Source organism: Plectrocnemia conspersa, unplaced genomic scaffold (assembly GCF_051122295.1).
Source record: "Plectrocnemia conspersa isolate PC_06_02 unplaced genomic scaffold, ASM5112229v1 ptg000008l, whole genome shotgun sequence".
Lineage (NCBI taxonomy): Eukaryota > Metazoa > Arthropoda > Insecta > Trichoptera > Polycentropodidae > Plectrocnemia > Plectrocnemia conspersa.
Genome location: NW_028277172.1, coordinates 13,130,126 through 13,202,214, shown reverse-complemented (window position 1 = coordinate 13,202,214; position 72,089 = coordinate 13,130,126). Strand labels below are relative to the sequence as shown.

Genomic DNA, 72,089 nt, shown 5'->3' with positions numbered 1-72,089 from the left:
TTTTTATTTTGAATTTGACGAATGAAAATATTTTACGTATATATTTCGTTATATCTTAACTAATGTAATAGGTTCACCTATTCCTCAATAATACTTTAATACTATTATTATTTCCTCTTCTTAGTTATTTATGTCTTATCTTATAAATTAAAATATAGTTATAAACTACTCACTTGAATTGAAGCATTGAGTTTATTGTACTAAAAAATATTCTTGATATGGTTTTAAATAGTAATGTTAGCCCCATTGCTAACCTAAATGTGAATAAATATATTAATGGTAATATTATACATTCATGTATGTAGGAACCGATGGAAAATAATTTAAAGTCACTGGGTACTTGTATAACTACGTTTTAGAATGCAGTTCACGAAGGAATCGTTTTGGCGGTGCAGCCCACGTCATCGCCACTATCTATAAAAGCCTCTTTATGTGCGCAACGTGTAAGTGGCAGTGAAATATTTACGACCTGAAAGTAATTAAACGCGAAAATAATTAGGAAAATGTTGCTTTCCTACTCCCCCTGTCCAAGAACGTTTTACTACATATAGATACAACAACGAGCTTCGAAACCCACCGCGATAAAACCGACGCCGACGCTAACGACCGTTTAATTTCTAAATTAATTTAATTATTTATAAATTAAGATCAACTTTTGAGTGTCTGCGCGTGCGAGTGCGAGAGGTTAAATATCGCTAATTGTATTACAGTAATTGCAACTTATTAATTACAGTAATGTATTAAAGTCGCAATAAATTTAATTGATATTAAAATAAATTTAGTTTAAATAAATTTTAGTAACGTTTTACTCACAAAATTTACCCTCTGTAAACTCATTCAATAAATTTATTTAGATACAAATTAGATAGGGGTATTATTTTTCTGTTTAAATGAGGTATAAGATTTATAAAAACGCATATTCACATTAAGTCTTCTTCTGCTTTTACCAATATATAGAATGATATCAACTCGATCATTGTTCTCTTATTGTAAAAGAATGGTAATTATGATTGAAAAATGGTCCGATGACGAGTCTAACAAAAATTTTGCTTTAAGATACATTTCTGAAATTCCTTTTATTACGTAGAAATCTAAAATATCAGTACTTCTTCTTTTATCAGAGGTCCAAAATGTTAGTTGCCAGTAAAAATATAAGTGAGATTGCAAGTTTCCATAGCTTTCAGTAGTTGTTTTTGTTCTGAAATACTCGTTAAAGACCCGTGAATCAAATGTTTTGCACGCAAAATCATCCAAATCGATAACAATTTTTCTACAGATGTCAACAAATATAGTTTTTTGCGGGCTTTAAGCCGCGTTTTTAGCCTAAAATCTTTTAATAAATGTTTAAATATTGTGCATAAATGAGAAAACTAACTATAATTTAGCAATATTTATTTCGTAAATAACAATTTCTTGTTTTTTATGACAACAAAAAAGGATTTTTTAGGCCTTTAAGACGCGTTTTTTTGCCTTATTTATTTTTACAAAAGCTAAAATATTGTGTATATGGAAAAAATAACTGTTATTTTCAACAACAAAAAAATTAAAATGGCAATGTATAGCTTATTATATAAGTTTTTAGGGTTTAAAAATTATCATAAACCGTTAAAAGAAATTTCTTATAGCTGTAAGTAGTTAATTCTTAGCATTTAAATTGATTTTTGTGCACATAGTTATTATTATTGAGATTTTTTGAGAGTGAGATATGCTCTAAAATTATATAATAGTAATAAAATTTGTAGTTCCTTAATCGTATAAGAGAATTTTTTTTGACTTAGACCTCGTTCAAGTCCCTAAAATTCAGCAAAATTATTTCTTTGTACACAAATTTATACACCTTTAGTGTATTTGAGACTTGTTTTTAGCCATATATATACTTAAATACTGTGCATAAGTAAGAGAAATAAATATAATTTTACAATATTTTGGCTTTACGGCCATTTTTAAATTTTTAAAATAATTCTTAGGATCAAGAAACTGATTTAAGTTGTAAAAATTCTCACTTATTGCTTTATGTAGACAATTTTAAACAATTTAATTGGAGTTTCGCTGACTTAATTTTAATTTTTGGTTTTTTTTTCGGGTGATTTATGTTCCAAATCTGTATTATATAAAAATTAATTTGTAAATTCTTAACGAGTGAGAGGAATTTTCAGTTTTTAGACTTCCTTATAGTCTGTAAAAGTCATTACATTTTTTCTTTATACACAATCTTATATCATTTTATTTACACTTCTAGCTTAAAAGCACTGGAAATTAGCATTATAAACCTAGATACTACAACAATAACTATATAGAATTATGTGGTTTTTACAAAGGCTTAATAAAGAAACTGTTTGCTAATGATATTGTTGTTTTTTATATCAAAATTAAATCATTTGATATAAATATTTTATTTTTAAAAATATTATAATTTTTTATAAAAGCTGGCAATTTACTTTTAGTAATTTTGTATCTGGTGGATTTATACTTATATTATTTAGATATAATAATTTATTGATTTTATGTACTTTTGTTATTGAATCAAATTAAAATATAAAATCTATTTCACCTAAAAATATTTTCTCAAAAAATTCGTACTTCAAGAAACCCAATGAAATATGAAATTCAGCAATTAAATTGTAAATATGTCTTGAAAATTTTCAACAAACACACTATATTTCTGGTTTTTGTGTTAATATTTTGGAAATAGAAAGGTTTTTCATAATGTTTCTTGTCATTACAATACGTGTTTAATTTTAACACATTTTTACATAATTTTGTGTATTGTTTAATACTATACTAAAATTCTAAATTGAAATCAACATCTTTTAGATGAACTATTTTCACTGTTCTAACATTTTTTACCGTTATATAATTTTTATATTAGTTATATAGTCCATTTTTATTGATTATAATATAATACACATATCGTTAATTTATTAATTTTATTAAATTCAATATATCATTTAATGTAGTAGTTCTAGAACTAGACAAAACCTTATATTTCCCTATCTAATTCTTAACATTTCTAAAATCGACAACCACGAAAAAATTGGTGTTTTACCGCCTCGTGTATAGTTATTGTTATAACCGCCATAAATTGCAGTACCCCAAGCTCTAATAACCAGATTACCGCCGTTTACGTGCGTGCATAAACGTGTACAATATAGTTATAACTTTTCGGGCTATAAATACGTATAAAAAGTCTCATAAACCCCCGGCTTTGGCGGGGTTAATCCAGGTAATTGATGGTTATTGATTTGGTACGTAGGCCGAGCTCTCACTTGTGTGAACCGACCAATTGGGTTATGATTTACGTCGTGCCAATGCCATTACCGACCATTATAACTGAAAGCTTTGCAAAATTGCAAGGGGAACCCAGCTATTATTACAATACTACAATGAGAACGGTACACGCCAACTAAAAATTGTATAAAAACACACAGAATATGGTATTGTAATGACTCGGGTATGCTGCTTTATGGCCACGATGGCGTGTGCGTCAAAACACTTGATATTTATTAATATAACCAACAGAATGACTATCGTATGAGTAATTGATTCATATTATATATCTTATACATATAAGATATGCAATATTGCCAAAAAGTAATCTTATTTAATTCCGTTCATTTATTATATTAAATAAATGAATAATTTTACTAGTAAATAAATAGTCCCACGCAATCAAACTAAGCCCTTTATTGTTACTTTTAACCCTAATCTACTGTTTATTTAATTAAAATGTAAGATCTAAGTAGCGTGACAATAATATATTATAGTCAAAGAATCCATTATGTTTTTTTAGTGAGGCAATTAAGAGATTGTTTGTCACGATTGCCATTTATCGCCTCGTTTAATTCCCATTCCGATTGTCGTCGCTGAAATTACACCAAGTTTTGCATGTGCCAAGCGAAAGGCAAGTGTTCAGAAAGGTTTAACATCGTCTTCATTTCGTTTACAGTTCGCATATTCAACATGTAATGTCGGTAATACGAATGCATGCAATAAAGACCTAATGGCAATAAACATGGGGTCGCAAATGACGTATCTGGGAATTGTCGAAAGTACCGGAAGGGATTTCAAAAAGTTGGACCCTTACTCAGTTCCCAAAACTGAGCATTTAGATTGCTCTTTAAAGTTAAATTACGCTATGTACGCATCATACGTATGAAGTTCTTCAAGCTAGCGTATTCACTAATGTACGGTAAATATACTTAAAATATAAGAACGAAAACATAAATTTATAATATAAGAACACGAAAAATAAAGGAAAATATTATTTTTTATACTTTTATTAATATTAGAGCAATTAAGTATAAAAATATGTGTATTTGAGATATCTGAATACATGAGTAAATAGTTGAGATACCTTCCCTAAGATAAATTTGATTTAATAATTTAAAATTGTAATCTTATCTTAATATAATATGTTCAATGGGATTTTTATTGACAATGTTTTTGGTCTATAAAATAAATATATATTTATATTATATATTTTATGTATGCATTTTTCTATAATGAAAAAGAAAATTTTTTCATGTATTATTTATAAATATATACATTTATGATTTTATAGTAATAAGTATTGTAAATATGACAATCCAGATCTTTATTTTTAGTTTATTTATTGGATTAGTAGTGTTGTTCGATTCTTATAAGAAAATTTAATAAACCAATATACAATTTAAAATAAATATAAACCAGTACGATAGACCTGTGATTTCAGTAGATGACAAATATCTGAAAGACCTGATTCGAATCCCATATATTTGTTAGTGTTTGAAGATCATATTGAGTGATTATTACATAAGTAAGCAGATTACGATTTCCTTGATTTTTTTTATCACGTAGATGAATAATAAAAATAAAAATAAGCGAGACGGTTCATAGTGATAATTCTTGATTGTGAGATAAAATAATAGTTTTTAATTAATAATATCACTGATTTACAGATTTTGATTTCATTCAGGTGTCTTACTACTTACTTAGTAATTTTTTAATATACTTTCACCGTTGTAAAGCATTAGGCTAACGCTTATTGTGTTGCAAAGGAACATTTACAATAAGTATATAAATACATATGTTATGATCTTAATGTAAATATATATAATAATGATTATTATACACCCAGTTTTAAAAATAATATGATAAATATTAGTTTAAAAAATATTTGGGTCATTATGCTACAGAAAGCTCCTAACAAATTATACCAAATATATCATTTGTAGTTTTAAGGATGATATACTAGAATTTTATTTATTTTATTAGAATTAAACATTCTTGTTCTTTAACTCTAACCTCTTTATGTTAGGGTTGAAAATATTAAGCCATCTTAAAAGCTCTATGATTAGACGTGTATTCATATACAACACACGTTACATAATATACGATCGTCCATTCTCCCATACATATGCGCATTTGCGCTATAATGATGTACGTGTGTATAATGTGATACTCGGCAAGCATCTACTTAGGCATAATTATGTGGTTTATCGCATGACCACCATAATCCCGTGCATATGGGCCGCGAGAGTCGTTAAGATGATTAAATATGGTCTAGGTGAGCGCAGTGTCTGGCTTTTGTGATATATGCCATAAAACGCGACACTCTTGTCCCGTCATTGTTGGGACGGCAGGGGGGCGAGTTTACAGGAAATAGGGGGGCGGCCGTAAATGGCGAAATGTGCCCGCGACCTGCAACCCCCACACCCTTTGGGACATTTTGTCATTACAATGCTGAGCCCCGTTTTGCAATAAAATTTTGCAGCGCGACCCTGGCGGACGTGTTCGGCGCTAATAAAGGTCCGGAATGATTCTTCGTTAGGTGAAGGGTGGTGCTTCTGTGTCACGTGCCAATGTTGCAGTTTTTGCTCTCGGTACTGTGAGCGTTGGGATATATGCGGCACATTACAAAGCACGTGCGATGACTTTGGTACAGATCGGGTGCACGTGGAATTATAAGGTAATAAAAACCTATTAAATTACTTAGGGGAGACTCCTGGAAAGACGAGGAAGCTGTTCCTAAATAAAGTATAGCGAAAATGCTCCAGATAGTATCCAATTGCATATTCTGAATCGAGTTGGATGCGTCGTCGAACTTTGACGGTTTTTTGTATATATAGGTAAAATCATGTATGTATATAAAATTTGTATATTTAAGTAAAATTGTGACGAAAAGAAAATGGTACTTTATTATAAACAGCGCTGCAAACAGGAATTTATCCAAATCCAGATATTTTTCTAAAAATCGCTTGAAATTAATAATTTTTTTTAATTTTTAAGATTAATTTATTATTTTAAAAATTGAATAATAATATTAGTCGCAGACTATTTTTATATTCTAAAATTAAAAATAAACTTGTTAATAAATTTGAACTGATTTTTTAAGATAAACACTCTTAGAACAGCCACAGATCAATAGTTCTAAAAAAAAAGAATAATGAGGGCCTCATTCCGTAGAGGCAACTCTGTGTACTGCAGTTTCGGTACAAAGCGAAATTATGGATCCTTTCTGAATGTCGTAAATGTGAGCGAACTCCTGGATGACTCGCTCCGTAGATGCAGCTTTATTTGCTTAATGGGAATCCTTAATGAGGCCTTACCAGGCAGTAGAGTTTTTGATAACAACGGTTGACCAAGGACGAAAGCTTGGGTAATAACGGTTCGCTTCGGTGTTGCTCTTCTAAGAGGCCTTCAATATCGAGGATCCGATAAACTAGGGGTCTGACGTCAAGAAATCAAAGTGCTTTATCTTTTCCATGGTCAAAGAAGAGTTGTAACTAATCAAAATTTTAGTAGATAAGCCAACGCTTTTTTTTAAAAAACCATAGTCACGTGTTTTTGCTTTTTTAAAAATCAGTGGTTCTAAGAACCGTTGAAAATAAGTTAAAATCTTACTTTCAATAAATAAATAAATAAAAGTGTCTTCATCTTATTTGCGAACGATCGCTAGAATAATAAATATTGTTTAAATTTACACTAAAGCAGTCTTTTAAAGATAGTATAATTATTTATCAATAAATTTTATAAAATAAATATGATAAAATTTTAGTAAAAATCTTAAATAAAAATTGAATAATAAAATAAAAAAGTCTCATAAGGTTGCTATTTTTCTATATTATTTTCTCTAAACCTTTTAACAATAATGATAATATTTTGTAAATGAACACAAAATATAATATTTCATAAAGGCAAGATCTAATTTTATAACATTTTTTACAACTGACATATTATTTAACTGTAATAAAAAAATATAAAAATCATAATGAGAAGCATTTAAAAGTTACAAATGTAGCAATAAAGCTTATTCTATAGAGTTTCAGATACTTTTTATTATAAATAAAACCAGTTGATATTTATATAAAAATAAAATAATAACTCAAAGTTATGAAGTAAAATCATATGAAGAAACTTTTAATATAGGATATATATTATACATATTGAATCCCGGGAAATCTTGGTATAATATAAATATTTTAATAAATAATATAAATGATTGTCATTTCCATTAATAAGAAATCAAAATTATTAGCTTTATTAGCAAATATAGTGTAATAAATGTATATTAACGTGACAGCAATGTAAAAAAATCGTTGAAAGGGAAATTAAATATATTAGATTTTATTGCTATAAAAAAGTTGTTCTGTCTATTTTAGGATATATTTTATTAATAGTAGAGATGTGCATACATACGTGCTTATAGCACTACAAATTAAAAAGACTAACACAAGTGATAAATAAAAGGGTTTTGTAGAGATATTTAATTTAATATATCATAGTATATATAATATAATGCTTAAGCAATTACCAAAAATTTTTACATAATACCTTTGTACAGACAAAAATAGACATATCAAAAATTATGTGTATTTAATAATAAATAGCGTGAATGAATAAAAATATGCAATAAAAAATAACATATAATTTATGATACTGTCCTTGGTGGGCAGAACAGAACTGAAATTTCAATTTAATAATATGAAATAAACAGTGGTATTTTTTATTTGTTTTACTAATAATGTATATATATAATAAGTAATAGAATCTGTATATTATTAAGCTAATTAGTATACCATATGATAACTAAAATAAACATTTGACAAATAAGTTATTAAATAATATAAATTTTAGTGTTTAATTTAAATCACCGAAGATATTAGATTTGCATCTACTAAAACGTTTAATTACATATCAATTTATATATAATTAAAAAAATATTGTTGCAATTTATAAATTTGATTAATGAATTATTAAATTTATGAAAATATAGAAGGTGATTCACTAGACACTTAATAAATAAATATGAAATTGCACAAAATCCTTAATGGATGGTTTATATATTATTTATTGTTTTTGTAAAAATCTCCACAAAAAATATATTTCTTTAAAATATACACTCCTGGGAGAATTATTTCTCTCTTCCGAAAAATATTTTTTCATGAACACGTCATTCGCAATCCCTAAAGATACATTGGATCTGTGAGACATGGCACCATCTTGTTGAAATTATGTGTTAGAGTTTCACCCACTGAATTATTCTAAAGCCAGTGCTATAATAATAGTAAACAATTCTGAATTGCTCATCTGAGCCACCCTTTAACATCTTTAAATAAGTAGAAATCATTTCGTTTCAATAACAATATATTTATCAATTTAAATAATCAATCTTCTGTGGGAAAATAACTTGCTTATAATAATTTACTCTAATACATATTTTAATATTGATGTAATATTTGTGATAAAGAAGGACTTTGGTTTATTTATACTATTATATATGTTTTAATTTATTCTAACGATTATTCAATCAAAACTTTACTGATATATATTATATATAAATCTGATTAATATTTATTTATATTTATATGCATATATTTTCAGTTATAATTATTTCAATATGTCACATAAAGGCATTAGTATTTTATTTTATTTTTTATTTTACATAATTGCAATTACTCTGTCATACCTTTTGTTAAATCGACTCTACTCTTGACTCCTACCATACACTAATTCAACTTCACCATAGCTTTTTATGTCATTGTTTGGATACAAGTCTGAGGCGCAGCATTCGAGTGGTCGACCCTCGACGTCGAAAAAGAACACGAAGAAAGAAAAAAGAAAAACAGGTTTCGGAAGCGTTCTCTGCACTACACAAAAGCCTACATTTGATGATCTTCAGATAAGATGATCTCATAAACGCCTTCCATTCCGTCTGACGGAGCGTTTAAACGGCCGATCACCGATAGGCGTTTGTTAACACCGATCTTACGGTTACATCGGTTGCGCAACGGTCCCAAGCGGTGGATGTTAATAATGAAAAAAAGGAAAGATTAAAACATTGACGCATCAAGAAGAAGTTTTTGTTACGATTGGCGTCCGATACGTCAGTCATTATGAGGGACGCTACTTACGGTCGGCTGTCATATCGGACGCCGATTGTCAGTCATGGAAGTATGCGGAAAGATCTTGAAACGTGAACTTGACTTTGATGCGTGATATTGTTGTAGATGTTAGTGTATTAGTTTGTGAATGAAATAAGTTGTAGCTGGTTTAATTGACGCTGTATTTAAATTTATATGAAATAAATGATAATACGAGCAACCTCCAACGATTTTAAATTTATATTTATAAGTACCCTTCAAATGTACTATACCGCTCCATTCCTGTTTTCTCTGTTTTTCTCACATTAATCTCTATTACTCTCTTTAATGTATCATTAACCTATTTCTTCATTTGCCAGTTGTTTTAATTTTTTATTTTGTATATTATTGTCTTTCGTGCTCTTCGTTCATTTAACTCAGTCTCTGCATATCTAGCTATGGTTCAATGATTTTTTTATGTATATAATTTATAACTTATACAAATTTACGTCATACAAATATAATTTATATCAATATACAAATAGCATGCAGGTGTGATGATTAAAAAATGTTAATATCGAGGTCGTTGTGAATTTAAAAACTTATATCTCTGGTCTCTAGTACTTTGTGGTCAGTTCGGTTGATTTTGTGAATCTCTTAGGATGAGTGAGTGTTCGTCAAATGAGTGACGATATTACCAATTGTCAAATTTAATATTTACTTGTTATTTTACTACACTTTAAAAATAAATAAAATAAAAATGCAATAATAAATCAATAAAAATAATATTGATTATTAATTTTTTTTACTTAAAATGTATGTTTAATAATAATAAGTGGGAGTCAATAATGAAACAGGGCGCAAGTCGTGTCGAAACAATAGCGAAATTCGTAAGTCGAGTCTGCTTCGTTAGTCGGAATTTGAATTATTTTCGGTGCTCGTCTTCGTAATTTCGATTATTTTTGGTTCTCGTCTTCCGAAATTCGGATGCACAATTTCACGGCACATTGTGTCCGGTTAATTACGCGCTGTCAAGAACGAAGGCGAATTTATCAAATGAACCGTGAGCGGACGACGCACGAGAATAAGCATAAAGTCTAAAGATGTTCCAGATTATTAATAATCTGCATATTATATTTAATTTTAAGTGTATGACCAGCTGTCTAAACTCGAGAGCGTTGTTGTTCGGCGTGAGACGCTTTCGTACAATGGTGAATAAATATTTTATAGCTTCCCGTCATTTTGTCAAGACGACGAACACAATGGTTAAAAATAAGAAAGTATTTTAAAAATTCAGTCTAGGAAATATATATACTTTATATATTTACACAACTATTCTTATGATATATTATTGTCACAGCAAAGGTAATGAGTATTGGGAATTAAATTAGCTTGAATTGAAAACGCATATAGGCTTCGATTTTTAAACGTTATCTTAAATGTGCTAGTCGTTATCGTTATCTATATTTGATAAACATATGTACGTATATGGTTTAAAATTAGGTATTATTTATTTAAATTAAATAATAAAAAATCCATTGACTTGGTTTAATTAATATTTTTTTATTTATATCATGTGACAGTAAGTTACAAATACACCTATGATGTTATAATGCATTTGCGTATATTATATCAGTTTAAAATTTCAAATTAATCAGAATTGTTATCTCGAACGTGGGAGCAGATTTGCTTGTTATGATATTATTTTTATTATTAGTATTGTTTAAATAAAATAACAACCAATACGTTGTTACATCATGAAATATTAGAATAGGTTTTTAAATCATAAACTCAATTTTTATTAAAAAAAGCTTTCCTTTCAATTGAAAGCCGAATAGTATTTTTTTAATCATCTTAAATCAAAACTTAATAATAGTTTGGTTTCAATTGACGAAATAGTTACTTAAATGAATTGTAAATATTTATTTATTCACACACCATGTTCTTATTTTATTTACTTATCGATAACATTCATAACGACTTTTCTGTGCATCGATAAATTTTACGATTTGTTTCTCAAGCTATTTATTTAGTCCTTTGTGTGCTGCCCCCACCACCGTTGGGCCAATCCATACATTATGACTAATTAATAATCAGATACAGATAGACTGCCGTCAGTAGAACGTAGCGTTTTTGCGTCTGTAGTTCATTGTCAAATATGTCTGGAAAGGAATACGATTGCCTCATTCAGAAGATCATTTCTACTAGATCATCTGATGCGCTTTTAGAATTGCTAAGGTAGCTTTAATTTTTTTAAATGTTATTTTAAAATATACTATAATAAATTCTATACTTTTATTTATTAGTAAATGGAAAAATTCAAGCGCAAGAAATGAAGTTGACGTCGCTTCGTACATCTTCTCTGATCTTCTTCCGAAAAAAATGGAAGAATTTATCGATCATGGTGATAAGGTTGCCAAGCAATATATTGAAAAAGAAGAGCAAAAAACAAGAGGAAGAAAAACAAATTTACAGAAGTTGGCCGAAGCTCAACGAGTTAGGATGATACGAGATGCTAAAGAAGTGCTTCACAAATATTCCGAAGGGGTTTTGATTGCAAAAATTCCATTTCAGGTAAATTTATTTTAAACATTAATTGTTTTTACTTAAACGTTCATGTAATATTCAAGAACATTATAATTTTTATTTAAGAATTATGAAGAAGAGATAGCAGGGAACGGAGAATAATGAATTAAATAATGTTTTAACACAACTCATTAATCTTCAGCATTAATTTTGTATAAGTACAATAAACCAGTGTGTATATATGTTTAAATTACTTAAAAACTAACCACGTATGTGTTTTACATAATAATTAAATAATTTTTTAGTCAATAATAATTATCATTATAAAAAATAAAAAAAAATAATTCCTTTCTAATTATTAGGTCATACCATTTGTATAAGTACCCAATTAATAATAAATGATAAAATGCCAGTAGCTAAAAAAAATGACACGCGTTCTCTATGCAAAGATGAATGTGTCAATATTCTAATATTAAGCCAGGGGTGACCAATAATTTATTATCTTTGACTATAGTGTAACTCATAATACCAATGGGGCAATTACAACTTTACTTTTTACACAAAAGATAATAACATATTTTTAACGTGAGCACGGAGCATTTTTATTTGATATCAGTTCATGTGCAGCTCATTTAAATTATGCACTAGAAATATTTTGAGCTCATGACCTTACAGCAATAAATAAAGCACAGTGCTTCTGTAGCTAGTTTTCAAAGTGATTTTATCCTATTGATTTTTACTGAATTTATTTTGTTATAAACGACGTTTATAATATCACGTATTTGAACGTCGCTTTATTGATGTAAGATGTAGTGAATTATTTTGAATCTTTGTCTACTAGCTTCGTTAATTTTTTATTCATGCAACCATCAGTGATTATAATAAACAAGTGATGATTAAGCAAAATCTTGCTGATGTTGCTTTTTTTCCTATATACAAATCTGTAAAAAACTTGCCTCTTTGTAAACTACGGAATTCAGTTCCTTAATAATATTTAATTCGTTGTCAATTTCCCGAAAGTTAAACAATATTTGTTATATTAGTGCTTTCATCTAAGGCTATAAATTAATACATAAAACTCGTCAGTATACGGATATGCTTTATTTAGAACTTAAATTTGCTACTACATAACTTGTTTTTACGAGTGAGTGAGAAGTAATTTTTAGAAATAGTTTTTGTTGAGATGTATGATTTTTTGTATACGGCACATTTCTTGCAGTTTATTAAAAGAAAATAAATATGTTTTTAAAAATGTAGTTTTATTGCATTGTATTGCATTATAGTCATTGGTCGTACATTTTTATTACTTAATAAATAATTATTAAAATACTCTGGTAACATATTATTTTTCCACATATATAAAAATGCTAAAACATTCTTCTTCAATATTTCTTAAACATTTAATCATTCCAGTCTATCAATCATACTTCTACAACTAGTAAATATATTTTAATATAAGACTACTCTCATTGCCCTATTTTGTAATTTTTTCAACACCCATTTATCTAATTTATAAAACATATCTAATATTATTGCAAAATTATTAAAATAAGACAATATTATCATAATAGATTTTTTTTACGTTTATATTTAACATATATTTTATTCTAGACAATGTAACTATTTTTCTACTAATTATTTTATTATGTAAATATAATGTTCCTAAAAATTTAAATTTTTATCTGCACTAAACAAATTTGAACTAATCATATTAAACATATAATACATAATATGAACATAAACAGGAAATAAAAAAAGACTTTTTCTTAAATGCACTAAGGTGTTTCTTAATTCCATTTAGGAAGCCCGCTATAGTTTTTTTTTTGCAGATTGTCTTAGTAATATTAATATTTAAATTCACACTTCCGTACCTAATTCCCTTGGCCGTATTCATTTTCTTAAACCGAACTATCCTTAAATTGTATCTATTTCCAGTATAAAATCTATATACATCTTTATTTCTTAAAAAATATTTCTTTAGAAATTTAGAAGTGAATAGTGCTGAAAGTAATTAACGGAAAAGCAGCTACTGCCGTTTCACAGCACGGTTTTAGTGGGTAGTTGCAGATGAACCTATGGCTGATCGATCGTCTACACCCGCCACTATTTGCACCGTCCATTAGCACCGAAGCACACCTCCGCCTCGATATAATTACAAACGTTTCTAAATTAATTAGAAAACGAGCACCACTCGGGGCCCATGACAAGGTAACATGCCGACCAACAAAGGACGAACTTTGATAGTTTGAAATGGCTAACATAACGGTCAGGTATCGATGAACAAAAAGTGACGTTATGATTTGTAAAAATTACGTAACAAATATTTATAAACTATATTTTACTAAAAAATTTTAGGCAGAAATTGCAAGAATTTTAAAGATATTTTTTTTAATAAAATTTATTCAATAAAAGCAGTTTTTAATTTATTATTTTTTAATGCTAGACTAAGTTATTAATATTGAGATACGTTAATACTTTTTTTAAATTGTGACAACAACAATTGATTTATATTTTAAAATTGACTTATAATTATGTAATATGAAATTATTATATATTAAAATGTTTTGCATTCATAGTTAGAAATACTTTATCATCGTCCGTGTTTATCGAATGGTTGACTAGTTATCATGTGTAATATCATGTATTTCATATTCTTATTGTAGTATTATAGCATTTCAACTACTGTTGATTGTTTAAATAATAAATATAATATGACGTCAATTCGTGTGCTTGTACCTAGTAAAATATAAAATATTTAGTGAATAATATGTTAGGAACATTACTAGTAAATATATATAAATGATGTGATGGGATAATTTAAACAATATAAAATACAATCGTTTGCAGACAATATTTGTATAGGTAGAAGTGATTGATAATTTAAATAATAGATTAATTATAATATTAAAGTGATTAAATGACACTTAATTTTAATTATTTAAAATAAAACTAATTGTATAATTTTTAATGAATTACCTTTTAATATAAATTTGAAAGAACGCCAGGGAGAATCTGAATATATACAAGCTGAAAAATCATACAGTTGTGTCCAAATTAATACTCCACGAAATCACAGTCGGCAATAATACAACTCGACACGCCAGCAAAGACTTTCAAGACCTGCCATTTCAAATCCACCGCCGGTACAGCGGCATCTACGTTTGTCTCTATATGTATGGTAATTTATATAGTCATAAAAAAGTGTTATCAGTTAATATTTGACTAAAAAAATCACACTTCTTCAGCAGCAAAACCCTAAATCATATCTCTATAAAATAATGGTTTACAATTCAATTTAAAAAAAGCAATTTAAAATGCATACATACATAATGCAGACTATACAAATTCTTTGCCTTAAAATTATGTAGAGCTTAGTAAAAAAGGACTTAAAATTAATAGATTTTGCCTTTAAATTTACTATCTTCACTCCAAGAACCACTAACGAAATTAACAGTGAATTTAAAACCGTTGAAACATAACACAATAAAAAACGATCATCCAGAATATTATTACCGAATGTTACATTCCAGAACCTACAATCAACTTACTCCCATAGGGCAAAAGCTAATAAGAAACGTATTAGTCAAAAATAATTATGTATGTTCTGCATTGACTGTATTGATAAAAGGATCAAAAACAAGAAGAGATTATACATTATTTTTTCCAAAAAAGCAATAGTTAATTAAGAGACAACCTGTATATATATATACACAAAATAAAATAAACCAATATTTTTAAAACTCGTATAAACGTCACTTTACGTGAGCCAAAAACTTAAAGTTTGCGTGAATTTATTACTTTTAGAAATTGCATAAAGCAAGATAATCATACATCTGATTTGATTTAATATATTATATACTATTTTATATTGCTTCTCTTTAAATTAAGTAATAACATATTGTATAAAACAAATTAGGATTTGTAGCTTAAATTGGTTCAATTATATTTTCTACAATCTACAGATTTTTATTAGTAACTTATGACATCATTATAAAAAAATTTAAATTCAATAAAGATCATTTTTGACTTTATATCTTACGTAATGCTAAACTATCACATTTTTTCACCTATACCTTTACTACAAAAATGTTATTACTATCCTAAACCAATAATGACGTTATTTTGTAACTTTCATTGAAAAGAGTATTCGTCGTATAAGACCCTTTAACAAATGACGAATAAATAACAAGTAGCAGGAAACAAAGTTTTGACGTTTCGTTCATAACGCTCTCCGACGCCAACATACTCTTATTCATAATTCACGGATGTTGGCGTTTTCTTTTTTCCCTCCCCTACTACATAGTTCACAAAGTTTTTCTCCGTAAATTTCTCATTCTGATGCTCTACATTTTTTCACGGAAAATTCCGCGAATTTGCGATTTCGCCGCTAATGATTTCGCTCGTCTCCTGGGATTCGCTTCGATTGGCGAGTTTTTCAAACAGCCCTTATTGTGTACAAGCTTTGCCCATTTATGCTCCGTGTTTTGCACCGCGTCTACCCAGAATAAAAAAAACCTTTTCCTTAATCGTGGTGCAAAGTTTCGTGGAGAAAATCAATCCGAAACCGGAAACTTCTGGCACAGTTTAAATTATTCACCGAGAGAACTCATCATCCAGAAAGTTAGAATTTTATATTTTTAAAACACGCCCTCTATTTTCATAATTGCTTCTCTAAATATACAAACTATAGATATAGATAAAGTATTTTTAATTTTTATTAATAAAAAGAAACATATTTAAAAAACTCGCCAATAGATGTCATATAAAATTTAACCGGAACATATTTTTTATATATATTTATAAATTATTATAGTAGATAAATTTAATAATTTAATAAAAAAAATATTTAGGTGCATCTTACAAATTAAAAATATATTTTGTAGATTCCATAAATACCTAAAATTAAATAATTTATGATTTCCAAATTATTAAAAAATTAAATATATTTTTAATAAATAAAGAAATCTAAAGATTAATAAATGTGTGCTTTTGTGTAATGCTCATGCATTATCTTATCAGATTCTTCCATTTAATATCAAAATGATTCATTACTTAGAGTTTCCATTACATTTTTCAATAATAATAGGTGTAATATTATATTATTTATTTTGAAATAATAATGACTTAGATTTCAGAGTAGTAATCTGGATATTATTATCAGAAATCTTCACCTATTTTTGATTATAATCAGAAAATAATAATCGTATATTATTGCTAATTTAATATTTGCAGACCCCTGCATATTATGACGTTTTAAAATTGACCTTGGCTTTTGAAAATTTTAAATTAAAAATATATTGATATAATATTTTATTTTCTTATATTTTTATTTTTATTATACTTGTTTCTTGATATCTATCAAAAACCTCTTTTTCGTTTCAAGGAAATCTAATCATCAAGAATTTTAATTTATTGTCAATAAATATGCTAGTAAACACTGTTATTATCAACTTTTTGGTATCGGGATCATCCGTAATCATTGAAACAAAATTATTCGTAAAGGACTTGATAAAAAGGATATTATACAACTAATTAATTTCTTTGCGTACTTTGTTTTTTGTAATAAACGACTTTATTATCATTGGCAATATAGAAATTATGTATTAGACCAGACCATATTGTATAATGTCCTGAATATATCTGCCAAACGAATACACTATAACAGGTAGCAAATAATGTACAATATATGATATTTAAAAAATGACGACGTAGCAAATTTTCACCGATATTTGAATCAGATCCGCAAATACAGTCTATGGTGGCGATTTAATAGTTTTCACTGTTGCCAAACCGCCACTAAACGTGAGTGTTTTTGTCTCTCGACAAATACTTGTTTTAATAAAAACTCATTAGAACTCACATTCTTTCACTTAGACTTGAAATAAACAAAGATTCAATCAAACTCGCACTTAGCGGAGCTACGACAAAATCGACTGAAACGACTTTTAGAAACCCGATAAAACATCAGCTTTCACATAAACTTTCTGATACGGTCCAGCTAAGCTATCTAAATCTCAGAGTTACATTCGATATTCGATACTTTGATATATTTTTTGCGATCTTTATATTAAAATATAAATAATAAAAATAGTACAAATATTTCAACGTGTATATTTATTATAAATATTATCATACAATATGTAATGGATTACTATCCCTCCCGTCAAGTTGTCTGAGCAGAACCCACGGAAATAGACTCACCACAAATACTAATAAATTTTAAATAGCTATTGACTAAAACCCGAGTCTCTTCGAAATAGTGGACAAGTCTAAGAGAAAAATTATTATTAAGAATAAACTTTTAATCAATTGAAGAGCAGCTCCAAAGAAAGAAAATGCATACCCCAGATGTTAGCTTACTGCGACGATATTGATTTTCCAACATGCAATACTAAAAATATCGCATAAACTAAAATATACTATTAATACTATAATGCGCGCCGCGTTCAAAAATAAATAATTTATATGGGTTTCATTAAGATACGAAATTCGTTATAACTTTTTTTGGGGTTTTTTATGCTGTAAATATTTAATAAAAATAAGTCCCCTACCAAGTAAAGGCATGTGACGTCACAGTAAAATGGAATGAAATGCAATTCTTAAATAAAAGTTTCGCTACCGAATTTCGTGACCAATCATATTTACTAGTGATTTAAATTTAATATAACACATAGGCATTCAGAGTGTTTCTCAAAAGGGCGTATTTTATTCCACAGGTGTTGGTTAATTGCGCGGATATTGGTTTTCCAGGCCCCGGTGAAAACTTTCATATTAAAATTGCGGTCGTTTAATATTTCAGCGCGGGCTACGGCGATTGCCCGTTAGTATTTAATGAACTCTCGGAACTGTATTTCTTTGAAAATTTTGTTAATTATTTCCTTGGGTGTGCGCGATGAATTTTACATTGCGATTAAAATTTTCCAGACAAAAGATAAAATGCAAATTCAGTGAAATCCTCTTGCGTGGCGAATTTCAAATAATTCAATTCTGTTCGATAAGCGTGTATAGATAATTTCGCTGTGTAGGCATACTATAACCAAATTATGCGAACGTAATTTTTTATTAAAAAAAGTGTGTTAGTTAATATTAGGTGTTAAATTGGTGGTAAAGTAAAGAATCAGAGTATTTTTATGAACATTTATATGCTGACATTTCTTAAACTACAAAGGTTCATAAATTATTTTTAACTAATAAAAGTGCAATTTATTGATGTTATATTATAGATATGTGACGTAGAACCTTTTAAGTCGTCTCAAAAATCATGTTTAACTCTTAATGACTTAAGGTGACTGCTTGGCTAAGCAAGAGTTGATGATCGGAAAGGAAAAGTCTGCATTTATTAAGCAAACTTTCAAGACAAGTTGCTAATTATTATTATTTGCTCGAAATGGTTGTTAAACTTACCATAAAATTAATTGTGTGGTTAGTTTAAGCCTTCACAATATAATGATAATTCCGATCGATTATCACAAATTAGATTTACCCAAATATTCTTTATCTTACGAATTATTATCGTGCTTATAAATTCAAATCAAACCAGGTTGCAAATATTAGATAAACAAATCACTTATAATAAAAAAATGAGCTAATAAAGAATATAATACATATCTATGTACACTAAGAATAAAAAATGTTGCAGCCAGCCAATGATTAGGATGTAGAATTTATATCTAGATGAAAATGGCATTGCGTGATGTCCATTTCTCTAGCATCACACAATTTGGTTTAATTTCAATATTTTTAGAAATATCAAGTAGCTAAATGTAATCAGCTATTTATTTTCAGCTACATTTATATTAAAAAAACAAACAACAGCAAAATGCTACCTCGTCGAAAACAACTTAAAAATAATTATTTACAGGAACCGATTATTAGCACAAATTTCAGATAATTTATCGTAATTTTGATTTTTATTAGATTTAAAAATGTTATATTTAATTAAAATGACAAATAAGCAACATAAATATTCGTACAGCAAAAAGTAATATATTGTATTTAGGTAAACTAATTTAAAGAAACTCATTGAAAATTATTTAACCAAATTGTACAGCTTTTTACTTTTAAAATCCCAAAGGACTATTTATTGTACATATATCCTAAGCTTATGACAACAGTCACAAATCATTTTTCTCACGTTATTATAATTGGTCTTTGAATTTGTTTTTTTCTGTATATTAATCAATACCAATCATAAAAATGTAATTAAACATAATTTTTGAATACTTTTAAAGCAAAATAAATAAAAATATAGCACACGTGCATGATTCATAATCATTACACGAAAACATGTTATTATTTATCAGCATGTGTTTGTTGTTTTGTCTTATTTGTTCTACTAAAAATACTTATCAAATATCTAGGTTAGATAATTTGATAACAACAATCAATATTTAATGAAACTCGAAAGCGACACTGTCATAAGTGTTGTAGTGCATAAGACAATAAGTTTACTCAGTATTAGACACAAACAATCAAAATGAAAGTAACTATAATTCTTCTTTTGACCATTTGGTACATTAAAGCTGATCAGGTCAGATTTGACAGATACAAAGTGTATCGCTTAACACCAACCACTAAAGATCAATTAGAATTATTAACCGATATTCAAAGTGGAGCTAACTATATAGATTTTTGGACTGAAGTAAATAATATTGGAAGACCAATTGATGTCATGATAAGTCCTGAATTTCAAATACTTTTTGAACGACTATTGAACAGAAATGGAATAATGTTTGAAGGGCTTATTGAAAACGTGCAAGAGTATGTATTATTTTATTATTACTATTTTTTATAAATGCTATTTATTTATAAAATATTTCAGATTGATCGTTAAACCAAAACCATCGCCAAAGTCTATGAATGCTAAAATGGCTTGGGATGGCTATTACACTTATGATTTTATTCACAATTGGATGGATTCGCTTCCTTCTCAGTATCCTGGAATTGTTCAAGTCATATCTGGCGGAAATTCTTTCGAAGGCAGAGATTTGAAGGGTGTTAAAATATCGTTTGGCGCCGACAAAAGAGGTGTATTTATAGAAGGTGGAATACATGCTAGGGAATGGATCAGTCCAGCAACAGTGACTTATATAATCAATGAACTACTTACTAGAAACAATTCAGATTTTAAAAAAATAGCTGAGAGCTTCGATTGGTATTTGTTCCCGACCATTAATCCTGATGGTTACCTACACTCATATCAATCTGTAAGGTTAAATTTGGTTAAATTACGTGTATGTAACAATATTTAGTGTCATTATATTTTAGAACCGAATGTGGAGAAAAACTAGAACGCGATATTATGATTGCTATGGAGCAGATGCAAATCGTAATTTTGATTACAGCTGGGGTGGTTAGTATTTTTTTTAAATAATTATTTATGGAGTATTATATTATTACATATATATTTAATAATATTATAGAACACAGCTCTAGTATATATCCATGTGGAGAAACATATCCAGGCTCAAATCCATTTTCAGAAAAAGAAACAGAAACTTTTTCTAAATACATTGAGACAGTAGCATCAAGTTTAGACGTGTATTTAGCATTCCACTCTTTTTCTCAAATTTTATTGATTCCTTATGGAAATTCTACAGAACATCTCGACAATTATGATGATCTAGTAAGTGTTTTTTTATTTTCTTATTATATATTTATAATTTTATAATAGTAAATAATTTATGTTCAACAGTACAAAATTGGTATGGCGATGACCGAGGCTTTATATAAAAAGTATAATACTACATATGAAGTGGGAAATGTCGCAGAAATATTATGTATGTATTCTACTCCACTTGTAATATAATTAACATATTACAAAGTATTCTAAAAATATGTTTTCTTTAGATAAAGCAAGTGGTATAAGCATGGATTGGGTTAAAAGTAAATTCAATATTCCTATTACGTATACATATGAACTGAGAGACAAAGGATGGTATGGATTTTTACTTCCTCCAGAACAAATCATACCAAACTGTGAAGAAGTTATGGATTCTTTGATTGCTTTATTTGTTGAAGCAGAAAAGATTGGATATTTTTCATTAAGTTAAGTTTAAATTACATAAAATATATTATACACTATACTACAATATATAAATTAATACCATATTATAGTAACCAGTATTAAATTTTAAAATCTTACATAATACATATAATTTTTATTAAATTCCTTTTTGATTTTCTAAAATGGGATTTTTTTCTTAAATTCCTTTTTGATTTTCTAAAATTATGCTATTTATTATATTTAAATATTTGTTGTCATTTCTTTATTCTGTTTTTTATATCTTCAATTAAATCAAGATAAACCACTGTTTCCCTTTTATGTCTTAAATCAAATTCAATCTTACAATAATTTATTTACATTTTTATACGATAAATTGGTTTTTAAAAATACCATCTTGCTTAAGCTTTATTTTTAATTAATGATAACTTTATATTAACTGACAGAAAATTACTGTTCATTTTTTTCTAAATATGATCAATAAATTAATTACATATAAAAGTAATGGTCGCGATTTGAAATAGGGCTGACGTTAAAGTAAATATTTATATTTTAAATCGCTTCACATATTCAAGCACATCTATAGGCAGGACTCGCACCTTTATTGATAAGGAAATCCATCAGCGATTTACGTTCGACTATAAAAAAAACATAAAGTAATTTCCGTTCGAATTTTCATATATGAAATTTTATATTGCTCCAATAAAAAAATGGATGGCAAGCGTCACGCGAAACGACGTGTCTTCGTCCATTAGGCGCCGAAAAGGTGGACGGTCGCTGGTCAGAACGCTCTTCTGTAAACATTTCCGTGGGCCGTAAATAAAACAGGCGAAGAAAAGCGGAAGTGGTCTTTATGGGCCGTAAAAAGCCCTGACAACTTGAATTTCCAGAGTTTCCGCTCGAGACACCTTTGCTCTTAAGCCCAGCACTATCGAGGTGAGTTTGTCCATTGACGCATATAATCGAATTCACATACGACGTAAGAAGTGTTTGCTTAATCTAGCGGGTCAAATTTAAAATAAATAAATAATAATAATTTAAAAAAACTTGGGTAGCTAAAAAATAAGTTAACATTTTATATCATTTAAATATTTTGAGATTGATTGATTCTATCATAGCTTTCAAAACATATTTCGACCAGCTATGATAGAATCAATCAATTCCCATAATTTTATTATGAAAATATAATTAAAAATAATTAAGCATTTGAACTACTAGAAAATGTTAAAAAAAAATGTATTCATATAAGATGGCAGGTAAAAACAGTTAAGGCAAGTGACAATTTATAACACAATTTTCGAGACAATAAACGCATATTAACAGAAGTAATTAACTACGATTTCTTAATGAAAAACACAAAAACACAAACACAAAGTGGTTATGATTTTTTAAGCATTTCTCCACATAATCAATCAACAAAATATTTTTGTACATTGCGAAATATTAATATCCACCCCCATTTAGAAAATGGCGCAGCTTGAAGCGCACAATTGTAAATAATTAGTTCTCGTTTACGGACGAAACGAAAATTCCTCTAACGAACTGTGGAAGTCATTAATTCTCGTGTCGCTTATGCTTTATCGTGGCGACCTGCGAAACAAAGGTTACAATTTTCCCGGTATCTTCTGGGAAATTAGTTCAAAAGTTCACTTCGAAAAATGCGAGCCGTGGCAGATAGCATCTTGATCGATGGTTCGAATTAAATTAAGACGGTGGACGGGTGAAGCTGTTTACGCAGAATTAATTGCGCGATGCAGAATTACAGATCAAAGAATTGAACGACAAGATCCAACAAAGATTTCACATTGAACGGTCTTAGTTGAATAATTAGTTGAACATCAATTTGAACGCTCTCAAAATAACGATTGCATGAAAAAATAAATGTGTAATAGAGTAGAGAAGCTGTAGAGAAATGTTGAAGAAACCATGGAAAAGCATTTACTATACTATGTTAAAGACATCCTGTTTATCATTTATCAGCGTATTTATAAGCTGTATTTTAATTTTTAAAAATACTGATTCGGCACTGATTATACTTGTTTTTTTATTTTGTAAATTAAATATGTGTATTTTACAATATTAAAAGATCTATAACGATTTTTTAGGTAGAAATAAAAAAGTATGTATAATTAAATGAATAAATTAAAATAATATTTTTAATTTCATATTAAAAACTCATATGTATAATATTTTATATGTAATATTTTATATTTTTATATAAAATGTTTATATTAACAATAAACTAATTATCAATTTACAAACAATACATATTGCTTTAAGAGAATTTTCATTTGTATAATTTTGTATTAGCTACAATTTATTAAATAATGTAGGTATTTATATATGTATCTTAAACTACAAATTTAAAACTGTTATATGTGTTCCTTAGTCAATAAAATTGTATACTTTAAGTTATAATTAATCACTTTTAATGGCTTAAACCAGTTTTTGAAGCCAAAAAACTCATGTTAAAAGTTATAAATTGTCATTTTCCAATCGAATAAAACGATTACTGTATTTTCACTTATACAAAATAAATCTTTTACAATAATAGGATGATTTATTTTTTCATATTTAAATAAAATTTGAATAGCGCCACATATATAATCCACTTAAATCCAGTAAAAAATTGTATGCAATCAAGCACTCCTACAAGGTTTAGTGGGAATAATGTAGCTCTTATTTTTCCCACTGAATCTGTTCAATATATTTATTTAATTTAAAATAGGTGTCAACTCATAACTATTAGCCTTTAGCGTTTTACCGAAAGACAAATAGTCAAATTTGCATAATTTACGATGTGAGCAAACATTTCTGGTTAAAACTTTCGGATCGCGCCCTATGCGAATTTAGCTTCGAGTGAAAACTCACCCTTGAATTAAATCTATGTATTATCTGATAATACATTTCAGCCAAAAAAATGTATTCTATCAAGCGAGATCGAAACGTAACCTCAGCACTTGTACTATTCATACCTCGCAATTAAGGCAGATGACTATGCAAGTTTTGTACCCGCGAGACTGCAGAATTGCAAGCCGCTGTTGTTTCAATTTTATTTTTTAAATTTTTGTTTATTACATAATTAAATAATACATTTTTATAAACATATATATTTACATTTCATTGGTTGCTGGTTAATTACCATTATCACAATTTACGATTGATTAGCTAAATTAAGAGGAATTACAAAAATAAGAATAATAAAAGAACATAAAATACGTTAAGTTTAGGTCAAAGTACATAAACACCTTTAACAAAAAAAAAAAAAAAAAAAATTTATAAATTATAAATATATATTTTTAATATAAAACTCGTGGACCTGGAGCTGTTAAATTAATAGATAAAATTTATGCGTCAGAGCAAGATGTGCTTTGGCATTTTGTGTTTATATTTAAATTTGAGTTTGTTTTTGTCGTAATCACCGATTCTTGAGATTAACGGGTTAGTATGATTTCGCGGTATTTTTTTATAATAATTATTAGTATGGTGGTGAACATGTTCTTTAATAGTTGGAATTAAATATTTATTATGAAGTTTTTTGAGGTTAGTATAAAAAGGTGTATTATAAATTATTTTTATAGCTTTATTTTGAACAACTTGTAGCTTAGAAAAGTTAGTATTACACGTATTACTCCACACTGGGCAGGCGTAAGTCATTGCCGGTCTGATTAATTGCTTATATAATAGAATTTTATTTTTAGTATTTAGCGCACTTTTTCGATTAAAAATTGGTTTTAACGCCGCAATGGCTGCGAGCCCTTTAGATTTAAGTTCGGTTATATGTTTATTAAATTTAAGCTTGGAGTCCAGGTGAATTCCGAGGTACTTAACGCTCGCCTTCCATTCTATACACTTTCCCTGCTCGCTTATAATAGTCGGGGGCAAAGGTTGTCGTCGAGTTGTAAAAATTATAGCCTCCGTTTTGTCCTGATTTATTTTTATTTTCCACTTTTTGAAATAATTACTTAAGAGAGTTAAGGATTTTTGCAATTTTATTGAAATAGGTTTAAGACCGTAAGAGCTACTCATTATCGCCGTATCATCGGCATACATTGAAAGACAAGTATTTTTTAAAATAGGTATATCATTTGTGTACAAAATGAAAAGGAACGGTCCAAGTAAACTCCCCTGAGGAACACCAGCTGGGATATTACGCGGTATCGATTGTTCATTATTTACTGAAACAACATAACTTCGACGATCAAGGTAGGAGCGTAACAAGTGTAGCAGATAGTTAACTGTTGTTTCAATGCCACCCTTCGATAGAGGGTGGATGTTATTAATTTAGCACAGCGGTGGTTACTTCTACTGCCTTTAAGGCGATCGTAGTGAAAAATATTCGTTTTTTATCAAGAGAAAAATCTGCCTTAAAAGCTTTGCGCTGTTAAAAGCGGTAGTTAGCGAGCTTTATTTTCTCGCAACACCTTTGCGCTATTAATAGTCCACGTTTATTAAAAAACAATTAACTTAGCAGACGACGTAAATGGCAGGTAAACGAACCTTCACATTTGTGCAAACTCACAAAATGTTAGACTACACTCTACAAAAAAACTTTTTAACAATTATACAATATATCTTTTGATAATGAGTGATATTTTTAACCATTTTCTCTCTTTCTCTTGGTCAAGGTAAAAAATAACACATTGGAAGATACTCAGAAAATCTTTCTCTACTTGTCCTATTGATTTTAAGTTTATTTGTGATTTAATTTGATTTGTGATGTTAACTTACATGATATATTTTAAATATGTATTATTTTGTTAATTATTTAGTATAGTTTGATACAATATATCCACATGCTTAAGTGCAAGGTCTTACGTGTATTAACACTTATCACTAACATCCTGCCTTTCAGCAGAACAGCGACAAAATCTCTTGATGTGATTATTTAAGTAGACATAGTATCAAATGATTTTAAAAAAACATTTTATAAAGTTTAATTAACATAAAACTTGTTCAAATCCTGTGTTCCTCAGAAGTGCATCCTGAGTCCTGTGCTTATTTAAAAATTATATAAATACGGCAGTTAAAATTTCATTTTTTTGTATACACCATTTTAAAAAATTTCTCAGATGCATTCGATCTGTTGCTGATGCGGATGGATACAGAATGATTTGGACTTTTCATAGAGATAAACCTTCTTTACCATATATTTTTTAGTGTTGGATAATGCAATATTATGTCATATTTCCGGTCTTATTCATAATTAGAATATTCTTACAATATCGATGAAAACGTTTTGTTTCGATAAACTTTTATGTATATACATATATACGTATGCATATTATAGCGTAAAAATACTAAAATTTAATAAAAATTGTAATTTACCTTTGAATTGATATTCAAATATATAAACTTTACTAAACATTCACATTCACTATATAATTTTATATTTATTTTAAAATGCTTAGAAAAATATCCTGTATGTATGTATTATAAAGTGTTTTTGCTTATGCGATATTTTCAGGTCATCCTTTTATAGATAATAAGCAAATATGACCCTACATGTATTATATTTACACTGAGCCGATGTGTACGTTCAAAATATATATTTGTAGGATGACGTGGTGTAAGCTGGTTTGAAAGGGTTAAAGTACAAGGTAGGACGGCGTCGGCTCTGTCTACTGGCAAAAAAGAAGCAAAAATAAAGGAAGAGCCTGCTGATTCTTCTCATGGGAGGGTAACGATTTCAGTGCTTGGATAAGGGGGTGCTCGACAAATTATTAATCAATGTTCTTAAATTAATGGTAATTTTTTATATTATATAAAATTAATGATGGTATGTACAGATAATATTAATACGATTTTGGGTTTACTTAATCAATATTTTAGACACGGATTATAATTTTCAATGAAAATGCACGTACTATGCACATATTTATCAATGCGTGTAGAGAACATGTTAAAGCATAACATCCGCACCCTTTGTGCTACCTACCCTCGTGTGTACCCTTATTTGCGTTGATAACGAGTGAGCAGTGGTGGTATATAAATAATTAGCGTTCCGTGAGAGAAACCCCTCGTTTTCCCAACATTTGGTAAAACCCGAAAGTTTTCCTGATACTAAAAACCGTTTGTCTGGCAATTTTTCTTGCGTGTTTTTCCGTAGACGTGTACCCGAGATCATTGAAGGTATTTTTTTATAATCTCATTAAAGGCTTACACGTACGGATGAGATAAATTGAATATATTTCAAAGGATTCTATATACCTAAAGGGCGGCGAGTGGGTGGAAAGGTCTGCGAATTTTCTCAGCGAGCAAAATCAATGGTATGACAAACGCGCTAAGTGCTTAGTCATCTGAGGGCTTTCACGTCAACCCTTGTATAATTTACAAATTCGCCCCCGAGGGCGAAAATCTTGACAAACTTTATTTGCTAAAATTGTAAAATTTGATTGACGTCTAAAGAGATGCACCATCACCGCGCGCGAAATCACGAGAAAGTTTCGCGAGTTTATATCGTTATAAACATAAATAGATACCTATAGATAGTACGTTTTAAACTTTCCGGCGGACAACTTTTGGAGTTTGTATCGAATGCGATTCTCGCTAATGAACCAACTTTAGCCATATTTTCAAAACATAATTTTAATTTAATATAAAATAAATATATTTATAAAAAAGTTTTCTACATTATAAAAATGTTTAAATAATAAAAGTCAGCTACCTTATTTAAAAATGATGGAAAAACGTGTACTTGCATACTTATCGTGTTTCATTTATCAACAAATTATTTGACAGGTAAAAGCAATTTTATTCTTAAAGATAAATCTGTCGAATTTCTCTGCTCCGTTTTGCTTTTCATTTTTAATGCCTAAAAAAAATATCTTCAAACATTCCCAGCCCCATTCGTACATACAAGGGCGTTTTGTCGTTGGAAACATGGCGGTTGTAAGAGGAAAATCGTGTTAAAGTCTGAATACCAATAAATGCTATTAATAGGTAAAAACCAAATTCAATCCTTATACATGCGTGTACAAATATACTTTTTAGCATTCAATATTTCAATGATGAAAAAAATACAATACGATTCAGACTAGCTGAGCTTTTTGTCGTTCATAAAAAAATACGTAAAACATCAGGTAATAATAAGTAAATGACAAATTTAATATTTTATACAGATATTTAAATACATACATATTGTATGTATGTTTTTAACATAATATATTTATATTAAAATTAGTTATTTATAGTCGTTCTATAATATAAATAATTACAAGTTCATCAGCAACAATTAATTATTATGTTCATAATCTTTTATTATAATTAATTCACAATCGTTACATTAACAATAATTTGTACAGGGTCTTGACCACAAAAATTAAATACAAATCACAGTGACAGGGTAATTTCAGCTGTATGGGTATAAATATATTAAATATCCTATATATTTTTAGTCAGTTAAAAAGTATATTTGAAGAAAACAAATATTTTCATCGTTTTTTTGATAGGAAAAAAAATTGGCTGTTATGAAATTAAACTAAGAAACTTCATGTGTAAGAATAAAAATTAAGCATCATAACTGATCTTAGATGGTTGGAGCACTTAGATGACCTGTTAAACGAAGAAAAAAAGAACTCAGAACAATAAAAATACTACTCTAACAAAACACAAATATCTTAAGTGGTTATGAACTGTAGGAGGTAAACAAAGCATTAAGCGTTAACGCGGTCAAAAAATAATCAGTCACCAGATACAGACAACCTTTCTGCAAAGAAGCTGAAAAGAAGTGGGTATACTCTTTGGAAACACATACACAAAATATTTGGCAATATGAAAAAATGAGATCCAGATGGTCCCTCAAGCGATTGGCAATCAAAGAATTGAAAAACAATAGTAATGTGTACCGGATAAAATGTATTTTCTAGAACGTGTCGATTATGCTATTGTGTACGTGCAATACTTCTAAAAACTAACGCAATTATTTGGCCAGAAGATCTCTCTTCCATTGTTGTGTCAATATATTGTTTGTGATATTAATTGTGACATATTTTCATTTGCTTAAAATATCAATTAAAATGACCTTTAAATTTTAACAATTTGTGTAGATAATTGAAGCCCTCCATAAAGCCATTAATGTCTTAATTGTAAATATTTTTAAATGTGTTTTTTTCTGTGCAGGGTAAATGAGCGTAAAGCTGTTTTGCTTTACAAATGTATATAAATAAATAAATAAATCACAATTAAGTAATGATATGACGTACAAAATTGAAATCAAACTATTTATTTTCTATAGTTAAAAAATACATGCAAAATATACATAATTTGAATAAAATGCATAAGAACAAAGCAGAGATATTTTATTTTCTTTTTTAAAATCATCTTAAAGATCATTTCTCTTATAAAATATGTTAAACGAATAATTATATGAGGTTTATTTCAAATATCTACTACATTTTTGTACATTTTGCTTGTGACTTCTGCGTTTTTACTCATTCTAGCGAAACGGAGCCGCAGTCACGTTGTAAAGTTATATCCGTTTTCGCAATTAATCCGGCAACATAAATATCGAAGTTTGGGACATTGTTCGCAATTTAGCCACACATAGAGGATAATGAGCGCCGTGGTTTGCCGAATAAGACCTTAGAAGGGTCCTATAAATTTTATTTTAGCAACGCCATGAACGATTTATAGGCACGGCGTCGCCAGTGACCCTAAATTTCTACGAGAAATGATTAAAAAGGACGTAAAATTCAAGAAACTCTATAATAAAGATTATCTGAATATTATGTACTGTTTTATATCAGTTTCTAAAATAGTATCTTATATATAAACGATTTTCTTTAAAAGATAAAATTAGATTATATTGAAATAAACTACATTAATATTTTTCTGAGCTTTTTAAAAATCAAAATAGCTTATGGATATGCTTATTGAATATCAAAGAAACATACAAAGAAAGCTTTTAAAATTTGAATACAAAAAAATGACCGACTTTCAGCTATATTGAGTAACAGCACTAATGAAGTAACTTTCGCTCAGCTACATTATGCGAACTTACACAGCAATTTTAAATGCGCTCTATTAATCTCTGTGAAAATTAATACCGCTATGCCTGTCACGTAATTAAAATATGCACATAAAATCAAATATAAGAATAAATTAAATAATTTAACATTCGCATATATTTATGGTAATACACTAATTGCCTGACGTGATGTAGCAAAAAAGTCAACGGTTGAAAATTGCGATAAAATTTGCAATTTCAGCGCTAATTAATATGTGACACTTTGTGTTTAATCGTTGATTATATGCTAGTGTTTTTTTATCAATCAGCATAAAATTATCTCGTTTTAATAAATATATATATAGTGTAGAGTCAAATTTTAATTAAATTATATTTGAAATAAAATTTATTTTATCTTATTCAAAGCCTTAGTAGTTTTTTCTATATATATATATATATATATATATATATATATATATATATATATATATATATATATATATATATATATATATATATATATATATATATATATATATATATATATATATATATATATATATATATATATATATATATATATATATATATATATATATATATATATATATATATATATATATATATATATATATATATATATATATATATATATATATATATATATATATATATATATATATATATATATATATATATATATATATATATATATATATATATATATATTTATTTATTTATTTATTTATTTATTAAAATTATAACCATCGTGACCTGACAGGCACACCTAATGCGTCACGATAGTCAAAAGTACTAATACATCATAATACATACAAATATAAACAAGATAAAACAACAGACACAAATCACCTCAACAGGTGTGCATTGTCCCATACGAATTGAACCAAAACTCCATAAGTGCAAGAGAAAATATCAATATTACTAAGGACAGAATTGAGCAGATAAATGGCCTTGGCCAGAGAAGAGTTGGCAAGTGCTCCAGTTCTACACTCAACAGGCAAGAATAGTGGACGCGACCGAGAACTATATCCACCTTCAGGAGCCCACATTTGAAGCTGCTCGAGCACTGAAGAATTGTCTACGATGCCCTTGAGCAATTTCCAGAAGTGTTTAATTACATAAACACTTCTGCGAGTCGACAAAGAAACGTATCCCAGGGCTCCCAAAATAAAAGCACTGGGAAACAAGAACGGATAATACCCGTATTCCTTCAAGTATAAATATCGAAGAAATTTACGTTGTACTTTTTCCAGCTTCAATTCATTACATTGACTCATTACGCCTGGGATCCAAATGATGGAGCTAGTTTCTAGTATGCTGCGGACTAGAGTATCATAAAGAGTGCGCAATACTAAAGTATTCCTAAAGTAACGCGCATTTCTCAAGATAAAACCGAGCATTTTTAAGGATTTGCTATGAGTCTCTGCAATGTGCTGGCTAAATTTCCAACGTTCTTCGAAAGTCACTCCTAAATCCTTAGTTGAAGAAAACCTTTCCAGAAAATATCCACCTAGATGGTATGAATATTTTGCCGGCGTTAACGACCTTGAAAATGAAATTGTGTGACATTTCTTTACACTGAAAGGCAATTGGTTATAGCAAGCCCATTTCCATATAGAGTTGAGATCCTCCTGTAGGTCGAGGGAATCAGAAATCGAATGCATTTTCTTGTAAATTTTCAAGTCATCTGCATATAATAAAAATCTGAATGCTCTATTGCTGTTTCTATGTCATTAATGAACAATAAAAACAACAATGGACCCAAATTGGATCCTTGAGGTACTCCAGTAGGGGTCTTATATCGTTCTGAAAAAGAGTTATTATACTTGACGAATTGATATCTATTGGTATTGATATATATATATATATATATATATATATATATATATATATATATATATATATATATATATATATATATATATATATATATATATATATATATATATATATATATATATATATATATATATATATATATATATATATATATATATATATATATATATATATATATATATATATATATATATATATATATATATATATATATATATATATATTTAATCCTAATATGACATTTATTAATTAAACTTTTTTACCCATGGTAAATTTATCAAATTCAATATTTAAGTATATACCTACATGTAATATAATTGCAATAATTAAGCGTAAAGTGAATCAAATAAACTACAATTTTAATATTTACATTATTTTAATTCAATTTAAAAAGTTAAATATTGTTTTTTTTTAAGGTATGTATTACTTATAAACTTTTTTAATTAAAAACAATATTTATGATTACTCACTATATACATACATAAACAATTCTGTAACTTTATGTGCTTCGAAAAATTTAATCTTTCTTTATACATTTATAATAATAAGATTGATTGCTGTTTACTAATAAATTTAATAAAGTTTTATGTACTAAACTATATTTACTTAATAAATATTATATAAACGACTATTCATGCAAATGTAGGTATTTATATGTTAGTAGTAGCTTGTAGATAAATATGTAAGTGTTTAGTAATATATAAAAGAACGTATAATACAATATGTATAAATATTCGTCGCATACGCTCAGGCACGTACACTAAGTCGTCGTATTTTTAAATCTATTTGCGAGCGCGTTTACTCATGTTTCTTAAAATTTTTTGCACTTTAAAATATATAAATTTAAATCGGGAATATTAAGCACTATTTTATTTTATTATCGTTTAAGCTAATAAAGCTTTCGCAGATATTGCAGTAAATAAGAAAATTAATTTAAAAAAAATATATTCATTTTACTCGATGCGTGGCTAATAGATAATTATTAAAAAATAGTAAAAAAAATTTTTGTTAAATAAAAGTATTTAATAAATATTAAATTAAAAAAATAAAATTAAATTCTTAAAAATAACGTAATTTAATAAATAATATTTAAATGAACATTTTCTATTTTTATATTTATAATGTATAATTCAATCAATGTTTTTGGATAATCAGGATTAAATTAGTCACTTGGTCATATAGGGCGTTTTTAAAAAAACAATTAACATTTTAACCACACGTTTAATTAAATAACTTTACTCTTTCATTGTTCTAAAAATTGCATTATTTTTTAGCGTTTCGCATTGGACATGTTTATCCAACCACGACTGGCCACAATTGGCGATCGTTAATTAAACTCGCGGTCATTGAATCAAAAATATGAATCAAAACACATTTCGAAAATTTGTTTGACAAACAGAGCAAGTGTGTTTTCGGGCTAAAACGGACGGCGTGGGGAGGAGGGTGGAATAGGAGGAGGTGCGTCGAGAGTGGCCATTAACTGCGCAAACTGAACCCGCAGGCCAAAATGTCAAATGTTGACTTACATAAGGGAAATTTTTGCACAAACAAACCAGGGGACGTCAACCATGACCACAAACGTTGTGACACACACACATTGGAAACGTAAAATAAAAAATGTTTCGTTTTTAATAGGCAATGAATTTAATTAGCCACAATGCACTGACGTCAATGGCAATGACACCGCCGCTACTGCGTTTATTAAATTATGTGAATTTCAACGATTCGCATGCGGCTTGCAGTTAAATTCGGATTAACTGAGATTTATCGTTATTTCATTATCGTCCGCTTTGTAACCGGTGTTGTACTGCAATTTACTATAATGTTGTGTGTTTTTATTTTTAATTTGGTTTAGTTGAATTGCACTAGCGCTCATGTACCAGTTGAAATATAATTGAATTGATATACAATACTACATAATATTCAGGTATAAAGTTGTATGTGTATATTTCTGAATGATGCTTAGAGAGAGAGAGAGAGAAAACATACAAAACGACGAAGTCTGCAAGGCATTAGGAGCAGCAACATTGTTCCTTACTTAGTTCATTTTTTGTCTCAGTAAATACGCAACCTAAGCCGTTGCAAATCAGATAAATTAGCGCGAAAATATTCATTATTGACGAAGAAAATGGCGGAGTACAGCCTTAGGAATTTCGACCCCTTAGTAACTATATCTTTACTTAGGCTCAATCGATTAACTGTGTTTTATATGCCTCCTAATTAATAAGTTAATTAAAAATCATTTTATACAGATAACATTTATAAACCATAATAATTAAAAGAATAAATAAGATGTTAACAAAATGAAATATTTCAACATTATTAGGTTCTTCTTTTGACTACAAATACAATTTTTTAATGATTGTGTTATTTATTGAGTTTTTATATATTTCTGTAAAAATTTACATGAAAATAATCGGATAGAGTCTCAACTATAAGCATATTGTATATGTATATATATATAAATTATTATTACTTATTATTATTATAGCTACAACTTATTTTTTATTTTTTTAATGTGTGTATAAAGATGCTAAAAATAGCCAGTATTGTTACTGCAATGTTTCATACTTTAATGACATATTTTTTTCGATTAAAATTTATTGAATATAGTAATATAAAAAAGTATATTTTTAACATGTTTTTAAAATAAATAAAGCTATTTTTTATTTTATTAAGTGTATCAAATAAATGTAATAAGTTACAATAAACCAAATAAAAATAAAGTACAGAACAAGTTTATGCAACAGATAAAAATCTACCACCAAGTTTTATTTATGGCTGATACTTATTCTCATCCTCAACATCCTAATAGTTTTAAATTTCCACACAATTTAACTCACATACGTAAAACCAAGCCCCGAGAGTCCATTTGTTCGCGTTTCTCCTTCACGGAACAACGAACTTTATGGACTTCATAAAACAACTTATTGATTTCTGCGAATTGCGAAGGTCTAGATCGCGCACACATATGCCACATGTCTAGAAGTGTGTTGAAAGCCAATAAAGAAGGTATGGCATTTCACGGTCGCAATATGCAATTTATTTGGTCTTCCTTAGGGATTTTACGACGCTCAGACCCTTTTCGCCGGGGGAAAGCTCTAATGTCCCGGAAAAATTCTCCATGCGCCCTCTTGAGGTCTGCTCCTTTTTCTCAATTTCATCCAAGTTTCTATTTTTATTGTGTCGGATTTAATATTTCGACTACATGTTGATATTTTCCGCCCGCGATCATTTCGCACGCGCGATTAGGCAGGACATGCTGTAAAACCGTTCGCGCCGGAAAATCTCGGCTCGTAATCTCTTAAATTCCTTCTTTCGCCTCCTTTATCCTTATCCTTCAATGGACTAAGAAACCGAAGCCGAGAACCGGAAACGACTCGGCAGATTATTATAGTTTCGCTTTATTTTATCTTTTTATTTTGGGTGACCTAGCGACGAAACGATAAAATTTATAATGTATATACGTATGTACTATCTGTCTGGTTGAACACGAGATCTGATCAAAAAGTATACAAACTTATTATTTTTCCTTATAATTTTATCTAAAAAACATAATAATATATTTAAGACCGTTGTTGTGACTAGAATTACAATAAATAATTAGATATTTACAAATATTTAAATTTCTACATATAATTTTTCATTGTCTGATCCACGAAACTGAATAAATAAAAAAATGTATACAATAATATAGTTAAAAATCAGAAATATAAATTATGTATAATAGTATGTTTATAAAATTTAATATCGCATTTAAATAAACATTTAAAAAAATTAAGGAAAATAAGTATCATTGATTTTTTTTCGTCTTTATATTAATTCATACTAATAAGAAGCTTAAAATTATATCACCAGGTACAAAGAGTTATTAATACATTTGGAATATTTTCTGAATATTTTTCGTATATAAATTAGTCAAAGTTTCTGTTGATTTTCCAAAAATATAAGTGATGGAGATAAATGCTTTTGCATCCCTTATTTAAACTAAAGCTTAAAAATAAACCAAAAACGTTAATTTGAAACCACTATGTATATATGTGTAGAAATATCATACCACAAAAAATAATCGCAACTGATATAAAAATACAATACGTATAATTAATTCAGCTATTGTTTTTCCCTCATTACGTTCGCTTATCCGAAACGAAGCATGCAAAGCGATCATTTTATGCGGGACCATTTTCAATTCCAATTACAGTAGCTGTCAGATATGGATTGGATATTTATCTAAAAATGCAAATAAACCGTAACAAACCGAATGCTTTTTCCATTAAACGCGACCGAGTCCGGTCTAGCGCTATTATTGAATTTCGTCAAATTCACTGTTTATGGACGTTGTGTCGACGGTGAAAAAGTAACAAATATTTGTATGAATATATACTTTTAATGAATATATAATTCATCGATTTATTTATTTTATAGATATATATACAAAACGCAACAGCTTAACAAATATATATAATAAATATAGAGACATAAATATTAAATAAAAATAACAAGAATAAAAATAAAAATAAACATTAGAGGCATTAAATATACAATATATATAACGTAAATCCGTATGTATCTGATTTTCAATGTTTTTAGTCTCGCAAAAGTGACTAGAAACAGCGAGCGAAAACGCATTAAACGAGCATGTTCCAGAAGCGTTGCAAATATGAAGGGCGAACTCAATAAATGCCCATTTGAAATAATCAACTAAAAAGTTTTTAAAGTTAAACTTTATTGTTAAAATTTATTCGTCAATTGCTTGTTATTCAGTGTTTTGAATACCAAAAATCACGTATTTTTTGAAGGTTTTTAAAACTTCTATCAATATATCTTATTATTAAATGCTTATGAAATATTCGTTTATGATTGTTCACAATGTTAGTCTATGAAATTAAAAAAATAGTATTAATTAATGAAATGCTACACCTTGTTGAGTCTGCACTTAATATTCTGGATTTCTTATATAATCAATCCAAATTCTAAGATAATTACCATCGATGGATTATATATAAAAAGTTTCTTTATTATTGAGATACTTCATATCAACACAAATTTCAACACATTTTATGCTTTATTAGAAAAATATTATTGGTCGAATCAGTATCATTTAAAATTAGGTAATTAAGTAAATAAACTATGCGTTATCATTTTTTCTTTCTTTTAATTTTCGGTAAATTAAGATATTCATTAAAAGTTGTTTAATCGCAGTAAATGATAATTTCTTACGAGACTACAAAAGAAAAAATAATATAAAATAAAATTAATTAACATTTTGTTAAGCTCGTTTTTTATATACATCACCGTTAAAATAAAAAATATATTAATAATAAAAATGATGTGGGGTGGTCCAACCAGCTGCCCCAGTAACTAAAAATTTGAGTCTGCTGCCATGGCTCGAACTCGCGGCCTTCGCTTTACCAATTTTTGGACTACGCTATTTTGACCCTAATTATATATAATTAAGAAAGAAAAAGTTAATCACTCATAAGTTGCCATTAATTTAGTTTTTTAAAGAATAAGCTAGATTGTTACATTATACGTATTTCGGTTTGTGTTCTAAATTTATTTCTACCATTCAGAGTGCAAAATCAATAAAGCATTTTCACACAAACACACAAAACGCTACACACATACACACTATTTGCTAACACGTCGAAACGGAACTGGCAAACAATTGAAATGAGCAAATATTGATTGCAGTCCGGTAGTGGACCTTGATTAGAAGGGGATTAATCACTTAATGAAATCCATGCAAAAGGACTATTCGACTAAGGTTCAAAGATTATGTTACATTAATCTCGTTAAACATAACCATCTCTTAAATATTTTTAAGTATCTAGTAAGAACAAAGTGTTTAGATTTATATTTTTTTATTTAATTTATAATTTTTCTCAATATACAATTACTTATTATGATTATACATACATATAAAATTAAACTTATTTAAATACCACTACAAGATATTATTTTTTATTTATATACATATTATTAATGTTAATCTACTCCATTTATTATATATATTATCGTTGCATATTAGTTTAAATTGACAATTGTTTCCGATGATCAACTATTCCTGATTTTATTTTGATAGATCTTGAAAGTCTGACAGCTCTTCTAATGCGTATTTTTAATCTGATTCTTTAGATGACATCATTTCTTCATCATTGAAAATGCATAAAAGTAACCCCTTTATTTATAAAATATGTGACAAATTGTGCATAAAACCCGAAAGTGTTTCATGTGTACCTTTTACGCCTTTTAAAAGACATGCCTGGTTATACAAATTAATTATATTAATCAAAAAAGTTCGGATAAGGTTCTGTATATTAGAAAAAAAAACTTTTGTGATGTGTTAACTTATCCATACAAATCCTTAAAAAAATATTAATTGTAATTTCTGTGTATCCATATGGTATACTCTTATACCGCAAGCATATAATACAAAATAAATATTGAATCGACAATTTTTGCTGAAATATGGTTTATTATTTGTTTTTGAAGCGCACTTTGTCCTAACGAGATTTTTTCATAAGCCATCTATACATTTTATACGGTTCACTAGCGCCTATAGTGTGTATTACTATATAGTACAATTTTTAGCGATGAATTTTAATTAAAGCCTGCAGCAAACGCTTGAATAATAAAATATTTCATCCATAACGAGTTTTTGATGTTGGCCAATCGGCGTTGGTCGAACTTTATCCGAATAAAACAATTCACCCATTACTCCTTGCTTTTTCATCACCTGCGCTAAAATCTTAGTTATATTCTTATATATGTACATAATGTGAAAGAATAAAATATTTTTATATATTTAAATAACGTGAATTATTTTTAAAATCACATGATTTTAATTGTTATAGACTATAAAGTAAACTAAAGGTTCATAAAAATAATATATACAGTTAAATTGTGGTTAAACAGTTAAGCAGTCGGTAAACCTTTTTGTAATTTGTAGGTGGCAAATTATTTTTAACAAATATAATATTAATACTAGAAAAAAAATATCAATTATTTATGCCGTAGGAGTTTATATGTTAATACTTTATATTATCAGTTTATTAATTAACGTGATTGATACATGATTTATCTCTGCTATAAATATGTTTACATATTATTAAATGCACCAATATCAATGCAGTTTGCCGAATAAAATATATAGTACATAAAAATGTTTGTACCATAATAAAATAAGGTGGTAAGTAAAAAGCTATAGAGCAAGAATAAACGATTTAGTCTATCTAATTTAATAAAGCGATTACCTATCTAAAAATATTTATATTAAGTTAATTTATATGTTCACAGTAATTCCAATTTCCGGTATTATATTTGTAGTAATACTAAGGTACCAACTAGTTCTAGGAAACAGTAAAGTTTCCACTCGACTTCTGCGCCAAATTGCAATTCAATTTGAAAGCTATATTATTTATAAATCTATACCATGAACGAAGCAGTTACAAAAAAAATCTAGGATCAAAAACAAACTAAGCAAAACACAGCGGAAGCTTCGCCAATTATCTCGTTGTCGCTAAAATAATTGATCTCGATTTAATGGTTCTGTTACTATAGAGGGTTCTGAGCATTGTTTAGCAATTCCTATAAATGCATTAGGGTCCTTAAAAAGTAGTATTTTACATAAAAAAAAATACTAGTTAAAGAGTAGGTACCCGATTTATTTACAAAATGAAAAGTTTAAACGCAAAACCATCAACGTTGATTTTAATAAAGATTTTGGAAATATATTTGTACGAAATCTACATGCGAAAATTAATTACATCGAAAACTTGTGCTTACCTTTTGCAAAATAAACTCAATCGTTTATATTATATTTAAAAGAAAGGGAACCTTAATGTGACATAATAACCAAAGCTGCGACTATTTTTATATTCGGTATTTTTATATATGTTAGCAAATTTAACTATAGTAAACTTTTAGATGGAGATCATACCAAAATAGCTCTTAGACAAAATTAAATTTTCCTCCATAGACAGAGTGTAATATATTGCTTAATCTGATTACGTAAGTTTTCCGTTCTCTCCTATTCGTTAAAGTTTATTATTTAGTTATAAAAATTTGCGTTTTTCTATAATAAATAATATTAGCAGCACTATTACATTCTACCCAAGAAATTATAATAAAACAATCATTAATTGAACTCGGAAATTACCAAAAAAAATCAGGTTGTGTCTAAAAAATACTTCAAAAATAGTGGTTTATAGACATGAAAAGAAAGGTTTATTAAGATTAAAAAAAATTTACTCACAACTAAAAAACAATTTATGATTGCGCGATAAACTAGTAGTATAATTCGGTGATCAACTTCTGAAAGATATGGGTTTAATACCTATATAGATCGTGTAATTATTGTATAATTATAATTTCAATAAATTATTACAGATTATGTTTTCCTATATTTTTATAATTTCAAGGAGGAATATCCTTATAAATAAGTAAAATTAAGTGGTGCAAAGTAATGTTTATTTTAACACTTAATAATAGTTTAATAATAATTTAAAATATGTCACTTTTTCAGTCTGGTGTCTCTATACTTACTCGGTAGTTGTTGATTGTGTTAGCACCGTTGTGGCGCATTTTACTAGCAACGGAAGAATAACATGAAATAAATAAAGGGAAAGACAAATATCAGATGAAATATAGAAAAGTAAATTTTAAAAGTGTACAATAAATTATTTAATTAACTTATAAAAATATTTTTTTTACTCACCTTTAATATTTGATTAAAGTATTTAAAGTGATTGCTGGCAATAAAAACTGTGCTTGTATTAAATTAGATTATTTAACAAAATGATATCAGATAAATGAAAATAGTTCAATTTAACGTGTTTTTAATGATATTTGCATTTTATTGTGTAATTGGCTTCCTCTATAACATAACTTTAATAATTTATTAATATAATCACAATAAATGTCAATACATATATTTAGTCTAGGAAAAAAATTTATGGTTGCATACTCATTGCTGCAACTGTGCAAAATTTTTGAGCGCCTAATCATATTAAGTTATTGAAAGTAAGCAAACGATATTTCAAATGGGATTATGAGTGACGTAAAATAGCCATCTATTTAAATTTCTCATAATCATTAACAGTTTCTCATTTTGGACAGAAGAAACGGATTACTAAACAAACATCGCACTCAGCGAGATTAGAAATTAACACGGCAGTTTTAAAAACACACTAAGTGTACAATCACTATGTTGCGGTCTGGTGAAATGTTTCACGTCACATATTATCCTACCCATTGAAAAATTACCAAATATTTCATAAAATATATTAATTTATTATGTAAAATACAGTTTATTTATAAACCCTAATCATTTTTAAAGTAATATCTGAGATATTTATAAACACTAATATCATACTCGTACAACAATGTATGAATCTACCTAATCAATTATTGCGTATGAGACTATTAATGTTGTATAAAAATAGCTATACATTTAATATATAATTAAATTATTTTAATATTTTAAATACATGCATATATTAGTATAAATTATTAATGAATTAGTTAGTAAATACGTTTTATTATATTTAAAACAATGAATTACATATATGTTATTTTACCGGTTACTTTGTCGGTTAAACTGTGGCTTAATGTCGTTAACAATTAACTTATGTAAACTAAAGCAATGCGCTATCAAGTGTTTCCGCATATTTTCCAGCAATTAAGATGAACTTATCAAAGAGGATAAGCGCTGCTTTTGCTGTATATTAAACAAAAGTGCGGGTTTAATCGTTGGTTATGAAACCTGGCCGCCATACCTGACCGACCTGCTTCAACCCCTTGGCAAATATCCGCCATTTTTAATTAAAACCTTACTACTGCTTATATTAACTTTAACGGTAGGCATTTTTTTCAAAATAAACCGAAACGTAATGAAATTCTAAATTATATGTACATATACATACATATGTATATATAAAACACTACATCATCAATTTTTAAATTGTTTATTTTTATATAAATAAACGTTTAAATTTATTTGCGTTCGTTAAATATTAAAACGCAAATTAAATATACATACTATATATGTATGTATGTAAAGCGTGCGAAAGCGAAGCAGTAAAAATAAAATAAAATTGCGATGGATATTTACTTATGCAAAAGCTCGACGCGATGTTTACGTTTAGTGTGACGTAAACGTAAAAAATAAAAAATGGGATTTTTTCGGAAGTGTGTCCTCATAATAAAGGGTGGACAAATAAAATGGAAAACCGCAGGAAAACGTATCACGCAGTGTGCCGCGTACAGGTCTGCTTCCCGAACACGTCCGCGCGAAAAATACTTGCCGACATGCACGACTTGCCGGTCGTCGGAGAGGTGGGAGTGGAACGCGATCCATGGCATGGTAGCATCTGGCTTTTACAGGTGAGCTTATATGTGTCCAGACGAATGCATTTTTGGAACTGAAATGCGCAATAGTATACATTTACCAATTTTAATTTTAATAATAATTTAACTTTTTTTATTTCAGTTCCAATACGAATTTGTATCGATATACGGAGATGTTTTATGTAATATATTTTCAATTTTAACTCAAAACTTCATCGTTTCCTGATTTTTTAATTTTTGCTTAGTACGAAAATTACCTCGACCCAATAATATTTTATTAAAAGCTTTAAATATGTCACCGTTTATTTGGCAGTTTGACATACTTTTTCACATATATACCCAAATTCACTGTCGATGGGCCCTAGTAGACCAGAAACACGTCCGCATCTTTCCACGGTTACTTTTACCTCTTGAAAGCGGTGAATAAATTTCTCAATTCTAAAATCCATATCAATGAAGTCTATATCAACTTTCATAAAGCATTTTACAAAGTTAGTATTGAACTTACTCTTTGCTAATTGAAACAACTTGGTTATTTAAGAGCCACCGTATATGGGATATGGTAATCGTCACTCTAATGACTATTTCGTTCATTTTGTCCAATATATTTGCGATATACATGCGGAAATTAAAAACTACTGTTACTACTGTTTTAAAGTTATTTACTTGCAACATAATGACAATAGTTACACTTGGATTTTAATACTATAAGTAAATTTGGCCCTGCAGCTGTGTACAAACATCCATATGTACCGGCAAAGGCAGAAGTACACACAATACATTGTAAGGAAAGTGTAAGAAAATTCATCGGTGGGACGCAATTGCTTAAGTAAAGTGGGCAATGCAAGCAAGGTAAACGGTGCTCACATCCGAGATAGCGAGAGAGTAATGGTTTCTCAAAAAGTGGCTCGCACACTCTAATCTTCATTCCGGAATTGAAGAGTGTGTCGCGTTTTCCCTTCACTTGTCCACCCTCTTAACAGTAAATGCTGTACTTTACTTCGACCGTGCGAGTAACAATCTCGCGCCGCACGTGCGATACATACAGGGGTGCTCAACCCCTAGGTGCATTCATTATTCAGAAGAGTCACACTTTTATTGTGACTTGGTGGGACTTTTATTTAAATTATTTACACCAGCGTGATAATGAGTTTTTTCGTATTTTATCTACAACTTGGATAAAAACCATTATGTAAAATGTATTTATTTAAACCATTATGTAATATTATAAGTCTGTGGAATTAATAAATATTTTTAATATTTAGTAAGTCCACTCTTAATTTTAACTACAGCTGTAACCCTTTTTTGACATACTGTAAGCTAATAACTTGCAGGTGGACGGAGACTATTTTCTCCATTCCATCTGCAATTTTTCTCGCAGTTCATCGATCTGGTGATGTGTAGGCCATTCTATAAGCGTTAAACCATTTGAAGCAACAACCTCTGCTTTTTAGCGAAGTATAGCATGCAGGATTGCATTAAAGTGTATTTTACCATTAAAATGAAAATGTTACTAATCATACTACCCTCGCAAGTGTACATGTTTACTGCCTTTGCTGCTGCCATGCAATCCCATACCATAACGCTTCCGCCACAATATTTTACTTTGGGTAGTACGCAATTAGCTAGATATTCTTCTCCGACTCTTCAACGCACGTGTACTATACCAGGAATCCCAAAAAAGGTTAAAAAGTATGATTATTTAAAAAAATTATTGCTTTAGAAATTTTTGAATAAATAAGGTTTTTATAGTGTTTTTTTATATTAAGCTATTTTAATTTAAAATTTCCGTTCAATTGGATTCATTAGACCAAATAACTATCGCCCAATCTTGAGATGTCTAATCTCGGTGTTTTCAGGCCCTTCGACATTCGACTTTTATTTATTTTGTCGGGCTTTACAACCTCTGAGTTCCACATTATTGAGCTTTCTTCTCACCTGCGATAAAATAGATGACATTTCGCTTTCAGAGACTTCAGCAGACAACTTAGAAGATATTTTTCAACGATTTTTAAGGGACTCACCAACTAACATTTATATCTTCCTGGGCAGTTGTCTTTCTTATTCTTTCAGTAAAAAAATGTAAAAATATTATCTTTGTATATAATGCAGTATTAACAGGAAATAACAAATAAATAAAAACACTCTTCCCCCTATAACAAAGAATTTTATAGTTTAACTTAGGATTATAGTAATATATTCGTTGGTGATGATGTTTTTCTTATGGTTCTTCTACCTCACAACCCGTTACACACTTTCGATCGATGAGCCAGGTCGCCCGCTCGTACTGTCACATGCGATAAAATCAATAAAATTACGAAATTGCTTGTAAATCATGAGACATACATAAATATCTGATTGCCAATTATTTTAAATTAAGGGTTAGAACAAAATAAGATGCGGCGCTTCTATGAACGCAACACCAATGATAGATTTTCTTTCCACTTTTAAGCAGATGTAATATTTATTTAACTATATTTAATTATGGTATTAAACTTATTCATGGATATTTTAATAATATTATCATTCTCCAATCTTGATCTTTGACCGTATCATCCTAAAATATATTCATAGCGTAAAATATAATTATAATATTATACCTTTAGACTTGCTTTGACTTAACGAAACACTTAGCCAGAGGGGCGAAACGGCACAAAAGAAAATATAAAACGGTGCATAATCTCGACACAGCCTCTGATAATCCGGACAAAGTTTCCACGAGGGTTCTTCATGGACTTAACCTTGCACGTTCCAGACGCCGGACCAAGTACCCTGTCTGAGACGAAACTCTTAAATTGCACGTGCACTTAAGTGTAAATTCGCTTCAAACGATCATTAATTTAAATAAAAAAGAAATGTATTTTTAAAGAGAGTCTAAATGTGATTTAATAAATATTTAAATATACAAATATCCAATTTATGATATTTAGTTAGATTTTTATATTTTTTATTTATTTATTTGTATGTGAGAAAGTGAAAAAATGCAAATTTTCAGTGAGTAAAACTGTCAAGTTTAGAAATTTTTATTTATAAATAAAAACTATAAAACTAATTAAATTGTTAGAGGCTAGAAATTATGTGTCGAGTCAACCCGGGAATATATTCCCAGGAATTTTAGACACCTATGTTTTTCCCTCAATCAATTTTTTATATGATCTCGAAGTTTTTTAAAATTTGCATCTTAAGTTCTGAGACTTCAGAATCTCTACAGCAGACACTAAAAATAAATAGTTCAACATATTTATTTAATAAAATAAATATTTTTTAAATTTCTTCAAACATTTTATTATGGGTTTATTTCTGATTCCCTTACAAATCGTACGTAATTCAAACGTTTACGTTCCGGATGCTTAACCACAACCGTAAAAATACCATATCATAAGCGCGTTTTATATTCAACTCGTAAAATATGCCCCTATTTACATGCACTATACATAATGAAAATCTGAATGTAAAGCATACCATCTCCAGAGAACAATATTTTTTCATGCATATATGTTTCTTTACAGTTTTGACCTTCAAAGTTATGCATTTGCAAAATCCTAAGTCATATATTTGAGATAAAATATTGTGATATATTACATGTGAATTTTAACTTAAAAGTTACGGTGAAGGGGGAAAACCAAATCCTACCCTTTAATGCGCCTATAAGACCAGTAACATTATTCTAAAGTCTAGACACAGCATACTTTACACCACCAGGCAAATTCCCTTAGGCGAGAAATGAAATCGACATTCATCGATTGTTAAACTTCGTTGAATTTTTATTTTTTATATATTTGTATTTCATTTATATATTTAAACTAATATCTATTGCTACGGTTAAGAGTGATTGGTGATTATATCTTTATTATGGTTTTCTAAGTATGTAGATGTTTGTCTAACCAAGAATAATAATATATGCATATATTGGCCTATTTTATTATTATTATTATGAAAATACCGACTTATTATAATAAATGTAAAAATGTTAAAAATCTTCGTGACAATTATTAATTAAACAAATTAATAGAGTTCGTTTAATGATCTGTGTCTTTTGAATAAAATTAAAAGGTATTGTAAAATTAGAGGATTCATCTCAAATCTGTTAATGTGGATGGCAATGTAGCAAAATATTTTCATAAATTTAAAGTAGAAAAAAGAAAAATGTGGAATGCTTTTACCTATCTGTAAAACTTGCTAAAAAAAATTGCTAGTTATTCAACGAGCGATAAACTTAAAGAAGTCTTCAGACGCATTTTATATAAAATGGTTATTAAAGTCAACAAATAACCAAACACTAGTTTTAATCTACAATTCGCCTTGCGTTCGTCATAACAATTCAAGATATAAATGGTTATCTCGTGAGCAATTTAAAAATAAATTAAACATTTATATGTTAATACGAATGTTTATGATTTAGTTTTAAACGTATGTGTAGATCAACATATACAAATAAAAAATACCAATTTCTGAAGTATCACCCAGAAAAAACAGAACACCAAATTAATTCAGAAGATACCTAAAACTACATCACTTACATTTTAATTAATTTAAAGTTTATAAATATTCAGAAGTTCTTACTTAAATATTTTTTTTTTAAATCAAAACTTTAAGAAACACGTGTGTAATGCAGAATCGACGCGACGCGGTAGGCGTTGTATAGTATTTGGCTATGGTCCAAACTTTCCAATTGGTGAAAGAGAATTTTCCGACTAAGTGCTACAATGGAAAGCTCTCCGATAAACCGAGGTATAAACACCATTATGTACGAGTATGATATTCAGATACAATATATTTTATTGAATCTGATACGAATTTGTATCAAAATTGAAAAGCTTTTTTCAATTTACATTTGTACACCTACCTTCTATTGAAGTGATATGCTAATAATACATGGAATGTAAATTGGTTTCAAGTTGAAATGAAACTGTGAATTTGGCACATGCACGCCGTGTACAGTATAAATTTCATTTGTTTAATACGGCGACAGTAGAAAAGTTGTCTGGGGGAGAAAAGCTCTATCCTAATCCCAGACTGGATGCTTCCTCGTGGGTCGTAGACCTATCTATTCAGCGGTTTCCTGTTTGCATAATGTACTCACGTTACATACATGAAGCTGTACATATTTAAACATTTATAATTACAGTATATTATTACAAACTTTTTACCTGATAAAATATATGCAACATCCCTATAAATTAAAATTTAAGAATATTTTCAATCACAATTTTTCGCCACTACAAATATATGTAAAAAAAATTACAAAAATATGTAAAATATTCAAAGTTTATATGTATTTCATAAATACATATATAACTTATAAATACTTTACTAAACTAAATTGTAAAGAGTTTACTTGTAATGATATTGTATTCTCACACAATTTAGATTTTTGTTTAAATTAAATTTATGCTTGAAAATCTAGTATTTTTGGCAGATAATAATTGAGTTTTAAGTGCAATTAAATAGACCTACGAAAATTAGGATTTCCGTTTGATCTTAAAATTTTAAACAGATATAATTAAATCTATTTTTCATAAGATAAATAGATTTTTAGATAAAACCAAACCAAAAAGTGTTTTATAAATAAAATCGTTAACTTATAGAAGTACATTTTAAAATTGTTTCGTATGTATGTTTTATATTTATATATTATTATACATTTCATAAGCTTGCTCATTTTTCTTCTAAAATTTGTATCTGTAACAAGCACCCATATCTGTCGACTGCCATTTGAATAGCATCCATTTTTATTTATTTTATGTTTTAATTTTAAAATATAAATTTCTATTTTTATACTACTTTTTAAGTTACTAAATATTATCCTTTAATTAATTATTAATGTAAAATATACATAGCTATATAATCAACTTTCTTATTAAGCACTTTTTTTATATATGATATAAAATTGATTTGCTTTTTTTAATAATTGCCTGCCTGTTTTATTTCTATTTTCATTATAATTACAATAAAAATCAAATTGATTCGGTTTGTAAATACAGATGAGTTTATAACTATGTTCATATTTCTTCATTGTTCAAGAAATCGTTATTGTTCCATCTCAATTTTCACTATAAGCTCAGTTGGTTGAAGACTTCCAAAAATATGTAAGCTATTTATTGGTGTATTGCATTTTGAATTGAATATTTCCGATAACATTGGAATTTGTAGGTAATTGCTTTATGCTTAAACGGTCTTAGAAGCGAAATACAACCCTTACTTATATATGCCGTTTACAATTGATTCAGTTTTAGTGTTAATTATACGAAAAGGAAATACCTAAAAATATTTCTCATAGCAACTCCGCTAGAATTCAGATTTATTACTTTTTATGTCTATTCTCTACGTTCTTTTTAACTCTTTTAGCGGATCTTGTTCAAGTCAATTGCATTACAGCTAATTATAAATGAATACACTGCTAATTATTATTACATTTTTATCGTTAATAATAAATGTGATAATATATATTTTTTTAGATGTGATACGGAAGTACGAAGATCAGATGCACCTGAACTAGCTCTCTATTCACTAAAGAAAGTGCCGCGCTACCCAGCCTATTGTATTATTCATACTATTTTTAAGGGTGGGAATTTTCCGAATTCCCATAAAGCCGAAACATGCGCGGGCGAGACACGCGATACCTTGCAAAAATGCAAAATTATGCGCAACGCCACCAAAAAGCGGAATAAAACAAACAAATTCCTACACCGGTGGTAGCGGTAAAAATTCTACGAAGAAAACATGCATACATACGCAATTTTTATTGTAACTTGTACTTCTTTGTATCTTTTTTGTCCGATACCTTTGAAGCTGACTTGAAGGAAGTTAATTATTTTACACCATACGATCCTGCGACAGAAACTACAATAGATGCAAAAAAGTCGCAAATCGTTTGAAACCCTTTCAAGCAAATCTAATAATTAATATATTTAACTTAAAATAATTTTAATAAATTATATTAACAGACACGGAACCAAAAACAAAGGGCCAGGATTTGCTATAAAGTCATAAAAATTAGTAAAAAAAATTATCAGAAAAATAAATAAAAATGAACACAATTATATTTAACGCCATACTTATGCTGGAATACTTTTTCTCGTCTTAAAAAGTAGCAGACTAGAAAAAATAACGTAGTATAGACCGATAAGCACGTGTATTCGTCGTTATATACTATAAAAACAACAAAATATTCAAAGTTACATAAATAAACAGGCTGTAAATAAATAAATAATAACAAACATTTATAGCATAATACTTGTACAGTAAAAAACATTTATTTTTTATTAAGAAAATGCAGAACTCAAAATATAATTCATTTTTAAGTTAAAAATATTTAGTCGCGCAATCAGAATATTATATTACCACCGTTGACAAACGTCCACTTTAGATTGTTTTAAAATTGCATTTTAACTTGATTTATTACTTTTTACCTAGTGTCTAATTTATATGTTCATATTACTATTAAAACAGCAAACATCCACTAACCAATTAGTAACGTAAACAAACTTTCCTTATGCGTCTTCAAATATCAGACTGATATGCCAATTAGACGTTATCTTCATTAGGCAAAACATATATTTTGTATACTTCTATTAATTTGTGGGATCAATATATATTTTTTTGTCTTAATTAAATATCATAATATTTTCTAATTAAATTGTCACTCCAATAATACACGTACATCTTAATTTAAGCAGGTCTTATCTTAAATTATTTCAAGTACAACTTCGTGGGTTATTTTTTTGCTTCTCAATATTATTATACAATTTCACAACATCTTAGCCATCTAATTATAAACATATAATATTGACATTGTTATTATATAATAAAGTTAAAAACATTGTTTTTTCCTAAAATTTTAATTGTAAAAAAAATAATCATGAAACATACAAACATTTTTGTACAGATAATATTTATTTTACAGGTAAAATTACGTATTTTTTTAACCGCAATAATATATTTACACACGTACACTTGTAATATATATTTCAGACTATATACTCGTATGTATATTTAATTACGCATTTCGACCGTGTCACGTACGAAAAAAAAAGTGTCAAGCCTGATTGTCACGTCAGGCGCGAGCTTCCGTCCTTTCTGTCAACCTCTTCGCCGCCGACAAATCGCATTTCCCTCTAACTTTCATTTCATTCCAACGAAAAGAGTTATCTTTATCAGCTTGGATTTGCATACATATGTAAATTATTTTCCGCTCTCGATACCCATTTTACTTACCTCGGTAAAGCATTTCTAAAGTTTATATTATTAACATTTATATGAATCAAAGCACTCTCATTTATGTAGCTTTTATAAAATTAAAAATACAATATAATAAAGACACAATATTTGAGGCATATTTATGATTGTTTATCACAGTACTCTGCTATTAATATTAGCAAATTTTATTATTATGCATATATTTTATTTGAAAATAATATTTAGAGCTCTTTACATAACTTAAATTTGGTAATAAATACATAGAAATATTTTTCGTGAATTTCTCGAAAAAAATACAAAATGATTACATCTCACTCCTCATAAAATGATATAATAATTAAAAATAAATATTAATGTAATAAGAATGTTCATATTTAAATACATATGTATATTCAACAATTTAATAATTAATACTCAAATACGTATAAGCAATCCTTTAATCGTTTTACAACTAAATGCTTAAAATACTTGAAACCCTCTTAGCAAAGCAAAATAATTTAAGGTCGCTAATCTGTAGGGTTTGTATGTTTATAGGCACATTGCTTTAAAACGAATTAATAAATATATTTGGAATAGTATAGACGCTTCAATAATTACACTCTTTAATTACACGATGAATCGCTTTACAAATTCCAAAAAGAGCGATACTTTAATTGTTTCAAAAACGCTATTTCTATATTATATTTTTTAGAATACCAATATTGTGGTTTAAAAAGCCCTAGTTACAATATTATTTATGTATAAGTCTCAATCATAGACGAGAGTCACCTCTCGCGCAGATTTCAGATTCGCGAACGTATGCAAATTATTTTCCACTGTCAATACCCCGAATAAACGGATTACCTGAAAACGCCGCGGTCTCACTAATGTGAAAAGGTTGAGCGCAACCCCTTCAGCACCCGCCCGCCACGTGCGAAACCCATTGTTTATCCTTTCTTATGCTAGATTTCGCCGTTTCGCCAAAACGTGACAAATAAAAGCTCAACTAAACGCGAAGGGGATTGAAAATGAAAATGTCAACGCTCTTTATGTCGTTTACGCAATGGACGTAACGGAAAGCTGCTTATGACAATGCCGTTGTGTTTTTTTTTCCTGTTTTGTATTTGTTCTCTCTGACTCGCAGCCTTTTGCCTGAATGAAATATTGTAATGCGAGAAAATAGCCGTTGTAACTATGGCAATTGCCTGGAGATCTTAAGTTACTATTTATCTTGGAGAGTGCATATACAAATCAAGATTATGGTAAAAATATAAAATACTGTAACATTTTTTTGTACTAGTACATATTCAAAAGAAAATGTACCTTTATCTTAGTATGTGATATTCGATTGAAATTGTAATCAATAATTCTTATTTCTCAGACAGGATGAATATTAAAAAAATCACTAGGGTTCAAATGGGATTCGAACTTAAGACTTTTATGTATTAATTATCAAATTATAACAGTAATTTATCGAGCAGGTTGAAAACATATTATTCAAATGAAATAATAACAAGTACTTGTATAACATATTTCTAAATATCCTTTGTAAACGGAACTACGCCATGACAATTTGCAGATTGACTAAGTGCTGCTAACCTATCGTTTACAAAAACAGTCATATTTGTACTACGCAATCTTAATTGCAATGGCTGACCTTTTCTTAAAATTATTTAAATGTTGCTATATGCAATTAAAATATTGAAAAACGCCAAATTCTGTAATATATTACAACACTACATTATCAATGCAATAATCTATTGGGAAGCGAATAGTCCGCTGCGTATTTCATCTCCGACACGTACACCCGGCCGAAAGTGTGTACAGTAATACAATTTATGGCCGATGCATAAATTTCACGGTAAAGCGTCTTATCTATACGATCGTAAATTAATATACTGTCCCTGGTAAAAGTCGGGGGACTGTTCGATTCGCCGCCGCGGCGCTTAAATCACGGCATAAGCGAAATTTATATATATACATGCTTTCGGCACACCCTATACCAATAATGTAAAATATGTAGATATATATGTGTATATATATTAATGTATGCATCCTGTGCCTAAGCACTGCCGGCATCGGGAAACCATCGAATAATTACCGGCAGTAAAGTATTCTAGCCGCCCGGGGGGGATTATTTGCTTAAAAGCTCGTATAATTCGTAGGCATTCGCTTAATTCCGTTTCCGCGGGTGAAATATGCGAATAATTTTATTTCCCCAGGAGACGATAAATTCATTATCGGCGTGATGGTGTCGCTTTGCTAGAACGTGCGACTGCGGTACCAATTGTATGGTGTACTGGCGCAACACCCCTAAGATTGGTACGATACAACTACTCAATAGGAAAAGTTGTTTCTTGGAATCTGGAAAGTTGCACGATTCTGAGAGTATGTACGTCTGAACGTCCCATGAGCATTGGAACATTATAGCGGATGTTATGGCAGACTATTATAAAGTACTTTTCATCTTGTGACTGTGAACCATAATAAAATGTTCATTTACTTATATGCATACATTTGTATAAGGTTTACTATAATAAAATAACAATATTATATTTTGTTTTAAAATTATGCATGTCATGTTGGTAAATATAATGCAAGACGTAAAAAGTATACATAAATATAAATCAGTGATTCCCAAAGCGGATGATCCAGAGGTAAGTAAAATGAACAAGCTTTTAAAATTATATATATATGCAAAACATATGTATTTTAATATTAACAGAAATCAGACATCAAGTTTTTTACACTTTTTATTTAACCCCAATGGCAAAAAATATCTTTTTGAGTCTTTTTTTTTTTTTTTTTAAATATTATCATTACTTAACTTAAGAAAAAATAAAGACAATATATTTTAGTATAAAATATTGAATATTTTAACTATGACTTTATAATATATTTTCTATATAACTATATGTCAAATGTCAATAATACATGTCGAATGTATCTGATTTGTCACAAAATTTTACCTGAGGACGTAATATAAAGCAATGACGACTAAAATAATATTTAAAATAAGATCAGAATGATATATTAATTTGTTTTATATTTAGGCACTTGAAGAAGGTAACTTGAAAGAAACGATATTCGCAGAAGTCTTTTCAACCATATCTAAACCAAATGACGATGGATTGCATACTTCTTAGAATATTTCAATACTAATTAATAAATTAGGAGTGCAAGTATTAAGCCGCTGGCTATCTTCTTCACATTATTAGCTCATACTTGAAAAATAGAAGCTATATTGTTTCACTAAATAATGAAATATTGTCACGGCGTAAAATATCGTTCGATGCATTCGATCTGTTGCGGACTCCTTCTCTCTATAGATTGATTTAGATTTTCAATGAAGATCAACCGTCCTTTAGTGTCGGCAAGTACCATATTATGTCATTTTCTCGGTCCAGTTTGCCGTCAGATTATTCCTAAAAAATTCACTAAAAATCTCGGAATTACTCTCGAAAGCAAATATAAGTTTTCTCTTTACAAAAACGACGTCTGATATAAATCTTTAAAGATGCTCGGCTTTGTTATAAGGAATACATTTCACTTTGACGAACCGTCAGTTATTCGCGTTTTCTATGACAGTTCGCAGATTTTTTGAACTGGAATCTATAATTTATTCGAAAAAGTTCAAAAAAGGTTATTGTAATACCTTTATAAGAGGATATTTGGTTAATTATCATTAAATATGTTTTTTGCGTATTATAAATTTTATATTTTTATTGTCAGCCTTATAATAAATATAGACTACTATTAATATAATAAAGAAAGACTACGTTGATTTTTTCTAGCAATAAAACGGTAGTTAACTATATACAGTGGAAAAATATATTTTTAAACTTAAATCACTGTATATTTTATTAGCTTCACTTTATGACTTCGTTTGCGACCTGTTTTGTAGGACTGTAGAGAAACGAGAGACATTTTAGTGGCACCGAGTTCTTTGGGGACGTTTTATGAGTTAATAACATCTATTTTTGCAGAGATCGCAAATATCCGCCGCAATATATCTTTTATTGGAACTTATATATGCGATATTAAATTGCTATATTTTTTTGCTTCCTGCACGAAAACATTCCAACTTTTTCTGGTCGGTCTGACAGGTTGCACAAGAAACGTCTTATTATTACCCACAGGGGTACGGTCGAATGTAAATGGCGCATTTTTTACTTACATCTGCACACAACGCCGATGGAATGGTAAAAAGGACTTGCTGCGATGTTTTTTCTTGTTTGTTGTTGTCTTTTTTTGTGTTTTGTGCATTCAGTCGTCAGCCATGGTCACAGGTTGACATGACTGTCAAAACATGACAAACTTTAGCCAGAAAGAACCCTAGCGGAAGCTCTTTTTGTGAGCTTTATAATATACGGCGTCTCACATGTGAACTTCTCCACTGAAGATCGCGCTCTCATTAAAACGAGGGTTGACACAAATATTTAAAAATATAATAAAATGTATGAATAATTCATAAGAAAAATGCACAATTTATTAACTTTGGACAGTTCAAAAATATTTCTAAAAGCTTCGCGCAAAATTTATATATACTATAAATGTTACTGATCTTAAACTTTTTTCTTATTTACAAGTTTTTATTAGCTACAATTGTATAAAAAATAAGAATACAAAATAAAAAGTTAATCGTTATAATTTAAGGAAAAAAACTAAAAATTCTTTTACAATTTAAACGAATAAAAATATAGGAAAAATCAATGAAACAAGTGATAATTTGAGTATATTTTTCTAAAGATCTGGAACCATTGATATGTTGCCTTCAGCCTCTAAAGCAGTATATGACTCAGAATGTTGTGCTTGTGTAAAAACTTAAGGTTGTTTTTATTGTAGTCACGGATACACAAGATTAAAATTTTCTTTTTTGTCCCTGAAGTGCTTCTTTGAATACGGTTACGGTTAAATGCAAGTAAAATAAATATATAGCTATGCATGACACTTAATTCAAGATAAATGTAACGTAACTGGCGCTAATCCAATGCGGTAACTAACAAGCAAGATCAGTAATTGTAACATCAATTAATGAAGTCTGGGAATTTGTAATATCTATTTTACCGTAGCTAAACTATTTTTAAGATATGTAATGTTTTAATAACACTTCTTTTTTGGTATATATTTAATAGCTTTTTAATAAATATAATTAATAATAAATAAAATCCTAAGTACTTCTTTACCATACTTGCTTTATTAAAAAGCTATTAAATATGTTAAGAAGAGGCAATACATGTACACTGATTTTAAGGAAGCTTTAACATACCTAAGTCTTTAATATAATAGTAGAAATATATTCAAAACGTTTCTTACATAATATATTTTGAGGTAACATTCTACCCTACCTATACCTACCCTTATGGTAAAGCAACCCATATTTTTCCCAATTTATATATTTTATTAATATTAGCGCATAATGAATGGGTATCCCATATACCGTAATTGTAAACATGTCGTTTGTATTCATGCATTCGCTCGCCTGGCAACAATTTCGCATAGAACCTCTTGCCATTACCCGAACAGCAATATCCGAATACATAAGGAAACGAATATTCATAAATTGCGAATATGTGTTACGGTGTCCCTTTTAGTTTCATTTGAATAAGAAAACACGATACACCAGCCAACCCTGCTGCTCCTAAAACCCACCGAAATACACACTTACATACCAACGCATCGTATACATAGCATCGACGTCTAGAAAAGGGGTTGCAACCGCATTCGTCCGATACAAAGACGGAAGGACCTTATTACTTGAGATCGTTTTGGTATGACACACATATACACCGCAGGGTGTATTCTATTTTATATCGCTCCTCTAATTCCAAAATTAAAATCAAATAGTATTTAGCAAGACATGGCAACTTTTACTATCTCTAATACCGTGAAACTTATATTGAATCCATACTATTTACATAATTTTTTTCTCAATCTTATTAATCATTTATGACAACTTCGCCATTAAATATTCATTATTAACAGTTCAGAACAAGTCGCAAAATAAAATTACTTTTTTGCTTTATAATGAAAGTTAAAAATAAGAACATAAGCAATATTTGCTCCTTGAGGAATTCACGATACATTAAGACGACGTATTTAGTACATGTTGCATATATAAACGGCAAAATAAAAAATAATAAATTTGTACTTGATAACTGTATTGTAATAATAGATGTGGTATTCATGATCCCAGTATTTATATATTGAACCCCTATATTTTATTTAATAGATAAATTTATGTTAAAGATTTATTAATTATAAATTTAGTATTGAATACATTATTGCGAATACACCCTGCATAGTACACTTAACGTCTGTTGCAATGGTTCTATATCGAATGTACAAGTGTTATTTTGGCCCAAACTGGCGGTATCGTATGGGCAGCCGGCCCTCAAAGGAGACCTCCTTTTTATGCATGTCGTTTGCGGGTATGGCGTATGTAAATGTCGGGTGGACCTGCATCCTTAGGGATAGGGATATAATTCTATGGCGCGTAGGGTAGGGGAAGATGTGCTTTTTGAACGAATCAAAATTTCATGCAGCATAACAATTGTGTACGCTACGTTATGTGTGCTATATAGCCCATCTAGGGATGATGATCAATATTTTGTTTGTTTTATATAAGTAAAAAACGCAGTGGAATGTTAACATGTTAATGGCAGTATTATATTGCTACATATTTAAAATACAGTTAAGATAATAGACATAAAACATTTGTTTACAATTTTATTTGACACAAAGCAGTCTTTTTTACTTTGACTTTAACGGCCACTGTTTTCGAGAGTATTGGTAGATAAAGACATGCAATTATTAGTGATTTAAACATTTATGTATATACTTTTCTTAAATAAGCACACATTTAATCAATTAAAAATATTTGGCCCAGGGCTTATAATCTTGCGCTTCACGCTCATAGTACTGTACTTGCATATTTTATAACAACAAATTAAAATACGACAAAAAAGTACTGTAAAACACCTTTAGTATCAGAACCACTTAAACTTCTATCGAAGATAGAAACAGGCGACATATCCGTTATATCATATTATCACATTTATGTAACCTGAAGATTAATAAATGCCCGTGTGTGACGCTTATCGAAGTTTTTATTTGACGACGAGGAGTAATTTCATACGATTTAGCGATCAAGAGCGGGGCTCGCGGTGAAGAAAATGGTAAAATATGATCTTACCGCAGCATTTTGCTAAAAACATTTTCTTGATTAAACTCAGATCTACTACGATTATAAGTGCCTAGCAATACTTAATAAAAACGGTTTTCAATTGACAAATATAATATTTTTACGACTCGGCAATTATTGGCTCAATATTGTTTGTTTTAAATAAAAAAAAAAATAGAAGTCCAAAAATTTACAAACATATCATACCATACATGTTACTGAAATTTAACCATTTTCATAGCTTCAATATGATAAAAATTAGAATAAATAATTAAACGTTGGCGTATGTAATTTAAAGTAAAACTTAAAAAATACAATTTAATATAAAAAAAGTGCTAGCTTAGATACATATACCTGAAGATCTGAAACCATTGGTATGAGGTCTTCAGCCTTCAGCGATATGTGTTTTGGTATTTTGTGCTCATTCAAAGTTGTTTCTATTGTAGTCTCCGATACCCAAGAATTAGTGTGGTTTGGCGAAATATTTTTTATAGTATTTTCTGATATCAAAATAAAAATATTTTTTGATTGTTTTGATTGCTATATTATTTTTATAGCTTTATTTTGCATGACTTACAATTTATAAAAATAGTATTACTAACATTCCTTACCGGGCAGGCATATGATAAATATATCTAATTAACTTTTTGTATATTAAAATTTTGTTTTCTGGTAAACGCGCTCTTTCTATTAAATATCTGTATATGGGTCATAATGGCAGCAAGCCCTTTAGAGCGAAGAATCAATATGGCTTATTAAATTTAAGCTTAAGGTCATTGTGTAAGTTCAGGTATTTAACGCTATATTTCTATTCTACATTATTTCCCTGTTCACTTTAGTGAGGCGGTGGTAAAGTTAATCTGCATTTCTTTAATTATAATTGTATACTATTATTTGATATAGTTATAGCTAATTTCTTAACTTGTGTTTTATATATTCCTTTTATTTTTAATTATTAGCAGCATAGAAACAATTTACTTGTGACAAAATTTTTCTAGCTATCTAATTAAAATTTGACGTTTTCTTTATGATTCACTCATCTCGTTATAAATCGATATTAGGTCCACAATGACGGCAATGTCTTTAGAACTAAATGGATGTATAACGAAGTAAGATATTTAACACTTGCTCGCCATTTTAAGCAATATCTTTGTTTATTTTTAAATTGTAGATGAAAGAATTGTTTACTTGCTGTAAGTATGTAGCTTCTGATTTATCTTAATTGATTTTAATAAAAAAAATGTAAAGATTTTTACAATTTATTTACAGTTATTTTAAGACTGTAAGAACTAGTTATGCAGATTGATAAGTCAGTATTCCACCTTATTTTAATATCATTAATCTAAATAATAAAGATTATAAGTATGATAAGATTAAAACTATATTTTTTCTTAAACGACAATTATTACTAAGCAAAAAACATTCAGAAACAACACTGAAGACAGTACATTAAACGAATATCTTCTTACAACTCACACTACTACTGATATGAAAATTAATATCTTAATATAAAATATGATACCCCTATCCTGTATTTTGTAAGTTGTTTATATACATCATTGTTAAATTTTAAAGGGTTATTTTTGAGCGCATATGTATTTCTGTAATGGTTTCACTATTTGGAAACTCTCCCAGTTGTGGCTTCAGCGTTTAAAAAGCTTAAATTTCGTATCATTATTTTAAATAAACACCGCACGAACGGTCTGTAACATTTTCAAGCTTTGTTAACTCATTATTATTTGTATAAAAAACCTTCGATGCTTCAAATGTAGTACGTTGTTATGCCCTCACAGGTAGCTATGTATACAAAGAAGAAAAAGATCATATTTCCAATTACCATCACGTTCCCGCTCGAACCCGGTGGGTACGTCGGAGATATGCAAGAGTCCAAGGCACGATTCCCGGGTAAACGGAACGAGTTCTGGGGTATTGAACCAAATAATTTGGTAGTCGGATTCGTTACAAGTTGCCGAACGCTGATTTTTACATACATACATATGCGCCAGTAATCAAATTTTAAAATCGGCATAATCAAAATGCAGCTCGGAGACCAACAAAGGCGACTTGCAGCGGCAGAGGATTTTTGCATTATGCATCAGGACAGGCCTGACCGAGGGGAAACGGGAGCATATTGTATGTATGTATATGTGCGTGCACATGTTCATATAAAATTTATATGCTGAGGGTACAAAAAAAGAGAAAATGTTATATATAAAAGTGAAATAAAAGTAGCAGTGAGAAAGGGGAGTAGGGAGATTCTGCAAAAAGACTACTTACGCGCGCAAATCCCTAGGATTTTCACCTACGCTTCCTCTGACTATCCTCTTTGCTAGAATTCATCCTTTTGCGCGATTATTTTTTCAATTATACGTTGGTATATTGCGTTTGTTTATACAAAATAAAAGTTGCAAGACGTCAAAAGCATTATTTAAAACTGCTTTTTACATAGAGGATGGATAAAAATCTAGTAGTAAAAAATATTAATTAATAAATAACAAAAATAGTATAATACTTTGTTATTATTTTGAACATGCTTAAGTTTCATTAAAGCTTCATATGATAAGAAATACACACAAATTGTTTAACGTTTTTTTAAATTTTCATAATGCATACTGCATAGTTCAATTACAAGGAATGCACTATTCTATGTTCTTTGAAGCATAGCTTTAAGTAAATGTGTCCGATACTCGTAAAAAAGTGTTGAAATAAATTTATAATTAGCATACTTGAAAAGTCACGCCAGGTATGTAAATGATGTTTGTTTTCTAACATTCTGACGGGCGATGAATGAACAAAGCTTCTTAAAGAGTAGATAAAGCAACAAACGAAAACCCTACATATAAATACAAATTCTGTTTTATTAAAAAAAATTATATAGTGTAAATAAATAAGCAAAACTTAAAATCTAAGAAGCATCCAATTAAGGATTTCGTCAAGATTAATAATTATTTATTTAAAAAGATAAGTAAATTAAATTGAGCTCAAAACACTAACTGTTTTAAAAGTAATAACTTTCTGTCGCAATCATTAGATTAAAACATTATAAAGTATTTGTATGACGAGCTTGATCTTAACTCTTAATCAACTCATTATAAATTTTGTGAAAAAATTGGGTAGACACAATAATATATAAAAAATGTTAATCGTATAATTAAACTATTTTGTAAACTAAAAAAGTTAACGTTATTGATACTTTTCATCTTTACAATGTTAAAATTGTCCTATACACCCGTTTAAACAATTGAGCATTTTACATTTCACCTGTCAGATGGGCGAGCGCGATGCGGGGGTTGTGAATAACACGCGCAGGATTAACAAGTTTGTTTCAGGGAATATTGTGCATAATCCTCGGGTTTCAGAGTTTCAAAGGAGAGATCACAAGCCGATAAACAGCTGACATTAGGGACAATATTCAAATAGGTCGACTTTATCCCGAGAAGCCTTAAACACGGCGGGTGTCTTTGACGTCTAGTCATACCAATTGTTGGCTTTGAAACTGAGTTTTGTCTCACGTTATTCAAATATAAACTGCGGTTGAATTGTTTTATTTCGACGAGTGTCTGTGGTAGAAAATAAACAAAGTGGTTTTTCGGGGTGAGGAATGCAAGTGTGAATTTTTGAGACTAAGCGACAGCTCATTTATTCATTGGAACATGTCACTAAATATTTGTCGTGGGGGAGCGTCGTCACTACCCTCGTCAGATGACAGATTATTGTGTTTAGTCTACATTTGCATCGTCATTCTGGTTAAAAGCGATAGGAACGCTGTTGGTAAAAGTAAAACATTTATAACTGTGTTTTCCTATACTAAATCTGCTATATAATCTTCCATAAATGTGGTATACTTAATACCTAACTATTTATAAAAATTGAATATAATTTAAGTATTTTTCAATAATCAGTATAAAACTAATTGCTTCTTAAAATACATATTATAATTATTCTATTATCTTTGTATTTGTCTGTACAGATGATTTGTAGTATTTCTTGTAAAGAAAATATCCATTTTTTCGTGTTGCACTACTTCTGGTTAGAATTCTCTCCAATACAAAAGTAAGAATAAAACTGTCAGTATCCAATCAATAAAGTTTATTCAGCATTCCCAAATAAACTTAAGATTGCTAATATGGAAATAAAACGATATTTCTGACATTATCAGAGAAAATAAAATTTAATAATTTTATAAAAACTTTATGAGGATTTGTTTTATTACAGACACTTATCAAATAAAAAGAAAAAAATATTGGTTATTCTAAGCAACTTTAATTATTGTATATCACAACAAAAAAAATATTATTTTGGGATTTGGTGACGGTACCTGTAGTCTAAGAACTGTAATGCGTTAGTTAAGAAAACTTAGTAATAGTGATATAAACTTTGAAAATAAACCCTGTAGAAGACATCCATCCGCACTTGGTTAAAATACTAAGAAACACATTTTCAACGTATTGAAGTTTCACAAACACGTATTTTGTAGACTTAAATATTCATGAAGAGCCTAATATTTTTATACCTAGACAATTAAATGGTGATTTGCATGGTCTCTAACAGGTGTTTTAGATTAACTAATACGAGTTTTGTAGACTTAAATAATATTCATAACAAGGCAAATATTTTTATACATTGTGAAATTATTGTTGATTTTAAAGGTCTTTAACGTGTATTTTTGACCCAATAATACGTTTTTTGCAACCAAAAACGTACATTAAGAGCTGAATATTTCCATATTTATTACAATTATTGTTGATTTTTATGATCTCTCACAGGTGTTTTATACCATTTAATCTTTATAAGATATTGTAAAGTTATTTTTTTTTAAATGTATTTTTGACCAACAAACACGTGATTTGTGGCCATAAATATTTATTAGGAGACAAATATTTGTTAATTTAGTTACTTTATTGATGATTTTTTAAGTATAAAGCTAGTGTTTTATTCCCAAAAACACGTTTTATATTCTTAAAGATTTAAAGAACTAACTTGAAGTATAGGTAAACTTTAAGGTCTTTTAAACGTGTTTTTTAGACTTAAAAATTCATAAAGAGCCTTAAATTTTCATAGCTAGACAATTTAATGTGATTTGTATGGTCTCTAACAGGTGTTTTAGATTAACAAATACGTGTTTTGTGGACTTTAATAATATTCATAAAAAGTCAAATATTTTTATACATTTTGAAATTATTATTGATTTAAAGGGTCTTTAACGTGTATTTTTGATCCTATAATACGTTTTTTGCAACCAAAAATGTACATTAGGAGCTAAATATTTCCATAATTATTACAATTATTGTTGATTTTTATGATCTCTCACAGATGTTTTATACCATTACTTCTTTATAAAATATTGTAAAGTTATGTCTTTTTTAATGTATTTTTGACCAACTAACACGTAATTTGTAGCCATAAATATTCATTAGGAGACAAATATTTGTTAATTTAGTGACTTAATTGATGATTTTTAAGGTATAAAGCTAGTGTTTTATTCTTAAAAACACGTTTTATTATCTTTAAAGATTTAAACAACTAACTTAAAGTATAGGTAAACTTTAAGGTCTTTTAATCATGTTTTTTGGACTTAAAAATTCATAAAGAGCCTAATATTTTCATACCTAGACAATTTAATGTGATTTGTATGGTCACTAACAGGTGTTTTAGATTAACAAATACGTGTTTTGTGGACTTTAATAATATTCATTTAAAGGCAAATATTTTTATACATTTTGAAATTATTGTTGATTTGAAGGGTCTTTAACGTGTATTTTTGAACCTATAATACGTTTTTTGCAACCAAAAATGTACATAAAGAGCTGAATATTTCCATATTTATTACAATTATTGTCAATTTTTATGATCTCTCACAGGTGTTTTATACCATTTAATCCTAATAAAATATTGTAAAGTTATGTCTTTTTAAATGTATTTTTGACTAACAAACACGTGATTTGTGGCCATAAATATTTATTAGGAGACAAATATTTGTTAAATTAGTGATTTTATTGATGATTTTTAAGGTATAAAGCTAGTGTTTTATTCCCAAAAACGCGTTTTAGTATCCTTAAAGATTTGAACAACTAACTTGAAGTATAGAAAAACTTTGAGGTCTTTAAAACGTGTTTTTTGGACTTAAAAATTCATAAAGAGCCTAATATTTTCATACCTAGACATTTTAATGTGATTTGTATGGTCTCTAACAGGTGTTTTAGATTGACAAATACATGTTTTGTGGACTTTAATAATATTCATTAAAAGGCAAATATTTTTATACATTTTGAAATTATTGTTGATTTAAAGGGTCTTTAACGTGTATTTTTGAACCTATAATACGTTTTTTGCAACCAAAAATGTACATAAAAAGCTGAATGTTTTTATATTTATTACAATTATTGTTAATTTTTATGATCTCTCACAGATGTTTTATACCATTTAATCTTTATAAAATATTATAAAGTTATGTCTTTTTAAATGTATTTTTGACCAACAAACACGTAATTTGTGGCCATTAATATTTATTAGGAGACGAATATTTGTTAATTAAGTGACTTAATTGATGATTTTTAAGGTATAAAGCTAGTGTTTTATTCCCAAAAACACGTTTTAGTATCCTTAAAGATTTAAAGAACTAACTTGAAGTATAGGTAAACTTTGAGGTCTTTTAAACGTGTTTTTTAGACTTAAAAATTCATAAAGAGCCTTAAATTTTCATAGCTAGACAATTTAATGTGATTTGTATGGTCTCTAACAGGTGTTTTAGATTAACAAATACGTGTTTTGTGGACTTTAATAATATTCATAAAAAGTCAAATATTTTTATACATTTTGAAATTATTATTGATTTAAAGGGTCTTTAACGTGTATTTTTGATCCTATAATACGTTTTTTGCAACCAAAAATGTACATTAGGAGCTAAATATTTCCATAATTATTACAATTATTGTTGATTTTTATGATCTCTCACAGATGTTTTATACCATTACTTCTTTATAAAATATTGTAAAGTTATGTCTTTTTTAATGTATTTTTGACCAACTAACACGTAATTTGTAGCCATAAATATTCATTAGGAGACAAATATTTGTTAATTTAGTGACTTAATTGATGATTTTTAAGGTATAAAGCTAGTGTTTTATTCTTAAAAACACGTTTTAGTATCCTTAAAGATTTAAAGAACTAACTTAAAGTATAGGTTAACTTTGAGGTCTTTTAAACATGTTTTTTGGACTTAAAAATTCATAAAGAGCCTAAAATTTTCAAACCTAGACAATTTAATGTGATTTGTATGGTCTCTAACAGGTGTTTTAATTTAACAAATACGTGTTTTGTGGACTTTAAAATTATTCATAAAAAGGCAAATATTTTTATACATTTTGAAATTATTGTTGATTTAAAGGGTCTTTAACGTGTATTTTTGAACCTATAATACGTTTTTTGCAACCAAAAATGTACATAAAAAGCTGAATATTTTCATATTTATTACAATTATTGTTGATTTTTATGATCTCTCACAGCTGTTTTATACCATTTATCCTTTATAAAATATTGTAAAGTTATGTCTTTTTAAATGTATTTTTGACCAACCAACACGTAATTTGTGGCCATAAATATTTATTAGGAGACGAATATTTGTTAATTTAGTGACTTTATTGATGATTTTTAAGGTATAAAGCTAGTGTTTTATTCCCAAAAACACGTTTTATTATCCTTAAAGATTTAAAGAACTAACTTGAAGTATAGGTAAACTTTGAGGTCTTTTAAACGTGTTTTTTGTACCTAAAAATTCATTAAGAGCCTAAAATTTTTATACCTAGACAATTTAATGTGATTTGTATGGTCTCTAACAGGTGTTTTAGATTGACAAATTCGTGTTTTGTGGACTTTAATAATATTCATTAAAAGGCAAATATTTTTATACATTTTAAAATTATTGTTGATTTGAAGGGTCTTTAACGTGTATTTTTGAACCTATAATACGTTTTTTTTAACCAAAAATGTACATAAAGAGCTGAATATTTCCATATTTATTACAATTATTGTCGATTTTTATGATCTCTCACAGGTGTTTTATACCATTTAATCCTAATAAAATATTGTAAAGTTGTGTCTTTTTAAATGTATTTTTGACTAACAAACACGTGATTTGTGGCCATAAATATTTATTAGGAGACGAATATTTGTTAATTTAGTGATTTTATTGATGATTTTTAAGGTATAAAGCTAGTGTTTTATTATTAAAAACGCGTTTAATTATCCTTAAAGATTTGAACAACTAACTAGAAGTATAGAAAAACTTTGAGGTCTTTTAAACGTGTTTTTTGGACTTAAAAATTCATAAAGAGCCTAATATTTTCATACCTAGACATTTTCATGTGATTTGTATGGTCTATAACAGGGTTTTTAAATTAACAAATACGTGTTTTGTGGACTTAAATAATATTCATAAAAAGGGAAATATTTTTATACATTTTGAAATTATTATTAATTTGAAGGGTCTTTAACGTGTATTTTTGACCCTATAATACGTTTTTTGCAACCAAAAATGTACATAAAAAGCTGAATATTTTTATATTTATTACAATTAGTGCTGATTTTTATAATCTCTCACAGATGTTTTATACCATTTAATCTTTATAAAATATTGTTCAGTTATGTCTTTTTAAATGTATTTTTGACTAACAAACACGTAATTTGTGGCCATTAATATTTATTAGGAGACAAATATTTGTTAATTTAGTGACTTTATTGATGATTTTTAAGGTATAAAGCTAGTGTTTTATTCCCAAAAACACGTTTTATTATCCTTAAAGATTTAAAGAACTTACTTGAAGTATAGGTAAACTTTGAGGTCTTTTAAACGTGTTTTTTGGACTTAAAAATTCATAAAGAGCCTAAAATTTTTATACCTAGACAATTTAATGTGATTTGTATGGTCTCTAACAGGTGTTTTAGATTGACAAATACGTGTTTTGTGGACTTTAATAATATTCATTATAAGGCAAATATTTTTATACATTTTGAAATTATTGTTGATTTGAAGGGTCTTTAACGTGTATTTTTGAACCTATAATACGTTTTTTGCAACCAAAAATGTACATAAAAAGCTGAATATTTCCATATTTATTACAATTATGGTCGATTTTTATGATCTCTCACAGGTGTTTTATACCATTTAATCCTAATAAAATATTGTAAAGTTGTGTCTTTTTAAATGTATTTTTGACAAACAAACACGTGATTTGTGGCCATAAATATTTATAAGAAGACAAATATTTGTTAATTTAGTGACTTTATTGATGATTTTTGAGGTATAAAGCTAGTGTTTTATTCCTAAAAACACGTTTTAGTATCCTTAAAGATTTAAAGAACTAACTTGAAGTATAGGTAAACTTAGAGGTCTTTTAAACGGGTTTTTTGGACTTAAAAATTCATAAAGAGCCTAAAATTTTCATAGCTAGACAATTTAATGTGATTTGTATGGTCTCTAACAGGTGTTTTAGATTGACAAATACGTGTTTTGTGGACTTTAATAATATTCATTAAAAGGCAAATATTTTTATACATTTAGAAATTATTGTTGATTTAAAGGGTCTTTAACGTGTATTTTTTAACCTATAATACGTTTTTTGCAACCAAAAATGTACATAAAAAGCTGAATGTTTTCATATTTATTACAATTATTGTTGATTTTTATGATCTCTCACAGCTGTTTTATACCATTTATCCTTTATAAAATATTGTAAAGTTATGTCTTTTTAAATGTATTTTTGACCAACCAACACGTAATTTGTGGCCATAAATATTTATTAGGAGACGAATATTTGTTAATTTAGTGACTTTATTGATGATTTTTAAGGTATAAAGCTAGTTTTTTATTCCCAAAAACACGTTTTATTATCCTTAAAGATTTAAAGAACTAACTTGAAGTATAGGTAAACTTTGAGGTCTTTTAAACGTGTTTTTTGTACTTAAAAATTTATAAAGAGCCTAAAATTTTTATACCTAGACAATTTAATGTGATTTGTATGGTTTCTAACAGGTGTTTCAGATTGACAAATACGTGTTTTGTGGACTTTAATAATATTCATTAAAAGGCAAATATTTTTATACATTTTAAAATTATTGTTGATTTGAAGGGTCTTTAACGTGTATTTTTGAACCTATAATACGTTTTTTGCAACCAAAAATGTACATAAAGAGCTGAATATTTCCATATTTATTACAATTATTGTCGATTTTTATGATCTCTCACAGGTGTTTTATACCATTTAATCCTAATAAAATATTGTAAAGTTGTGTCTTTTTAAATGTATTTTTGACTAACAAACACGTGATTTGTGGCCATAAATATTTATTAGGAGACGAATATTTGTTAATTTAGTGATTTTATTGATGATTTTTAAGGTATAAAGCTAGTGTTTCATTATCAAAAACGCGTTTAATTATCCTTAAAGATTTGAACAACTAACTTGAAGTATAGAAAAACTTTGAGGTCTTTTAAACGTGTTTTTTGGACTTAAAAATTCATAAAGAGCCTAATATTTTCATACCTAGACATTTTCATGTGATTTGTATGGTCTATAACAGGGTTTTTAAATTAACAAATACGTGTTTTGTGGACTTAAATAATATTCATAAAAAGGGAAATATTTTTATACATTTTGAAATTATTATTAATTTGAAGGGTCTTTAACGTGTACTTTTGACCCTATAATACGTTTTTTGCAACCAAAAATGTACATAAAAAGCTGAATATTTTTATATTTATTACAATTAGTGCTGATTTTTATAATCTCTCACAGATGTTTTATACCATTTAATCTTTATAAAATATTGTTCAGTTATGTCTTTTTAAAAGTATTTTTGACTAACAAACACGTAATTTGTGGCCATTAATATTTATTAGGAGACAAATATTTGTTAATTTAGTGACTTTATTGATGATTTTTAAGGTATAAAGCTAGTGTTTTATTTCCAAAAACACGTTTTATTATCCTTAAAGATTTAAAGAACTAACTTGAAGTATAGGTAAACTTTGAGGTCTTTTAAACGTGTTTTTTGGACTTAAAAATTCATAAAGAGCCTAAAGCTTTTATACCTAGACAATTTAATGTGATTTGTATGGTCTCTAACAGGTGTTTTAGATTGACAAATACGTGTTTTGTGGACTTTAATACGATTCATTAAAAGGCAAATATTTTTATACATTTTAAAATTATTGTTGATTTGAAGGGTCTTTAACGTGTATTTTTGAACCTATAATACGTTTTTTGCAACCAAAAATGTACATAAAGAGCTGAATATTTTCATATTTATTACAATTATTGTCGATTTTTATGATCTCTCACAGGTGTTTTATACCATTTAATCCTAATAAAATATTGTAAAGTTGTGTCTTTTTAAATGTATTTTTGACTAACAAACACGTGATTTGTGGCCATAAATATTTATAAGAAGACAAATATTTGTTAATTTAGTGATTTTATTGATGATTTTTAAGGTATAAAGCTAGTGTTTTATTTCCAAAAACGCGTTTTAGTATCCTTAAAGATTTGAACAACTAACTTGAAGTATAGAAAAACTTTGAGGTCTTTTAAACGTGTTTTTTGGACTTAAAAATTCATAAAAAGCCTAATATTTTCATACCTAGACATTTTCATGTGATTTGTATGGTCTATAACAGGGTTTTTAAATTAACAAATACGTGTTTTGTGGACTTAAATAATATTCATAAAAAGGGAAATATTTTTATACATTTTGAAATTATTATTGATTTGAAGGGTCTTTAACGTGTATTTTTGACCCTATAATACGATTTTGCAACCAAAAATGTACATTAGGAGCTGAATATTTCTATAATTATTACAATTATTGTTGATTTTTATGATCTCTCACTGATGTTTTATACCATTTAATCTTTATAAAATATTGTAAAGTTATGTCTTTTTAAATGTATTTTTGACCAACAAACACGTAATTTGTGGCCATAAATATTTATTAGGAGACGAATATTTGTTAATTTAGTAACTTTATTGATGATTTTTAAGGTATAAAGCTAGTGTTTTATTCCCAAAAACGCGTTTTAGTATCCTTAAAGATTTGAACAACTAACTTGAAGTATAGAAAAACTTTGAGGTCTTTTAAACGTGTTTTTTGGACTTAAAAATTCATAAAGAGCCTAATATTTTCATACCTAGACATTTTAATGTGATTTGTATAGTCTCTAACAGGGTTTTTAAATAAACAAATACGTGTTTCGTGGACTTTAATAATATTCATTAAAAGGCAAATATTTTTATACATTTTGAAATTATTGTTGATTTAAAGGGTCTTTAACGTGTATTTTTGAACCTATAATACGTTTTTTGCAACCAAAAATGTACATAAAAAGCTGAATATTTTCATATTTATTACAATTATTGTTGATTTTTATGATCTCTCACAGCTGTTTTATACTATTTATCCTTTATAAAATATTGTAAAGTTATGTCTTTTTAAATGTATTTTTGACCAACCAACACGTAATTTGTGGCCATAAATATTTATTAGGAGACGAATATTTGTTAATTTAGTGACTTTATTGATGATTTTTAAGGTATAAAGCTAGTGTTTTATTCCCAAAAACACGTTTTATTATCCTTAAAGATTTAAAGAACTAACTTGAAGTATAGGTAAACTTTGAGGTCTTTTAAACGTGTTTTTTGTACCTAAAAATTCATTAAGAGCCTAAAATTTTTATACCTAGACAATTTAATGTGATTTGTATGGTCTCTAACAGGTGTTTTAGATTGACAAATTCGTGTTTTGTGGACTTTAATAATATTCATTAAAAGGCAAATATTTTTATACATTTTAAAATTATTGTTGATTTGAAGGGTCTTTAACGTGTATTTTTGAACCTATAATACGTTTTTTTTAACCAAAAATGTACATAAAGAGCTGAATATTTCCATATTTATTACAATTATTGTCGATTTTTATGATCTCTCACAGGTGTTTTATACCATTTAATCCTAATAAAATATTGTAAAGTTGTGTCTTTTTAAATGTATTTTTGACTAACAAACACGTGATTTGTGGCCATAAATATTTATTAGGAGACGAATATTTGTTAATTTAGTGATTTTATTGATGATTTTTAAGGTATAAAGCTAGTGTTTTATTATTAAAAACGCGTTTAATTATCCTTAAAGATTTGAACAACTAACTAGAAGTATAGAAAAACTTTGAGGTCTTTTAAACGTGTTTTTTGGACTTAAAAATTCATAAAGAGCCTAATATTTTCATACCTAGACATTTTCATGTGATTTGTATGGTCTATAACAGGGTTTTTAAATTAACAAATACGTGTTTTGTGGACTTAAATAATATTCATAAAAAGGGAAATATTTTTATACATTTTGAAATTATTATTAATTTGAAGGGTCTTTAACGTGTATTTTTGACCCTATAATACGTTTTTTGCAACCAAAAATATACATAAAAAGCTGAATATTTTTATATTTATTACAATTAGTGCTGATTTTTATAATCTCTCACAGATGTTTTATACCATTTAATCTTTATAAAATATTGTTCAGTTATGTCTTTTTAAATGTATTTTTGACTAACAAACACGTAATTTGTGGCCATTAATATTTATTAGGAGACAAATATTTGTTAATTTAGTGACTTTATTGATGATTTTTAAGGTATAAAGCTAGTGTTTTA

The 72,089-nt window shown here is 28.2% G+C and overlaps 1 protein-coding gene across 1 annotated transcript; it reads left to right on the top strand.

The window, feature by feature from the left end:
• Window positions 1-20,731: 20,731 nt before the first annotated feature.
• LOC148233038 (zinc carboxypeptidase A 1-like) lies at window positions 20,732-21,926 on the top strand. The gene is made up of 5 exons (XM_088190258.1): window positions 20,732-21,073; window positions 21,135-21,219; window positions 21,290-21,492; window positions 21,562-21,646; window positions 21,717-21,926. The coding sequence occupies exons 1-5, from the start codon at window positions 20,735-20,737 to the stop codon at window positions 21,917-21,919; spliced, it is 915 nt and encodes a 304-aa protein (XP_088046384.1). The 5' UTR covers window positions 20,732-20,734; the 3' UTR covers window positions 21,920-21,926.
• The last annotated feature ends 50,163 nt before the right edge of the window (window positions 21,927-72,089 follow it).

What these genes read in the sequence shown, in the direction of transcription:
- LOC148233038 (XM_088190258.1), top strand. Translation starts at nt 20,735, where the DNA reads ATGGCTTGGGATGGCTATTACACTTATGATTTTATTCACAATTGGATG. An exon ending in ACCTACACTCATATCAATCT is followed by an intron (nt 21,074 to 21,134) that starts GTAAGGTTAAAT and finishes ATTATATTTTAG; the next exon opens with AACCGAATGTGGAGAAAAAC. An exon ending in TCGACAATTATGATGATCTA is followed by an intron (nt 21,493 to 21,561) that starts GTAAGTGTTTTT and finishes TATGTTCAACAG; the next exon opens with TACAAAATTGGTATGGCGAT.